Source organism: Dipodomys merriami, unplaced genomic scaffold (genome assembly GCF_024711535.1).
Source record: "Dipodomys merriami isolate MVZ:Mamm:240054 unplaced genomic scaffold, mDipMer1.0.p SCAF_55, whole genome shotgun sequence".
Lineage (NCBI taxonomy): Eukaryota > Metazoa > Chordata > Mammalia > Rodentia > Heteromyidae > Dipodomys > Dipodomys merriami.
The window spans coordinates 5,996,409-6,065,196 of record NW_027206124.1 but is presented as its reverse complement, the minus strand read 5'-3'; the positions used below and the strand labels follow the sequence as shown (position 1 = coordinate 6,065,196).

General features: G+C 55.7%; 3 protein-coding genes across 3 annotated transcripts in view; 2 read left to right on the top strand and 1 right to left on the bottom strand.

Annotated features, from left to right (window-relative positions):
* Positions 1–5,768, bottom strand: part of Pnpla3 (patatin like phospholipase domain containing 3) — an 11,973-nt gene extending 6,205 nt beyond the window's left edge. The window contains exons 1-3 of the mRNA XM_069999897.1: positions 5,582–5,768; positions 3,400–3,632; positions 1,797–1,862 (exon numbers count right to left, since the gene is read on the bottom strand). Coding sequence (XP_069855998.1) covers positions 1,797–1,862; positions 3,400–3,632; positions 5,582–5,768 — 486 coding nt within the window. The remainder of the gene's footprint in view (positions 1–1,796; positions 1,863–3,399; positions 3,633–5,581) is intronic.
* A 21,858-nt stretch (positions 5,769–27,626) lies between these two features.
* On the top strand, positions 27,627–44,333 carry Pnpla5 (patatin like phospholipase domain containing 5). Its single transcript, XM_069999861.1, has 11 exons — positions 27,627–27,643; positions 29,290–29,421; positions 33,812–34,077; positions 34,615–34,847; positions 36,580–36,645; positions 36,946–37,155; positions 38,770–38,830; positions 39,798–39,983; positions 40,914–41,046; positions 42,860–42,976; positions 43,395–44,333. Exons 1-11 carry the CDS (start codon positions 27,627–27,629, stop codon positions 43,522–43,524), a joined length of 1,551 nt encoding a protein of 516 aa, XP_069855962.1. The 3' UTR covers positions 43,525–44,333.
* A 5,383-nt stretch (positions 44,334–49,716) lies between these two features.
* Sult4a1 (sulfotransferase family 4A member 1) lies at positions 49,717–67,345 on the top strand. Its single transcript, XM_069999731.1, has 7 exons — positions 49,717–49,921; positions 58,220–58,350; positions 58,789–58,869; positions 59,264–59,390; positions 60,468–60,562; positions 63,797–63,935; positions 66,252–67,345. Exons 1-7 carry the CDS (start codon positions 49,753–49,755, stop codon positions 66,362–66,364), a joined length of 855 nt encoding a protein of 284 aa, XP_069855832.1. The 5' UTR covers positions 49,717–49,752; the 3' UTR covers positions 66,365–67,345.
* The last annotated feature ends 1,443 nt before the right edge of the window (positions 67,346–68,788 follow it).

The window sequence follows — 68,788 nt, the reverse complement described above, 5'->3', positions numbered from 1 at the left end:
CCTGTCTCAGCCTTCTGGGTTGTTGGGATTATACAAGTGTGCTACCATGCCTGGCTTAGTAGCAATAGTCTGAGAGGGTTTTGAGATTTAATCAAGTACTGAGTCTGAGACCTAGAAAATGTCCTCCTGATATGGGGTATGGTGGCTCACACTATAATTGTAGCACAGGGGAAGCTGAACAGGAGGTTCAAGTTCAAAGTCAGCCTAGACTTCATAGTGAGACCCTGACTCAAATAACAAAGAGGGTTTCCAACTAGCCCAACTGTTATAGGAAGAGTGGGATTCAGGACTAGCTTGTCTACCAGACAGAGCTGGGGCCTCGCTTCACAGTTGAAAGCCATGTGGATTGATGTATATGTGTGTGTGAGTGTGCATGCATACGCCAGTACTGGGGCTTGAACTCAGGACCTCAAGCTCTTTCTTGCTTGGCTTTTGCACTCAAGATTGGAATTCTACCACTTAAGCCACAGCTCTACTTTCAGCTTTTTAAACTGATGATAAGAATCTCATTCCTCAACCAGCACCGATGGCTCACGCCTGTAATCCTAGCTACTCAGGAGGCTGAGATCTGAGGATCACAGTTCAAAACCAGCCCGGGCAGGAAAGTCTGTGAGACTCTTATCTCCAATAAACCACTAGAAAACTGGAACTGGCCCTGTAGCTCAAGAGGTAGAGCACTCGCCTTGAGCTGAAGAGCACAGGGACAGCGCCCAAGCCCAGAGTTCAAGCCCCATGACCGACCATAAAAAAAAAAAAAAAAAATCTCATTCCTGCCTACGCTGGCTTCTAACCCCAATCTTCAGATCTTCTGCGTCACTAGGATTATGGGCATGAGCACTGGTGCTCCCCCTGGCAAGTTGGGTTTTTCCTCTGTAAAGCAGTGCAGGTGCGTGGACCCGGCTCTCTGGGTGTGAGTGGAGCTCCCTGCAGCTGGCAGCCCTGGGGATAATGCTGCTCTGGCCTGGGCGCTGTCCCTCAGCTCTTCAGCTCAAGGCTAGTGCTCTACCACTAGAGCTTCTGGCTTTTTTTCTGCTTATGTGGTGCTGAGGAATCAAACCCAGGGCCTCAGGCATGCAAGGCAAGTGCTCTACTACTGAGCCACCTTCCCAGCCCCTAGTGCTGCTCTTGAAACCTGAGTCCAGAGGGGCTGGACTGCCTTCCTGAGCTGAGAAGCTGGGAGGAAGAGCAATGATTGCACACGTGGGGGTCAGAGGTCATCAAAGAAGTGTTGTGGGAGAGTGTGTTCTCAGTTCTGGTGAGATAAAACCCCTGCCTGCCACCAGCGGGGGGAGGGGCCATGTCGGGATTTAAACCTTGCACAGGACTCCACAGCCAGGTTCCAAGAGCCCCGGGGGACCCCGGCCCCTGCCGTGGGGCACAGAGGGGCCGTGGGCGGCGGCCTGAATATAGGTTCCCTGACCTTGTGCGGGTTTGGGCGATGCCAGGGCGCTGGCTTGGAGCTTGCCAGCTCCCTTTGCACCTGCTGCCCATGGGGGTTTTAGAAGCTATTCTGCTTCAGTTGTTGTGAATTTAAAAGATAAAAGAACCCAGAAATGGCCAGCATTATACAGCCTAGACTTATTCTTGCGCATTACAAAGTAGCACAGACATGAAAGATCTGTGTCAGCCACACATAATAGCACACATGTGCTATCTTCCCCTAAGAGGAAAGCACTACCTCCCAGGAGTAATCAAGTCTTAAAGATCTTACATGGGAAGCAGGTCACTAGCAGCTGGTGGAGGTGTCAGTGACGGGGTGGGGGCGGGGCGCGGAGCAGCTGCACACACTCACTCACCACGCCTCTGAAGGAAGGAGGGATTAAGCCAGAGAAGAAAGGGATGAAGCAGGAGCACAGCACAGCCTGCCAAGAGGAAGGAACAAGCGGTGAGGGCCGCGACCCAGCCTCCAGACTGCCCCACTTCTTTCTACCCTTCCAGCCCAACAAAACTGAAAAGCTCTCTGCACATAGTAGGCACTCTAACAAAACCGAAAGGTTTTGGCTTTAACAAAACAAAACAAATAGGCCTGGCGCACAGCAGGTGCTTTAACACACAAGTGAAGGAATGCTCAAGCCTTTGCGCCCGCTGGTGGTTCAGGTCTACAGAATCTTACCCACAGGCAAGACAGCCACACGGGCCTGTGGGAGACAGGATCACAAACTGTTGACTCAGGACTGCAGGGGTGGGGTTGGTGCTTCCCAAATCCTGACAGGCGTGAGTGGAACCCCAGATTCCACACCCTGCCCTGGGGCCCCTCCTACAGCAGGCTGGAGGTGGAAGCTGAGATTCTGCCACTCCACTGGAGTCCTAAGTGAAGGGGATGCTGTGGTCCTAACTCCTTCCCTCCTTTCTCTTCTTCCCTCCTTGCTTCCCTCCTCCCCCGCCCCTTTCCTTTGTTCTACAGCACTAGGGATTGAACTTAGGGCCTAAGCTTGCTATGTAAGCATTTTCTCTCATGAGCCCAACCTCCAACTTCCTCCCCACCCCTCTCCCTGCTTCCTGCAGAAAACACATCAATCCACTAAGGGACAGGTACACGTGGGAACCAACAGCTACTGCTTCTTCCAGAAGCAAGCTTAAACAGATGATGAAATAGTTTGCTGGGCTGCTATTACACCCACCAGGCAGCTGTCTTGTCCAGACCTGTGTTTAGTATAACAGTCTTTCATCCCAGAACCCTCATGAAAAGCTTTAGCCACGTTAAATGATTTTTTTTAATTTGTTTTTTGCCAGTCCTAGGGCTTGAACTCAGGGTCTGGGTGCTGTCTCTGAGTCTTTTGCTCAAGGCTAGCACTTTACCACTACAGCCACAGCTCCACCTCCGGCTCTTTTGGTATTTTATTGGCGATGAGTCTCACAGACTTTCCTGCTGAGGCAAGCTTTGAGCTCTCATCTTCTGCTCTCAGCCTCTGAATAGCTGGGATTATAGGCATGAGCCACCAGCACCTGGCTTAAGTGGTATTTTGATATTGCAAATGATCTCTATGCAGATCAGACTCAGTCACCTTGAGGTGCTTTGCCAGAGAAGCATAACTCATTATGGAACACAGAGCTGGTCAGGTGAGAGAGAATGCCAGGACTGGGTGATACTGGCTGAGCCTTGAAGAAGGGAGAGGGGCTACTGAAATAGAGTGGCTCCATCCCCTGCCCCCAAAAAGAAGAAAATACAAGGTGTGGTTCAAGTGGTAGAGCACCAAGTGTGAGCAAAAAAGCAGAGCTCAAAGCCCTGAGTTCAAGCTCCAACACTGGCATTTAAAAAAACAAAAAACAAAAAACAGAGTCCCGACACATGTAGGGTTTCAGGAAGCTGTAGGGAGAATGGCTGGGTGCGCAGGGAGGGGTGCAGCGCAGGGAGGAGTCCATGGCCCACCACATCCCTCCCGCTCCTCTCCGACTTACATCCACAACTTCATCCTTGGAGTGGAAGTCCGACACCAGCACGTTCTCGCCATCAGACACCCGTGTGAGTGAGATGTACAGCTTGCCAGAGACCAGCTGGTGGACGTTGGGGGGGAGCTCCGCGTGGAGCCTGTCTCGAAGGCATTTGGTCATGTCGAAGGAGGGGTGGAACGTGCCCATGTTCCGACTCCTGGCCTTCCTCACAAGGTCCACCAGACACATGAGAACTCGGTCTGCAGATGGGAGACAAGGACACAAAAGAGACAGGGATGCACACCAGCCAGCAAAGAAGCTGCAGACTTCTTTCTATACCTGGGGTGTCCAATACGGCAACCACAGTGACGAAGGAACCCACCAACAAAACTAGTGCCAGCTGACATGTGGAAAAGATATTCTGTATTTCAAAGGCCATGAAGGAAATAGTTCATTAAGAGTGGTTTCTAGCCAGGTGAGGCGGCTCAAGCCTGTAATCCTGGCTACTTGGGGGGATGAGGATGTAGGAATCATCCGTACTTGGAGGAAGGGATCTAGGAATCATCTGTACTTGGGGAGGGAGGGAATCTAGGGATCATCTGTTCATGGCCAGCCTTGAAGAAGTCTCTGAGACTTCATCTCAGCCAGTGGTTGGGTATGGTGGTTGCACACCTGCAGTTCCAGCTATGATGACGATGGGCAGTGCAGCTTGCCCATCAGACCAGAGGCCACAAATACATTAGCACCGCAGCTCTGGCACACAAGGCTTCAGCATGCAGGGTACAGGAGAGGGAAGGTGGGCTTGGCCCCGAGTCTGAATTCTGCTACTACCTCTGCCTCGTAGCGTGGCCTCAGTAGGACACTGCCTTCTGTGTAAATCTCACCCTGTGCCTTTTCCCCGTCGGACAGAGTTATCTGACTTTTAGACACAAAGAAGATGAGGTAAACTACGAGAATAGACTGTTAATGAATAGCGAGTCTCACTCTGGGGTGGAGCACCCACCCAGCCTCAGTCCAAACACAAGAAGGTAGTTTCGGGGAGACAATAGTGGCTCATGGCTCTGTAGCCACACCTTCCTGTGAGCTGGGGTTAAAGCACCAACCTAAGGTCCCTGCAACTTGGGGGGGCGGTGGCCTACAAAACCTCTGAGCTACTCGCCAGGCTCTGGTGAGAGCTGAGCCTCCCCTCATCCAGTCAGGCCCGGCTCCAGGCTGCACCTGTCTTCTGCCTAGCTATAAGCCTCCTTCTCCATGGTGTCAGGGTGAACTTCTGGCTCCTGGGGTCAGTGCATTTAACCCTTGGCCCAGTGAACCATCAGAGCTTGTTGGAGCCCAGAGATCTGTCACTCAAGATCTGCCTGAAGTGTGCAGACGGCCACACAGCCGGTGTCATCCTCTGAGACCATCCTTGCTCCTCTCTTCCTTGTGAGAGAAGGCAGACAGGCAACCAGCCAGCACAGCCTCTCTCCTAAATTTCAGCCCAGCATCTGCTCACGGATTCTACCCAATGGCAGGGCTCTGCTTGTGGCAGAGGCTTCCCCAGCCACCAGGTCGCTGCCTGCCAGAGCAAAGAATAACATGTGGAAAAGCCTGGGTAAACAGGTGCTGATAAGGGGCATGACCATCCTGCCTGGGGACCTCTGTGCTGCCACCTGCCCCAGGCCCTTGCCTACTGCACCTGGGTCCCCCGGGATGGACTAGAGAGAAACGACCCTCCGCCCTTCCCACGTGGACAAATGTTTAACTAGGCCAAGATTCAAAGTGCCTACAATCGTGCTGGCAGGGACTCTGAGGTGCCCGGGGTCGGTGGAGCCTGCAGGGAGGGATGGGGTGGGGTGGGGTGGGGTGGGTGGGGTGGGGTGGGGGAGGGGGAGGTCCAAGAACCCAGCGCAGCCCCAGGACGGGCTGGACACGGGAACCAGAACAAACTTTCCCATCCCAGGCTCCTCCCCCGAGATGCTCGCAGCTCTGAACTAGGTCGTCTGCCCTGGGACATCCCCCCTCCGCCCCTCCCCACGGGGGCGACTTCGGGGTCCCGCCGGGTCCCCTGCAGCTCAGGCCCCAGGGAGCAGCACCGCCCTGCGCCCCCGTCCCGCCGTCGCCGGCTCCCGGCCCCGGGACGGGGCACCCCCTCGCAGCCCGAGCCCCGGGACGGGCCCCGGCGGGCGCCCCGCCTCCCGATCCCGGCCGGGCGGCTCCCCGGACGCACCCAGCGGGATGCGGGACAGGAAGATGGCGCAGTGCAGCGCCCCTGAGGAGCACCCGAAGAACCTGCGCGCCCCGCACACCAGCTGCGGCGCGCGCTCGCACAGGCAGTGGGTCACCCCGACGTGGTAGAAGCCCAGGAAGCCGCAGCCGGCGAAGGACAGGCTCCACTGGCGCTCGGGGTCGTTCATGGCGGCGCGGGGTGCGGGCCAGGACCCGGCGCGGGGACGCCGCCGGCGCGGGGACACCGGCGCCCCGCTCCCCGAGCGCGGGCGCTCTGCGCCCGAACTCCGCGCGGCAGCCCAGGCATTCCCCCGCGGGACGTCAGCCGCCGCCCCCGCCCACTCGGATCATGCAAATGAGCCCACGTAAGGCCCAATGAGCGTGCGCGACCTCTGCCCCTCCCTCTTCTGGGCGGGGAGAGGGGAGCGGGGAAATCCCTAACGCGGGAAAATGGGGATTTCCAAAACCTGGACAAAAGGGGCGAAAAGTCTGCCTTCCTGTCCCTTTCCATTCAAGGCCGGGGACCGGGATGGGGGGGGGGGGTCGTCGCAGCCGGTGCCCACTTGAGTCCTTACCATTCATTTAGCCTTCTCCTTTCCCTTTTCCACGGGAAAACCGGCCTGAACAGGGACTGCCATCTAAATGGAATGGAATTCAGTGTCTTTATTTGCAGGTTTGGGGGTCCGGTAAGGGGCGGGGTAACTTCTTGGTTTTCAGAGTTTTTGCATGATTGTCTTCAATTTATGGCAAGTGGTAGGGCGTTTGGTTTAACGTTACTGACACAGGTTTCCATTTCAGAGTGCGGTCTTGTCCGTAAAATTTGTGATGGACAGATGCTAGGCTGTGAGCAGAGGCCAGTGGGGTGGAGGGGGTGTGGGGAGTGCAGCCACAGGTGACTTTTGGTGGGGGGTGGTTGACAACAGTTGCACACAAGGTCTGGGGAACGTTTGTTCAATTGCTGTTGTATTGGTACAGGTTGTCACCTATGAAATATGACACCTTTGGCAACTAGGCAGGTCTGAAACAGGACCACTGTTATTTGTTGGTTGGTTGGTTGGTCAGTCGTGGGCCTGAACTCTGGGCCTGGGCACTCTCCGTGTGCTCTTCAGCTCAAGGCTAGCGCTCTACCACTTGAGCCACAGCACCACTTCGCCTTTTCTGTTTGTGTGGTGCTGAGGAATCCAACCAAGGGCCTCATGCATGCAAGGCAAGCACTCTACCACTGAGCCACCTTCCCAGCCCCTTGTTATTCATTTATCCGTTGATCTGTTTATTTATTTTTCCAGTACTAGAACTTGAGCTTTTGTCCCTGAGCTTTTTTGCTCAATGACCGTACTCTATACCACTTGATCCATAGTTCCATTTCTGACTTTTTGGAGGTTAATTGGACATAAGCGTCTTATGGAATTTCCTGTCTGGGCTGGTTTCAAATGGTGATCCTCAGCTCTTAGCCTTTTGAGTAGCTAGGATTACAGGAGTGAGCCACCAGTGCCACCCCAAACAGGTGTGTGTGTGTGTGCACATGCATGCATGCATGTGTATGCTGGTCCTGGTCCTGAGGCTTGAACTATGGGCTTGGGCACTGTCCCTGAACTGCTTTTGCTCAAGCTAGCACTCTACCACTTGAGACACAGCTCCACTACTGTTTTTTTTTGTTGTTGTTAATTGGAGATAAGGTTCTCACAGACTTTCATACCTGGGCTGGCTTTGAACTGTAATCCTCAGATCTCAGCCCCCTAGGTAGCTAGGATTAAAGATGTGAGCCACTAGCACCTGGCCAGATTTATTTTGTTAGCAATATTTATCATGGTTTTTATTTCCAGCTATATTTAATTATTTAAGTCTGAAACCTCAGGGTTTTCATGTGGTAATGTTGGAAATATGTCAACATATTGAAGTATTTCCTAAGAATATGGGCATCTTGAAAGGAACTTGGCTATTCAAGCTTTTACTTCTGCAGAAAGTCATGCTATTGACAGGAAGCCAAAAAGCCAGCATATTGGGTGGATAAGCCACTCAGGGTTTTGGGTTTTTGGGGGTCAATTATGGGTCTTGAACTCAGGGCCTGGGCATTGTCCCTGAGCTTTTTCTCTAAAGGCTAGCACTCTACCATTTTGGGCAACAGCATAACTTCTGGTTTTTTGGATGTTTTTGTTGGTGATGGTGGTCATGGGGCTTGAACTCAGGGACTGCGTGCTGTCCCTGAGCTTGGTTTGTTACCCAGGCTTTATCCCTAACATTTACTGCCCATTCCAATTAGTCAGAATTTAGGTTCACAAGCTTGCACAATTGGCCAATTCTGAAAGGGCTTACAAACTTATCCAAGCAATTAGCCAAATCCAGGACACTTGGCCAAAGCAGGAACTTGTCAGAAAACCAATGCTTACTTAGCTGGTACTTTACCACCTGAGTTATGCCTCTAACCCCCTAGAAAAACAATTCTTATAACAGGATATTGAGGCTGGGATGTAGCTTAGTGGCGCAAATGCAATGTCCCAGATTCGATCCCCAGTACCAAAAAAGAAAAGACAGAAGAAAAAAAAAAGATATTGGTTAATGAAAGTAGTTTCTTATAAGATAGCAAGTATCCTTAAAATAGAAGTACTTATGCCAGCAACCGCTCTGACAGTAAAAACAACTTTTACAAAAGGGAAGGTGAGCAAGCCTTTCTGCTTTGCCTGAGACTAACCATCCCTAGCACTGAAAGCCAGTCCTGGGAGATCCTTCCCTCACAGGCAAGCTGGGACAGTTGGTCAGTCCCAAATGCTAGACAGCCTCCAGCCCGAGTCTCTTCATAGTTGTTGATCTTAGTAGACAGGCAGGGACAACGCACTGTCAAGGGCTAGGACCAGGAAGGAGAGGCCAGCTGAGGGTGACAGAGATGAAAACACACCACTGATCCTTATTATTCACAGATTCTGAGTCTACATTTGCTGACTTGCTAAAGTTTAATTGTAACTCCAAGCCAATATCTGTGGCTTGTTTGTAGGACCTCAGGGACATGAGCAGAGCAGCATTACAGTTGAGTAGTCTGCAGGGTGCTGGTGGCTCACACCTGTAAACCTAGCAACTGCGAAGGCTGAGATCTGAAGATCAAAATTCAAAGCCAGTCTGGGAAGAAAAGACCTGAAGGATTTTTATGTCCAATTAACCACCAAAAAAGGTAGAAATAGAAGCTGTGGTTCAAAAGTGGTAGAGTGCTAGCTTTGAGCAAAAAAGCTTGGAGACAGTACCCAGGCCCCAGATTCAGCACCATTAGTGGCACAAAATCAAACAAGAAAACCCACACACTTTCTTTTTTTTGGATAGCTCAATTGGGCCATCCAGTCTTCTTATGGAGGGCTCTGTGAGCTTGTGCCATGCTTTCCCCTTTGAGGGACGTTCTCTCAAGGGATTCTGGTGTTTGAAATTATCCCATGAATAGTTCTGAAGTATCAGGGCTCCCAAGTGTAAGGAGAGAGGGATGCCTCAAAAATCCATTTGTCAGCCGGGCGCGGGTGGCTCACACCTGTCATCCCAGCTACTCAGGAGGCTGAGATCTAAGGATCTCAATTCGAAGCCAGCCCAGGCAGGAAGGTCTGTGAGACTTATCTCTAATAAACCACCAGAAAACCGGAAGTGGCATGTGGCTCAACTAGTAAAGCACTAGCCTTGAGCCGAAGAGCTCAGGGACAGCACCCAGGCCCAGAGTTCAAGCCCCATGACCAACAACAACAAAAAGTCCATTTGCCTCACTGGACATGATGTTGCAGATGAACTATACAACTTGTGGGTGGGGATTGGAGAACGCAGAGATAGTGAGGTGACATTGTCCAAAAAGAAATGTACTTTTTATGTGACCTATGTAACCCCTCTGGTACATTACCTTTTTAATAACAAAGAAATCACAAAAGTAAATGTGGAAATAACCCATTTGGTAAATAAGCTTCATTCAGCTGTTGAGCATAGAGGTAGCTTTCGCCTGAAATCCCAGCACTCGGGAAGCTGAAGCAGGGTAATTGTGAGTTCAAGGCCATCCTGAGCTATGTGGCAATTCCTCATCTTAGCAAACCAAAAAACAATACAAAAAAAAAAAGCCTCATTCAGAATTGAGTTTTAGTGCTGTTGACAGTGAGCCATGCAGGCACCTCCCTAGTTCTTGGCTAAGTTTCCATGCAGTATCTGAGTCACCTATGTAACTGGCACACCTGGAAGCAGGTATCTCCCCCTCCTGCTAGGTTATATCCTGGGCTGCCTCCCATCTGACCATAAGCGGGTCCCAGGTCCTGAGCTCACATCCAGACCCAATGAGGCCACAACTTTCCCCCACCTGGCCATACCTCCTTCTGTCCCTGGCCTAGATAAGTCTTGGGGTAGGGGTGAGGGGTGTGTGTGAGATGACTCAGCCTCTCCACCATGCATGGAGGAGGCAGGAGTTCGGTAAATAAACTTCTTTTCCTGCCTGAATATCGTGTGGTGTTCTCTTCATCAGTTACCTAATGAAACCTACCTACTTAATATACCTTACATATATATATATATATATATATATATATATATATATATATATATATATATATATATATATATATATAAAATAAGGTATCTTTAAACAGAAGCCTGATATTTAAAAGGGGAAAGGGACCAGGGGTAGTGACATGATTATGTCTGTAATCCTACAAACTAAAGCCAAAAGGGCTGGGGCAGGGCTCAGGGATAGAGCACTTGTTTAGGAAGTGAGAGGCTCCAAGTTCAAACGCAGAACAGCCACGAGTTCCTAACTCATTTAAAATGATGGCACACAGACACGGAGGTTGCCTTGTGACCAGAGTTTGCAGAAATTCAATCTTGTGTTTTCCCTAGAAGCAATGGTGTGGTTTAGGCTAATCTTCAGTATATGTGGTCACTTTGTAGAATGTAATTGCCAGAAGTCTGAATTCAGTGTGTGCTGGGGGTAGAGCTCAGAACCCTGGGGTTCCAGAGTGGAAGGAAGGGAGAAGGGAGGGAAGGAGGAAGGATTGGTTGTACTCCATGTTGACCTTCAAGAGGGAAAGAGATGTTGTCAGCCCTGCGGGACTGGAGCTAGAGAGTTGAGGTTGGGTTTTGACCTTCCAGACATTGGCAGGCGCTCTGGGGGTCATCTGCTCTCTTCCTCTCTGCCCTGCTGGACAGTGGGTGCCAGCATCCTTCATCCTGTACCAGAGTCAGCTCTCAGGGCCCATCTGGTTCTGGGATGCCTTACTGTCTCTGCTGAACAAACGGCCAGACGTGTGCATCTGTCCACAGAAGCTTTTCTATGAGCGAAACATCTGGCAATCTCAGCCAAGGACCCAGATGGAGACTGAGGCTGGGTGGGACAAAGCCTGAGAGAGCACGGCCCTGCCCACCTCCATTCTCCCATGGTGCCACGCTCCCATCGGGCTGCCCGCCTCCCTCCCCGGTAGCGCCCCAACTTTTTCCAGTCCTCACCAAAGACATCGCCCGGCCCGCCTTCTAAACCCCGCCTTGGCCCAGTGTCCCAGTTCTGGTAGTAATTCACTACTTTATTTCCTTTTTAAATTATAAAAGGGCCAGGTGTTAGTGGCTGATGCCTGGAATCCTAGCTTGTTAGTGTTAGGTTTTTAAAAACAGGTAGCTGAGTAAGAACAGCAGCACGCATGTGGTATTCAGGTAAGGGGTAGGTTTACTCATCGTTCCAGCTGGCACCAGGCCATCTTGGTCCTCCACGCGGTGGGGAAAGAGCTGGGAAAGAGAGAGAAAAGAGCTAGAAAAGAGAGCATCTGGGAAAGGTGGGAAAGAAAGAGCTAGGAAAGAGAAGGGAGCTGGGAAAGAGAAGGGAGCTGGGAATGAGAAGAGAAGGAAAGAACTGAGAAAGAGCTAGAAAAGAGCAGAGCAGAGGCGTCTGGGCCAGGGCTAGGCCTTATCTAGGGTATGGGCAGAGAAAGGTGTGGCCACATCTAAGTCAGATGTGACCTCAACGGATGCAGATGTGACCTCTTCCAGGTGTGCCAGTTGCCTAGGTAACACAGGTACTGGGTGGAGACTTTGCCGGGAGGAGGGTGGAGTCTGCTTGCCATCCAGGAAAGGACCTTACTTACAGTTAGAGTATTTGGACTTTGCTAGAAAATACGCAGACATCCAGGTACAGAGAACAAAGAAAGGTTTATTGCTGGGAAAGGGGCTGGCCAGACCCCTTCTCACAAGGGAGAAGTGAGAAGCAGCCCCGGCTACTGTCGGAGTGACCTATATAACCTGGGAGGTTTATGAGGAGCTAGATGCAGCGAGGAGACCCCGGTGTGGAGGTGAGGGCCAGGGGCTTCATCATGGTGGACTGGGATCAATGGCTGCTGCCCAAGTAGTAGAAATGGAGCCCTGCAGCTGCCCAGACCTGAAGGTCACTCTAAGGGGCTCTTGCTGCCTTCTAGGGTGGCAGCTGCCCAGAGGAGTGCCATCCCAAGGCAGAGGGGGCTGGAGGCTGATGATTTGCTGTCTTTACTACATGGACCTAGTGTTGCCTAGGAAGGGAGCGTGCCAAGCTGTGGAGCGGGGAAGGAGCGTGCTAAGCTATGGGAAGGAAGCTCATTTCGCTAACATAGCTACTCAGAAGGCTGAGATCTGAGGACTGAGGTTCAAAGCCAGCTGAAGCAGACAACTCTGAGAGGCTCTTATCACCAAATAACCAGCAAAAAGCTGGAGCAGAGCTGTGGCGGGTACGCACACACATACACAGAGGTATGCATAGTCAAGCAATCTCAGTCCTCTGAGGTGGTGGATCTTTGTCCTCAGGGTCCTGCTCAAACCCAGGAAATTTTAGCCCCTGGGGGAAAATCCACTTCCTGTCACAAGATGGTTATTCCTACCGTGCTTTCCTAGGTTGTAAGCCCGCAGGGCTCCCTCTTCTGGAGTTTAAAATAAGCCAGAAGGACTTGGAGAGATCAGGCAGTGGAGCAAACTGGAGTCAGTCAGGCCAGTGGCTGGGCCCTCTATTAGAGCCAAAATAGTAAAAGCTGTTCTCTGAAGACAATGTCCCATGGCCATCCTCAGTGCAGGACCACACTGGCCATGCTCTGGATTCTGTTAGATACACACAATGACCCTAAGGTGTCAAAAAAGACATAGACACACAAGGGTCAAAGGAGATGTCCCCGTGGCAAGTGACTTCTGGGCAGAAGAGAGCTCTGCCACCCTCCCTAGAGCTCCACAGGCAAAACGGGCTGTGCTCAGTGAGTATCCCAGCCCAAGCTGTCCCTCCAAGCAGGCTCCAACCAGCCTCCAATCAGGTATTCACAGTTGGTTACCAGGATGATCAGGTGATAAAGGAAGTTAGAAAGCCTCCAACCAAGGGGGGCACAGGTGGATCATGCCTGCAATCCTAGCTGCTCAGGAGGCTGAGATCAGAGGATGGCAGTTCAAAGCCAGTTCAGGCAGGAAAGTCCATGAGACTCTTTATTTACCACCCCTGCCTGCGCCCCCCTTCTCCCCCCCCTCCGTCCTGGGACTTTGACTCAGGGCCTGGACTCTGTCCCTGAGCTTCTTTTGCTCAAGGCTAGCACTCTACCACTTTGAGCCAGAGCTCCACTTCCAGTTTTCTAGTGGTTAATAGAGAGGAGTCAGGTCCTTGCTGGGAAAGTGGCTCAGTGGTAGAGTGCTTGCCTTGCATGTATGAGGCCCTGGGTATGATTCCTTAGGACCACATTAGCAGATAAGTTTTCTCTCTCTCTTTCACACACACACACACACACACACACACACACACACACACACACACACACACACACACACACACACACACACACACACACACACACACACACACACACACACACACACACACACACACACACACACACACACACAGAAAATCAGCCACTCTTTTTCTCAGAATTTTTTTTTTCCCCTTAGATCATGGGGCCTGAACTCTGGGTTTGGGTGCTGTCCCTCAGCTCTTCAGCTCAAGGCTAGCGTTCCACCACTTGAGCCACAGTGCCACATCAGCTTTTTCTGTGTATGTGGTACTGAGGAATCAAACCCAGGACCTCATGCATGCAAGGCAAGGCAAGCACTCTACCACTGAGCCATCGTCCCAGCCCCTCAGAACTTTTTGTGTGTGTTTATTTTTTGTCAGTCATGGGCTTGAACTCTGGGCCTGAGCACTGTCCCTGCACTCTTCAGCTGAAGGCTAGCGCTCTACCACTTGAGCCACAGTGCCACTTCCGGCTTTTTCTGTGTATGTGGTGCTGAGGAATCGAACCCAGGGGCTTATACATGCACGGCAAGCACTCCACCACTGAGCCACCTTCCCATCCCTCTCAGAACTCTTTTTTTTGTTGTTTGTTTGTTTTTGGTTGGTCGTGGGGCTTGAACTCTGGGCCTGGGTGCTGTCCCTCAGCTCTTCAGCTCAAGGCTAGTGTTCTACCAGTTCAGCCACAGAACCACTTCCAGTTTTCTGAGTGACTTATTGGAGATAAGAGTCTCATGGACTTTTCTGCCTGGGCTGGCTTTGAACCAAGATCCTCAGATCTCAGCCTCCTGTGTAGCTAGGATTACAGGTGTGAGCCACTGGTGCCCGGCTTCTCAGAACTCTTTTTTTGGGAGGAGGGGGGCAGTCCAGTCGTGGGGCCTGAACTCTGGGTCTGGGCGCTGTCCCTCAGCTTTTCAGCTTAAGGCTAGCGTTCTACCACTGAGCCACAGGGCCAATTCTGGCTTTTTTCTTTTTGTTTATGTGGTGCTGAGGAATCGAACCCAGAGCCTCATGCATGCAAGGCAAGCGCTCTACCACGGAGCCACCTTCGCAGCCCCTTCTCAGAACTCTTGATTCACAATGAAGTGGAAAGCATGGCTGGGTGGTTTGTCTGCCCTCGCCTCAAAGGAGTGAAGTGCCCAGAACTTAAAATGCAGGCACCACTCATATTGTGGTCAAAAGAGTTACAACAAACAAGCACCTGTGTCACAAAGACTCCTCCTCTTTGTTTTTGCTGGTGCCAAGGTGGTTTGCTTTTGCAGCTGGTGCTTTACCACCAGCTCTAACCTGATTTTTTGCTGGTTAACTGGAGCTAAGAGTCTGACAGACTTTCCTGCTCAGGCTAATCTCAAACCTATGATCTTCTGAATCTCAGGATTCCTAGGTATCTGGACTTACAGACCTGAGTCGCCTGTGCCTAGCATGAAGACCATGTTTACTTTTAGTGTTGCACTTCTGATCTTTGTATTGCCAGGCACCAGTGGCTCACACCTATAATCCTAGCTACTCAGGAGGCTGAGGTCTGAGGATCATGGTTCAAAGCCAGCCCGAGCAGGAAAAGCTGTGAAACTCTTATCTCAAATAAACCACTCAGAAAACCGGAAGTGGCACTGTGGCTCAAGTGGTAGAGTGCTAGCCTTGAGCTGAAGAGCTGAGGGACCTCACCCAGGTCCAGAGTTCAGGCCCCACGACCAGCTCCCCCACCCCCAAAAAAACATACTACATCAGGACTGGGAAGGTGGCTTAGTGGTAGAGTGCTTAAATCCCTGGTACCTCAGTACCATATAAACAGAAAAACCTGGAAGTGGCACTGCGGCTTGAGTGGTAGAGTGCTAGCCTTGAGCAAAAGAAGCTCAGGGACAGTGTCCAGGCCCTGAGTTCAAGCACCAAGACAAAAAAAAAAAAAAAAGACTATATTAAACATACCATAATTCTCCAGTGACTTGAAACCTACCTTTGTGCTTTTTAAAAGTTTGCATTATACTATTTATCCTTTGTGTGTGTGTGTGTGTATGTGTGTGTGTGTGTGTGTGTGCCAGTACTGGGGTTTGAACTCTGGGCCTGAGTGCTGTCCCTTAGCTTTTTCACTAAAAGCTGGCACTCTACTACTTGAGTCACAGCTCTACTTCTGGCTTTCTGGTAGTTAACTTTGAGCTGTGATCCTCAGGCCTCAGCCTCCTGAGTAGCTAGGATGACGGGCCTGAGCCCTAGGAGTCTGTCAGTCCTTGGACTAATTTGTGTATATGAGTGGCAGTGGTGGCGGGGCTGGGCCCAGGGCACATCTCCAGCCTAGCGTTGCCTGCACTGTGCACCCCTTGGAAAGTTCTTTTGTGACCCTGGAGATGTATGTCACCCTGTTTTTAGCCCAGTGCCCTAGGAGTTGTTCTTTGTTGGGTTGAGAACAACATCTTGCTTTTCCTTGTCTCAAATTGCCTTTCCCTCCTCCTCTTCCTCTCAAGGTGGAGGTCACAAGGCTGAGCAGTTTCCAATTCTTGCTACCTCCTGCCTCTGTGTGTGTGTGTGTGTGTGTGTGTGTGTGTGTGTGTGTGTGTGTGTGTGTTCATCCTGGGTCTCTAGTGCAAGGCTGGAACACTGTCCCTGAGCTCTTTTGCTCAAAGCTAGTGCTCTACCACTTGAGCCATGTGGTAGGAAGACCCCTACTCAAGCAGGCAAGCCCACCTAATCGTCCAGAGTGACAGAGCCCACCACAACAAAGTTGTTAATAAAGAAGCAACTTTATTGAGAAGGTTCCTACACTGACCAGCCAGGGCCACAGCACAGGCTTGGGAGCTGATAGTGTGACTCCGAGCGGCCCCCATTCTTTGTTTTTTATTTTTATTTTTTATTTTTTATTTTTATTTATTTATTTATTTATTTTTGGTCGGTCGTGGGGCTTGAACTCTGGGCCTGGGCGCTGTCCCTCAGCTCTTCAGCTCAAGGCGAGCGCTCTACCACTTGAGCTACAGCGCCACTTCCGGTTTTCTGGTGGTTTATTGGAGATAGGAGTCTCACGGTCTCTCCTGCCCGGGCTGGCTTTGAACCGCGATCCTCAGATCTCAGCATCCTGAGTAGCTAGGATTACAGGCGTGAGCCACCAGCGCCCGGCCATTCTTTGTTTTTTAAAGGCAAAATCCATGAGGTCAAGCCTGGTCACATGCAGGAGACCAATGGGGTTATACCAGACCACACACAGGTGGCCAATAGGCGGAGTTTACCGTAAGCCTGTGCAAAAGGCAGGGCTTACTGTAAGTATGTGGTGTTGCCAGTTGGAGCCAGATTACAACCTATCTGTTTTATGGGTCAGTCCTTGACAGAACAATCAAGGTGAGTTAGGTTGTTAAGGGGAGGGGGACCTAGAGCATTCTTTCCATTCCAGGAACTGGGCTGGTTGGAGCCAAGGTCTAGTTAACCTTGTTTAAAGGTTTTTTCTAAAATCCCTAAAACAAAGGCAAATCCTGGAAAGAAGCTGTGCCAGCTCGAGTCTCCTCTCAGCGCCTACTTCACCCCCCCTTTGACTTGTTCCTGAGTCGAATCATTGACTCAGTTTTTCCATTGGGATGGAATCATTTTGAGTTCTCATTACCATTAATTTTATGGCTCCAATCCTTTTATATGAATGACATTAATGCATTAATTATACAAGGGCCAATTAATAGCATCAGGAGGATAAGAATCGGGGGGGGGGCAGCAATCACTGAAATCAGAGTCATCATCCATGGAGACCAACATTTAATGTCAGAAGCAAGAGCAGAACTACGCCAGCCAGGGCAGTTATTAGGGTTGTCGCCATGGGGACTGTAAGGTCTGCTCCAGGATGGTGAGCAGACCCCACCCTCCTCACAGCAAAGTCTCTACCCAGTACCTGCGTTTACCTAGGCAAATGGCACACCTGGAAGAGGTCACATCTGAATTTGATGTGGCCACACCTTTCTCCGCCCATACCCTAGATAAGGCCTCGCCCAGGCCCAGAGGCTCTCTTTCCCAGCTATCTCTTTTCCAGCTCTCTCTTTCCCAGCTCTTTCCCAGGCCTTTCCCAACTGCGTGGAGGGCCACGATGGCCTGGTGCCAGCCAGAACGATGAATAAACCTACCCTTTACCTGAATAGCATGTGTGTGGTGCTGTTCTTACTCGGCTACCTCTTTTTAAAAACCTAACAGGAACCATGAGAAGAGAGACTGATAACATGACTTAGTTCCCTCAGACTCTTCTAACTGAGGCCAAACTTTCCCTAATACAAAGGCTTCCTTGCTTCATGAGAAGTCCAGTCCCCGGCAATTTCAGAGAACTACCTCTGCCAATGAGTCTACCTGGAGGCTCTAACTAAACCAGCATCTAGATTGCAGTAGGCATACAGATACGACAAAGAATGTTCCACATCAGCGCACCAATCCTGACTCTATGTATAGCATAGCTAACTTAATTTTATACAAGCTTTACTCATAAGCTCCAATTTTAAGACACACTCATACCATTTGCTACATAAAACTGCCCAATTTTTCCTTTGGCTTGTGGAACCAAGTTATCTCAGAACAGCCTCAAGGCACCACTGGGATGGAGAAGCTTGCTAGATTTTAAGGCTAAGAGCAGGGCTGGGTCTCATTCCATTTACTACCTGCATTAATAATACACACTCAGGAGGAAGCAGGTTATTACCATACCAGAGCCAAACTAGGCTGTGACTATAGAGAGGATTTCCAGTCACTGTGTCCTGAAGTGCCTAAGGCAAGCTAGTGATATCTTTGCCCCCAATATTCACTGTGGGATATAGAGGGTTACTGGATATCACCCAAACGAATGTCCCACAAGATCTTAGTTTCAGCAGCTTTCAACCGGGATGCAGTCTCAGGTGATGAAATCAGGCAGGAGTTCAGTCTACTTTTTCCACCTGGAGGTGGTCAGGGTAATGATGTAGATTTCCTCCAGGTGACTGTCAGGCTGTAGCAGCAGGATCTTTTCCATGGATCCAAAGGACTGTCACACCTCGTGCTGGGCTGCAAATTCCTACACAGACTGGTTAAGGATACATTGCATAGGCTTGGCAGGCTTTGGCCCATTGGATTTTAAGACTGTTTAGACAATAGCCCAGGACAATTTACCAAAATGACAACTTTTTTTTTTTTAACTAACCAGATATTTTTGTAAACAGACACAGATGGCTTAGTTTTGTAACCATCTCTGACAGATGCAGTCTCTACATTTGCACACCTATTAACACTATTCTTTATGCCTTTTTCTAAAAAAAAATTATTTTATCTATTTTTGCCTCATTTTTCCAAAACTGACTCTGGACTCTTGATCTTAAAAGGGGCGTTGATGGGGCTGGGAAGGTGGCTCAGTGGTAGAACGCTTGCCTTTCATGTTTGAGGTCCTGGGTTTGATTCCTCAGCACCACATAAGCAGGAAAAAAAGCTGGAAGTGGCACTGTGGCTCAAGTGGTAGAGTGCTAGCCTTGAGCTGAAGAGCTGAGGGACAATATCCTCACACAGATCTTAAAGTGCACAGAAATTAAAATTAATTTTACTTACATTTTCTAAAATCTTCAGATAACAAATATTTAAAACAAGGCATTTCACAAATTGATCCTTCAAATACCTTTAATTGGAGGAAGGCTGGGGGGGGGGGTTCACCTGAAACTAAACAGAACCAGCTGAATGTCTCTGAAGCAGGCTCACAGCAGTCTACACCCTTCCCTTAGGCAGCCTCGACAGGGAGAAAATTCAGCCTGAGGCCTGAAGGGAACCAAACTAGTCCAGCAATCTTCCATGCCTCACAGGGAGGGGGACATAGCAGGTCTGTGACTGAGCCCAGCTGGAGGCTGGAACTTTTATTCCCCCAGAGATGTTCAAATAAATAACAAAAACACAAATAAACACAAAAACCAAGGATCCACATTTAAAACTGGTACCAATTCTAAAACAGGACGAGAACCGAAGGCTGAGTTGGGGACTAATGGGCCCCCAATTTATCCCTACCAGAACTCTATGCTGCTCCCACTCAGCAAGCTGAATCCAGAGTCTGCTGAGTGAGCCTGCCACTCTCACCCAGAACTTCCCTACCTCAGAAAACATAGAACAGAAAACACACCGAAGTAAACAAGACAGACAAGTGGGCCACAAAGATAAAATCAGGTCTTAGTGAATGGGGCGACATCTCACCACTATTCACTCACCAGGGGACTCGAACTGTCCCCCCCCTCCCCCAACTCACCTCTGGAGGATTTTTCTTTTAGATTCCTGCAAACGTTGACCCAGGGGCCTTCCAAGGCGGAGAATTCCCAGTCATCTTGGGGCAAGGGAAAGAAGTCCCTAGCCTGCCGTCCCCTCAGACTGGCAGGTTCTCCCCCATGCTCAGACCCCCAGGGCCAAGGCCTGAGGCTAAGATCTTGCTGGGGCCACTTGCAGTTGGTCAGTGGCAGTTTCATAAGAAGCAAGTTACAAAAGCAGAACTAGAAGGGTTTTTTTGTTTGTTTGTTTGGACACCTTTAAAATGAACTAGGACAAGGTCTAAAGGTGTCCCTGGAGTGGACTCACTTTGTCTCATTTTTCCTGTAAAGTAAATCCAATTACAAACATGGCAAGCAAAAGCAAAAGCACAATGAGACACAGATAGACACGATTATACACAGAATGAGAGGGATCCCAAAACCAAAAGTTACTTTTTTCTCAACCTATTTTCTCCACAAGCAAGCCCCCGTCCAACTAGAATGCTAGGACTGGTGGAATTGAGGGCTCTAGGTGTCCCTAGACCTCCCTGGCTGTAGGGGACTCTGCTGCATTCAGCCTCACCGTACTTTTGGCCTCACTCTGGTGCCTTATCTACCTAGGTCAACCGTGCTTACCTCGAGGCTTTTCTCAGAACTTCTCTCCAACAGCCAAGTGCCCACACACTGTCCTCCCTGCCGGGGACTTCAATCCCTCTCAGGTTGGAGCAGCTAAGAGCTCTATCCCGGACGAGCCCCCATTAAATGTAGTAGGAAGACCCCTATTCAGGAACTGGGCTGGTTAGAGCCAAGGTCTAGTTAACCTTGGTTAAAGGTTTTTTCTAAAATCCCTAAAACAAAGGCAAAGCCTGGAAAGAAGCTATACCAGCTCAAGTCTCCTCTCAGGGCCTACTTCAAGCCACAGCTCCACTTCCACATTCTTGGTAATTAATTGGAGATAAGAGTCGCACAGATTTTCCTGCTTGGGCTGGCACTGAACCACGATCCTCAGATCTCATCCTTCTCAGTTGCTAGGATTATGGGCCTGAGCCACTGGGGTGTGAACCTTCTGGTATCTGATACCCTCTGTTTTCTTTTTGGTTTTGTTTTGTTTTTGTTTTTGCCAGTCCTGGAGCTTGAACTCAGAGCCTGGGCACTGTCCTGAGCCTCTTTGTGCTCAAGGCTAGCACTCTACCACTTGAGCCACAGCACCACTTCTGCCTTTTTCTGTGTATGTAGTGCTGAGGATTCAAACCCAGGGCTTTGGGCATGCGAGGCAAGCACTCTACCACTGAGCCACATTCCCAGCCCTGCCCTCTGTTTACAAATAACAAATGATAAGAAGCCATTGTTTAGCTCTTGTACATACAAGTCTAAAAATAAAAATGAAGCACAAATTTCTCCAAATGGACACTCAATTGTTTGTCTGGCCTTTTGAGAATTTGAGACTAGAAAGACAACAGCACTAATTTCCCAACCAAGCCCATTTTAATTAGCAGGATGAGACATTCCCTCTGCCTAGATCCCAGAATGGCAAAGATCACCCGAAGACACATGACGTCAGCCAGCTTCTCCTTAGAGTCCTGTCCACTCTTCACAAGAGAAATGACCAATGCAGTGCATCTGCTATTCCTTTGTGTCTGCTTCCTTGAGAACTCTAATTATAAAAACAAACTCTCCTCTGTACTCTGCTCACTGTAAAGAAGGGTTGCTTGGTCCTACCATTGAAAATGAAGTAATTAAGGTCTCAAAATTAAGCTGGGAACCAGTGGCTCAGGGTGGAATTGTGCTCCTTTGGAGGCTCAGATTGGAGGATCAAAGCCAGCCCAACGGAAAATCTGACCAGTCCTGGAACTTGAACTCAGGGCCTGGGCACTGTCCCTAAGCCTCTCTGTGCTCAAGGCTAGCGCTCTACCACCTGAGCCACAGTGCCATTTCTGGCTTTTTCTGTTTATATGGAACTGAAGAATTGAACCCAGGGCTTCATGCATGCTAGGCAAGCACCTTACCACGAAGCCACATTCTCAGCCCTGGTGGGAGACTTTCCAATCCAATTAACCAGCAAAAAGCCAGAAGTGGAGCTGTTATTCAAGTGAGAGAGCACCAGCCTTGAGCAAAAGAGCTCAAGAACAGCACCCTGGCCCTGAATTCAAGCCCCAGTACTAACACACACACACACACACACACACACACACACACACACACACACACACACACACACACACACACACACACCTAGAACTTACATGTTTATTTTTATTTTTTGCTGGTCTTGGGGCTTAAACTCTAGGCCTGAGCTTTTATGTTCCAGGCTAGTGCTCTACCACTTAAGCCATAGCTCCACTTCCAGATTTATTTTTTTTTTTGAGGAATCGAACCCAGGGCTTCATGCATGCAGGGCAAGCACTATACCACTGAGCCACCTTCCAAGCCCCCCAGATTTTTAAAAAAATAATTCACTGGAGATAAGGGTCTCACGAACTTTCCTGCCCAGGCTGGTTTAAAACAGTGACCTTCAGATCTCAGCCTCCTGAGTATCTAGAATTACAAGCATGAGCGACCAGTGCCTGGCTAGGAATTCTTTTTCTTTTTCTTTTTTGGTCGGTTGTGGGGCTTGAACTCTGGGCTTGGACGCTCTCCCTCAGCTCTTCAACTCAAGGCAAGCACTCCACTACTTGAGCTACAGCACCACTTCCCGTTTTCTGGGGGTTTATTGGCAATAAGAGTCTCACAGACTTTACTGCCCGGGCTGGCTTTGAACCTCAATCCTCAGATCTCAGCTTCCTGAGTAGCTAGGATTACAGGCTTGAGCCGCCAGTGCCTGGCTGGAATTCTTTTATTTTAAAAAAGGAAATTGGCCTTTTCAGGTCCTGCTCCCCTCAGGGAGGATGGGGCTGGGCGGGGAGAAGGTGCCCTGAGGCACAACGTGGGGGGGGGGTGAGGACAGCGGAGTCTGTGGTGTCTGCTCTCCAAGTCCTATAAACTGTATTGTTGCTGTGGGAAGATGGAGGCTGAGCAGCCATGGCTCTCTGCCTAGCTTTGGCCAAAACTGTAAATAAATCCATTTCAGCATCTTCTCTGTCATTTTCCCCGCTGTGTGGCTGAGTAGCCAGCCCAGAGCCAAGGCTTTATGTCAGGGTCCTGAGCGCCCTTTGGATACCTGGATTTTCTTTTCTTTCTTTCTTTTTGTCAGCTGTGGGGCCTGAACTCTGGGTCTGGGCGCTGTACCTCAGCTCTTCAGCTCAAGGCGAGCACTCTACCACCACTTGAGCCACAGTGCCACTTCTGACTTTTTCTGCTTATGTGGTGCTGAGGAATCGAATCCAGGGCCTCATGCATGCAAGGCAAGCACTCTACCACTGAGCCACCTTCCCAGCCCTCCTTTCTTTCCTTCCTTCCTTCCTTCCTTCCTTTCTTTCCTTTCATCTTTTTTGTGCCAGTCCCGGGGCTTGGTGCTCTATCACTTGAGTTCCACTTCTGGCTTTTGGGTGGTTAGTTGGAGGTGAAGAGTCTTCTGGGCAGCCTGGGCTGGCTTTGAACAACATGCTCAGATCTCAGCCTCCTGAGTTGCTGGCGTTACAGGCGTGAGCTGCCCAGCCTGGGGGGACTTTTCCTCTGTCTCCTTGGCAGTACTGGGAAATGGCATGAGCCCAGAGCCTCCCGCAAGCTCGGCAGATGCTGCATCATCCCCTGAGCCATGCTCCCGCCCACCAGCACGCTTTATTGAGGCCACTCATCTTCACATCCCAGCCAGGACATTCCTGAGCATGCTCAGTGCAAGGTCACCTGTCACATGCTCAGAAGCGGCTGCCGAGGCTGCTGGGGGTGGGGATTTAGTATTACAAGGAGCAAAGTTGGTTTTGAAATGGTGACCTAGAGAGGTGTAATGATTTTGGCTGGCTCCTTGTAAGTTGTGAAGGAGGGCCTTGTGTTTTATTGTTGTTGTTTGGTGCTGGGATTGAACCCAGGGCCTGTGAATGCACTGTACTGGCAAACTATATCCTCAGCCCCCAAAACCAACTTCAAGGAGCATTAGCAGTCATTTGAAGGGGTGCGGCTCCCTTCCTTAAAGCACAGGTGCTTGTACCCGACAGGGCCAGAGCTGAAGGACAGTGACAGAGAGAGAGAGAGAGAGAGACAGAGACAGAGACAGAGACAGAAAGACAGAGAGAGACAGAGACAGAGACAGAGAGACAGAGAGAGAGAGACAGAGAGAGAGAGAGAGAGAGACAGACAGACAGACAGGAGGGAAGATGGAGGGAGCTTGCAAAGAGAGTCTGAGAGAGACAGCCAATGGTTTAGACTTTTCTGGCAGCAAAGGGAAGCTCTTGAGGTTTTATGGAAAGAACAGTATGGTTTGTTTGCTTTGGTGCTGGTCTTGGGGCTTGAACTCAGGATCTGGTGTTTGTTTGTTTTGGTGCTGGTCTGGGGCTTGAACTCAGGATCTGGACACTGCCCCTGAGTTTTTCTGCTCAAGGCTAGCACTCTACCACTTGAGCCACAGTGTCACTTCCAGCTTTTTGGTGTTTAATTGGAGATAAGAGCCTCACTGACTTTTCTGCCCACTCTGGCTTCTAACTACAATCCTCAGATCTCAGCCTCCCGAAGAGCTGGAATTACAAGCCTGGCGTGGCGTGGCCTTCTGTCCAGGATTCAGAGGACAGAATCAGGTAGGTCCGTGGAGAAGAATGGCATCATTGCATTCACCACCCCTACCTGAAAGCCAGCATTTCCTTCCAACACAAATGTGAGCGACGCTCCAGTACACCAGGGTGCTCGTGGCTCAGTTCCCACCGCCCAGTGGATTGGGGTGCTTTGTAGCTCGGTTCCCACAGTCCAAGGGATCAGGTTGCTCATGGCTCCGTTCCCATAGCACAGTGGGTTGGGGTGCTCATGGCTTGGTTCCCACACCCAGTGGACAGGAGTGCTTGTGGCTTGGTTCCTGTCGTCTGGCGGGTCACGGCACCCATGGCGCTGTCCTCACAGGCACCACAGATGGTACAAAGGACAACATTACCACAGCCCTGTTTAGCAATCATACTTGGGTTTATTTTCAGCTCTGGAGTTGGGCAACACTTATATCCACAAAATAGGAGAGGGAGTGTCTGGAGGAGCCAAGTGGAAGAGGGTGCGTCAGCAGGCACAAAGAGGCTGGAGAAAGCAGAAGCCCCCCACGCGTAGGGATCATACCCGAGTTGAGAGGTGTTCAGAGCAGCGCCGTCCTCCGGGTTGAGACCGAGTGAAACGCAGTCCTGGCAGGCTTCATGGTAGAAGCTAACTGGAGTAGATACACGATGAATGAAGCAGCGCCTTAAACTTTAAATGTTCTGTTTTGTGGCTGGGAAGGGGCTTAGTGGTGGAGTACTTGCCTAGCATGCCACATACACAGAAAAGGCCAGAAATGGCACTGTGGCTCAAGTGGTAGATTGCTAGCCTTGAGCACAGAGAGGCTTAGGGGCAGTGCCCAGCCCTGAGTTCAAGTCCCAGGACTGGCAAAAAAATATTCTGCTTGGGCTGGGAAGGTGGCTCAGTGGTAGAGTACTTGCCTTGCATGCATGAGGCCCTGGGTTCGAGTCCTTAGCACCACATAAGCAGAAAAGGCCGGAAGTGGTGTTGTGGCTCAAGTAGTAAAGTGCTAGCCTTGAACTGAAGAGCTGAGGGACGCATCCAGGCCCAAAGTTCAGCCCCCACAACCGACAAAAAAGAAAGAAAGAAAGAAAGAAAGAAAGAAAGAAAGAAAGAAAGAAAGAAAGAAAGAAGGAAAGAAAGAAGAAAAGAAAGAAGGAAAGAAAGAAGGAAAGAAGGAAGGAAGGAAGGAAGGAAGGAAGGAAAGAAGGAAAGAAGGAAAGAAGGAAAGAAGGAAAGGAAGAAAGTTCAGCCCCCACAACCGACAAAAAAGAAAGAAAGAAAGAAAGAAAGAAAGAAAGAAAGAAAGAAAGAAGGAAGGAAGGAAAGAAGGAAGGAAGGAAGGAAGGAAAGAAAGAAAGAAAGAAAGAAAGATTACTCAGTGAAATCCCCCTCTGTATAGCAATTGTAAGCCAATAATAATTTAAAAATTACTTACCAGCTGGGTGGGATGGGTGAGAAGCTGTAATTTAAGGATCTGGGAGGCTGAAGCAGGGGGATCACGAGTTTGAGGCTAGTTTGGGCTATACAGTAAAATTCTGCATGGAAAGGAAACAAAGAACACAAAGCTGGGTGCTAGTGGCTCACGCCTGTAATCCTAGCTACTCAGGAGGCTGAGATCTGAGGATCACAGTTCAAAGCCAGCCTGGGCAGGAAAGTCTATGAGACTCTTAACTCCAATTAACCACCAGAAAACTGGAAGTGGTGCTGTGGCTCAAGTGGTAGAGCACTTGCCTTGAGCTGAAGAGCTGGGGGACAGTGCCCAGGCCCAGAGTTCAAGCCCCATGACTACCACCACCACCAACAAGAATGAGAAAAAGAAAGAGGAGCAGAGGGGAGAAAGGAAGGAATGGAGGGACAGAGAAAAGAAAACTTTTCTCAGCAGGCACTGGTGGCTCACACCTATAATCCTAGCTACTCAGGAGGCTGAGATCTGAGGATTGCTGTTTGAAGCCAGCTGGAGCAGGAAAGTCTGTGAAATCTTTATCTCCAATTAACCACCAAAAAGCTGGACGTGGAGCTGTGACTCAAGTGGTAGAGTGCTAGCCTTGTGGAGAAAAAAAAAAAAGCTCAGGGACAGGAGCCAGGCCCTCAGGCCCTGAGGACTGGCCTCCCAAAAAGTCCCTTCCTTGGTAAGGTGAGGAGACAGGCTCATAGATCGGCTGCCCTCAGTGAGTAGGTAGGAGGGCCCTCTCAATCATGTGGCTGTCACTGGGCCTTGTGGGTCAGATATGCAGGGTGCCACGAGCAGCTGACCTTCAGCCCAGTGACCTGGAAACCAGGCCCAGAGACTGTGTGATTGGTTTAGCCTGGTCTGTTGGAGATCAGAGGAGGACTCCAAAGACTGGCTTTGACCAGGGACCTCTGCCCTTACTCTTCCCCCACCCCTTTCCCCCGCCATCTATGGGCCTCTGAAAAATCCCTTTGTCACCAACCAGATCCGGCCAACAAGAAACAAACCGAGCAGATGAGGCTCAGCTTTCAGGAAGCCAGCCCCTGGAAAATCTTGTGCACCTTGTCCTCGATTTTCGTCCCTGGGGGAATCGGGTGACAGTTCTCTGATTCTTCTCTGAGCCAGCCGACTTAGGTGTCTTTTTAGACACCGTCTCAGGATGTTGCCCAGGCTGACCTTGCATGTGAGATCCTCTCCTCCCTCAGCTTCCTGAGTGCTGGGATTATAAGTGGTGTGTGTCACCTCACCCTCTCTGGGCCAATGGACTTTGTCTTTGGTCATTGTAAGTTCTCTATGCCCATGTTTTGCTTAAAAAAAAAAATGACTAGCCAGGTGCCAGTGACTCACACCTGTCATCCTAGATACTCAGGAGGCTAAAATCTGAGGATCATGCTCCAATGCCAGCCTGGGAAGGAAAGATCATGAGACTCTTATCTCTAATTAACTACCAAAAAGCCAGAAATGGCACTGTGGCTCAAAGAGATAAGGCACTAGCCTTCAGCACAAAAGCTCGGGTACAATGTCCAGGCCTTGACTTCAACCCCAGGACCAGCGCAACAAAAAAGAGGGTGGATATCAAACAAAGACACCACACACACACACACACACACACACACACACACACACACACACACACACACACACACACACACACACAAGGGGGGGGATATGCATCTTGATTATGTTGGATTAGAATGCAATTACTGTCCTGTGGTTTTTGTTGTCTTGTTACCAGATAGAGGACTCCCAAAAGATCTTGTCTCATCAGAGAAAGAATTCAAAGTTAGAAGCAGGGGTTTGGTGAGAATAGGATAGGCATGCTCCGGGAACACCAGAACACACTCTCCAGGTGGGAACTGGGCAGGCTCGACCTGAGCAACTGCCCTGATGCCTTTAGACTGGGGCTCTTGTTGAGTCATAAACCCTTCCCACGTGTGCAGAGGCGTTTGTAAGCCTGGAAGTCAAACCATGAGTGTCATGGTGGGTGGGGATTTGCTCACCTGCACAGCTGAGTGCCTGTGGATTGCCTGAAGGTCACTCAGTCAACATGGCAGCTGGCCACAGGTACGTCACAAGATGTTCCAAAAATCATCTCCAGGCCACTGTTCCCATCGGAGTTTCTTCACTAAATCCTTTCTGGATTTTTTTTCCCCTTTGCCTATTAATCACTAGGAATGTCTTCCTTCTTACTTAATCTGTTTTAGGCCAGCCACACTTGAGCAGGTGGAAGGAAGTGCCCTGGCCTCCTGTGATCGGTGTTTAATGTCTGGTGACCGCCGGAGGTCTCCATGTATTACTTATGCCTGCTTATTTGAAGACTTGGGGGTCACATCAAATCCCTTTAAGTACGTAATTTTGTCAGTTTGCTTTGGTGCCAGCGATGGAACCCAGGGCCTGTGGACATGAAACCCCACCCCCAGTTACCCCCACTCACTGGGCAGTGGTTCTAGGCGGTCTATCCTGGCCGGATGGATACTGTTTAATACTTTATAGCATGAAGGTGTGGCCAAACTTGCCACCAGCGGTCATGCCTAGCTACTCAGAGGGCTGAGAGCTGAGGACTGTGGTTGTTGTCGGCCCTGGCTGACAAATCTGAGAGACCCGTATTGGTGATTAACCCAAGGAAAAATAGGAGTGGAGGTGTGGCTCAAATGGTAAAGCACCAGCCTCCAGTGGAAAGTTAAGGCCATGTGTTTCCATACCACTATTAGCACAAAAAATGGAGGGAGGGAGGGAAGGAAGGAAGGAGGGAAAGACCAAAGGAAGGGAGGGAGGGAAGACGTGAAATCTTATTTGACCTTTACAAAAAATAGAAATAAATACATAAAATAGAAAGTGAAAACATTTGAGATTTTATTTGACTTTCCCTACTTCATAGAAACTTTCTATTTCTGCTTTTTGATAACTTTTTAGTTTCTGGTTTTTTTGTTTGTTTGTTTGTTTGTTTGTTTGTTTTTTTGTCAGTCGTGGGTCTTGAACTCTGGGCCTGGGCACTGTCCCTGTGCTCTTCAGCTCAAGGCAAGAGCTCTACCACCTGAGCCACAGCGCCACTTCCGGTTTTTCTAGTGGTTTATTGGGGATAAGAGTCTCATGGACTTTCCTGGCCAGGCTGACTTTAAACTGTGATCCTCAGATCTCAGCCTCCTGAGTAGCTAGGATGACAGGTGTGAGCCACTGATGCCTGGCTTGTTTCTGGTTTTTTGGAGGCCCAAACTGCCTCCCGCTCGGTCCTTTTTATCTTCTTCTCTGCTTCTGCCTGGGATTGTTTACCCGGTCTACTGGCCTTTACCCAAGAGTATTGATTTCCGAGTGTCTCCCCAGTACATATGCCACTAAGCCTTGACTTTTCTCTAGTTAATCTGTCTCCCTTGCATGGTTAATTCCCAGGCCCCAGCCAGGGAACCCAACCAGGCACAGAACCTGAGAGAGCAGGGGAGAGACTCCGGGGACAGGTGAGGGTGGAGAGCAGCCGCTGGGGATGCCAGTGGGTGTGGGGACGGCTTGGCGGTGGAAGGAGATCACCAGACCGGACGGGGGAGGCTGGGGAATGCAGGCCGGGGGCTGGGGCCTGAGCTCAGCAAGGTGCGCTGACAGCTCAGGTGCGCGCGGGGGTGGAGGCTGAGGTGAGTTGTACAGGGTCAGTGACCCTCATGGGGAGTCAGGGCTGGCCTTGCACGCACTGTGTGATCCAGGCTGGCCTCCACCTCCAGATCCTCCCAAGAGCTGGGACCACAGGTGTACTCCACCATGCCTGGACAAGGGGGTTGCTTGTTAAAGCGCAGAGCCCAGATCCCGTCTGGGGATGGGAAGCTCAGAGCACAGACCTCTGGGGAGAAGTGCAGGTAAGCCAGCCAGACACCAAACCCACCTCCCACCCTGGGGGCCAACCAACACCCAGCTGTGTTGCTGCTCAGTGGGGCCCGGACCACGGGCAGTCGGAGAAGGACACCAGTCAGCGCACAAAGGGAAACTGTATCGTCAGAGGCCACTTAGAGGCTGCTTTTGGCGCTGGTGGCTCACGCCTGTGATCCCAGCTTCTCAGGAGACTGAGATCTGAGGATGGTGGGTCAGAGTCAGCTCAGATAGACAAATCCAAGAGATTTAGAGAAAAGCCAGAAGTGGAGCTGTGGCTCAAGTGGTAGAGCACCACAGCCTTGACAGAAAAAAAATAGCTGAAAGACAGCATCCAGGCCTTGAGTTCAAGCCCTGATATGGACAAATTAAAAGAAAACAGGTATAGGGAAAGGGGCCAGAAGCCCCAGCTGCAGCTGGGATGGACAACAGATGGAGGACAGAGAAGCGGCCGGCGCTGCCAGGCAGATCTCCGGTCAGGCTGAGTGGGTGGGCATGGCCGACAGCAGCCCCCCATCCCCCAGGCCCCAGGACACAAATAGCTGCTCCCAAAGCAAGGGCACTGGGCCACACAAGGCTGCTGGCTCAGACTTCCCCACTGGGCACTGCCTCCAGAAATAGCCCTGCGATGGGCAGTCATCACAGGGCTCTGCAGAGGCGGGCGGGCGGGGAGCCGGGGCCAGCGGCCTCCCGCATGCCGGTGGTCAGCGCCTCTGGCCCTCTCCTCACAATTCACTATTTTATTTTTGCCAGTCCTGGGGCTTGAACTTAGGACTTGGGTGCTGTCCCCGAGATGTCTTTTTTATCCTTCTTCAAGGTTGGCACTCTACCTGGCACTTGAGCTGGTGAATTGGAGATAAGAGTCACATGGACTTTTCTACAGGGGCTGGTTTCAAACGCTGATCCTCAGCTCTCAGCCTCCTGAACAGCTAGGATGATAGGTGTGAGCCACCAGTAACCAGCTGAGAATTCATATACACTCTCTCACACACACACTATATATATATATATGTCAGAGTCAAGGGCAACTCTCAGATGTCTGGCCAGATGGGTGACGGGTCCGTGTGTGTGTGTGTGTGTGTGTGTGTGTGTGTGTGTGTGTGTGTGTGTGTGTGTAGGTAGGTAGGTAGAGGCTCCAGTTCCTCCTTAGCTGTCACCTCCTTTCCCGCAGGCTTTTTCTTCCTGCTCTCTGGGCCACCAGACCATGCCATGGCTGGCAGGTTCCTTGGCACGGTGACCAGAGCACCTCTCACCTTCTGGCACTCTGCCTTTCGTGAGCCAACCCCACCACCACCCTGGAGCAGAGGCAGGTGGGGTTGGCCCGTGTCCTGTCATCAGACTGGCACCGGCCACCTGCAGATCTGGCGGGTGTGAGGGGAGACTGTCTGACCACAGAGGTCAGGAGACACTTTGGACTGAGACACAGGGCAAGGGTTGGTTCCCAGGCTCCAGGGGGAGGGGCCTGGGCAGCCCTGGGAGGGTGCAGGGCTGCACCAGCATCAGCTGAACCTATTCTGCCCTGCCCAGGGAGCTAGCTGCCCATGTTCCTAATGTCACAGAGCCTGGCATCTAGTCTGGGAGCTTGTTCCAGCATGGTCCAGGCACCCAGGCATGGGTCTCGGAGTTCAGGGTGGCCAGTGGGTACCCCAGGAGAGGGAAAGAGGCAGTGGAAGTGGAGGAGAGAGCTGGGGTCACTGTGTGAGTTTGGCCCAGCCTTTGAGGGGGAAAGGAAGGAGGGAGGAAAAGAAAGGAAAAAGGAAAGAGGGAGTGAGGCGGGCTGAGAAGGTGGCTCAGTGGTAGAGTGCTTGCCTTGCATGCATGAGGCCCTGGGTTCAATTCCTTAGCACCATATAAGCAAAAAGAACAAAAGCTGGAAGTGGCGCTGTGGCTCAAGTGTGCCAGCCTTGAGCAAAAGCAGCTCAGGGGCAGTGCCCAGGCCCTGAGTTCAAACCCCAGGACTGGCAAAAAGAAAAAAAAAAGAGAGGGAGGAAGGGAGGGAAAATGGCTAATGTATTATATTATGTGTGTTTGTGTGCTGGTAATGGTGCTTGAATTTATGGCCTAGGTACTCTTCCTTAGGGTTTTTTGTTTTGTTTTGTTTTTTGTTTGTGGTTTTTTTTTCTTTGGTCACGGGGCTTGAACTCTGGGCCTGGGCGCTGTCCCTCAGCTCCTCAGCTCAAGTTCTTTGGTCATGGGGCTTGAACTCTGGGCCTGGGCGCTGTCCCTCAGCTCCTCAGCTCAAGGCTAGCGCTCTACCACTTCATCCACATCACTTTCAGCTTTTTCTGCTTATGTGGTGCTGAGGAATTGAACTCAGGGCCTCATGCATGCAAGGCAAGCACTCTACCACTGAGCCACCTTCCCAGCCCCTTCCTTAGTTTTTTTACTCAAGGCTTGTGCTCTATCACTTGAGCCACAGTTCTACTTCTGGCTTTTTGTTGGTTAATTGGAAATAAGAATTTCAGACTTTCCTGCCTAAGCTGGCTTAGAACCTTGATCCTCAGATCTCAGCCTCCTGAGTAGCTAGGATTATAGGTGTGAGCTACCAGTGCCTGGCTATTCTTTTTGGTTTAATTTGATAAATGTTATTCCATTATGGGATATAGATAATAAGACAAAAATGTATTCTATTATAGGATACATATAATCAAATGGTTGGCGGGCACCAGTGGCTCACTCCTGTAATCCTAGCTATTCAGGAGGCTGAGATCTGAAGATTGCAGTTCAAAGCCAACCCAGGCAGGAAAGTCAATGAGACTCTTATCTCCAACTAATCACCAGAAAACTGGAAACGATGCTGTGGCTCAAGTGGTAGAGCGCTCGCCTTGAGCTGAAGAGCTGAGGGACAGCGCCCAGGCCCAGAGTTTAAGCCCCACAACTGACAAAAATAAAAAAAAAAATAAATTCAGGACCTTATTCTAAAAAATTAAGAAAAGCAAGGGAAGGAGTGTGTTGGTAGGGAGGGGTGGGTGAGAAGGTGGAGGGTGATACCCACCAAGACACACTGTATTCCTAAGCTGCTTTGCTGAGTGGCAACTCCTTTGTACAATTGCTTAAAGGTAAGAAGAATTATTTTTTTTTTTTAAAGCACCACCTAACCAACCATTGAGGGCTCAGGCCTGTCATCTCAGCCACTCAGGAAGCTGAGGGCTGAGGATTGCAGTTCAAAGCCAGCCTGGACAGAAAAGTCTGTGAGACTCTTAGCCTCTATTAATCATCAAAAAGCTGGACGTGGAATTGTAGCTCAAGTGGTAGAGTGTTTGCCTTCAGTGAAAAAGCCAAACGAGGGTGCAAGCACACCACACACACACACACACACACACACACACACACACACACACACACACACACACACACACACTCACACACGAGGCACAAACACACAAGCAGTGCCCTGGTGGTAGAGTGGGCATCCAAACCCCTCCCAGGCAGCCTTCCCTGCCTGCCAGCCCAGCCCCCTCTCTGGGCTCCACAACTCACATCTGAGCTCAGGGCTCAGCGCAGCCAGATAAGCGGAAAAGGTGCTGCTAAGGTTGGCTTCCCAGGAGCTTGTGCACCCCAAACCACAGCTCGGGACCCACGGCCCCCAGACACCCCAGTCTGTCCTGGAACCCGCAGCCAGATGTCAGTCCCCCATATTGGTCTCAGTTTCTACTGGCCTGAGTCAGCCCCAAAATGCAGGCCACCAAATGGAAGTCCTCACAAATCCTTTCTGGATGTGGTGGCTTCCACCGGTAATCCTAGCTACCCAGGAGGCTGACATCTGAGGATCAAGGTTTGAAGCCAGCCCGGGCAGACGTCTTCCATCAGCAAAATAACCAGCAAACACCTGGACTGGAAGTGCGGCTCCACAGTGGCTAAGTGCCAGCCCAGCGAGTGTGAGGCCCCGAGTTTAAATCCCAGTCCTGCCACCAAGAGAACAGGCGTTGGTGGCTCATGCCAGCGTGTGCGTGTGCATGCGTGTGCAGGCCGTGGGTGGAAGCCGGATGCCAGGCCTACCGGGAGCAGCACAGCTGCACAACCCCAGGCAGTGAGGTCCGGGCCGTGGATCCAGATGCCTCTTTCGGTGCCACCGGTTTCCTGTTTTGCAAGTGATGGGGACACAGCGGCAGCTGAGGTAACCAGAGGTCAGGTGAGGCTCGGTGCCAGGCCACCCGGGGCTGGCCAAGTGGTAGGTGTGCGTGGAGCAGGCCCAGTGCCCTCAGGGGGCTTGGCTGGGTGCGCCTGGCTGGGGGTAATGGTGGCCCAGAACCTCATTGGCTTGGGCTGGAGCTGACTCCAGCCCAGGGGGCGGGGCCCCAGCAACTGCAACCTGCATGTGCTGCCCCTTCCCCACCAGGGCGCCTCTGCCTCCTCCCTGTGCTGCCCCTTCCCCACCAGGGCGCCTCTGCCTCCTCCCAGCCGGCCGCAGCCCCCTGCCATGAGCCACCTGGAGGAGAGGGAGGAGCACCTCGGGAGCTGCCTGGAGGAGGAGGACGGCTGGAACCTGTCCTTCTCCGGCGCCGGCTTCCTGGGCCTCTACCATGTGGGGGTGACCTACTGCCTGAGCCAGCGCGCACCGCACCTCCTCCAGGGCGCCCGCCGCATCTACGGCTCCTCCTCTGGGGCACTCAACGCGCTCAGCATCATCTGTGGCAAGTCTGTGGGTGAGTCTGGTAGTACCAGGGTGTGGAGATGGGGAGGGCATGGGGAGGAAGGCCCAATCATTTATTTTACCATAACCAGTCCTGGGTCTGGAACTCGGGGCTTTGAACCATGATCCTTAGAGCTCAGTAGCTGGGATTACAGGCGTGCGCAGCAGGCACCAGCCAATACTGATTCTTGATGGGAAGGGCCTTGTATGCTCAGAAGGCTCTGGCTCCTGGCACCGTACCCTAAGATTCCAGCAGCCAGCCTGGCCCCAGGCTCATTCCGTGTGGCCTGGGGAGCGTGGCCTCCCTTTGTGCAGACAGGGGCTCTCCGAGGGCTCAGGCTGGGACTTTGTTCCCAGGGGCCCTTAGGGGCAAAGATTTAGAATTTGAACCCAGGCTTTCTATGCCCAGGATTGGGCATGGCAGGGGGGCAGGAAGAGGAGGAGAGAGAATGAGGGAAGGAGGAAGGGATAGAGGGTAGGGAGGAAAGGAAGAAGAGAGGCAGGAGGGTCCCGGGCAGCTGAGGATGCCCCCTGCCTGCTGCCCCTGCAGACTTCTGCTGCTCGAACCTGCTGGGCGTGGTGAAGCAGGTGGAGCGCCTGAGCCTGGGCATCCTCCACCCGGCCTACGCGCCCATCGAGCACATCCAGCAGCAGCTGCAGGACCACCTGCCCAGCGACAGCCACATCCTGGCCTCCCGGCGCCTGGGCATCTCCATAACCCGCTGGCCCGACGGCCAGAACGTCATCGTCACCGACTTCGCCACGCGGGAGGAGCTCATCCAGGTGAGTGGGTGTGGGTCGCGGGATGCGGGGGGTTGCAGGGCGTGGGGTCACCCCCACCCCATGCCAGTGCCACCTTGCCTGGGGGCCTGGCCAGTGCCGAGCCAGGGACCGGAGCCCCCAGAGTCTGTTCACACAGGAGACGGGCGGCGAGGCCCATGGAGGAGCCCCTGGGGCACAGGGCAGGCCGGGGAGGGCCACGGCAGTCACCCCTCTCCAGTGCTGCTTTCCAAAGAATCCGCCCTCTCCCCTTCAGCCCAGACTCCTGAGCATGTGGCTCAGCGGCTGGACATTTACTGAGCAACTATCACATGCTGGTCAGATTTTAGGTCCTGTGACTGTGCTAGGCACTGGAGCAGATAAAAACAAAAACAAAAAGACCTTCTGCTGAGCACGGGGGTGAAGCAGGGGCCTCCGTTCCCAAGCCAACCCAGGCAAGCTGATCAAACTCCTGCCAGAAAAGCCAACTACAAACAAGAGAGCCAGGGCGGGGGTGGGGGCTGCTCAAAGGGCAGCCCAAGACCCTGGGTTCAGGCCAAGCCCCATCAAAAAAGAAAATGTAGGTCCCTGCCTCTGTCCCAGGTGGATGGGGCCCAAGGGAAAGAAAGGGTCCTGGCATGGAGGCTGGTGTGTGTGTGTGAGTGTGTGTGTGTGTGAGTGTGTGTGTGTGTGTGCGCACGCGCACGTGCGTGCGTGCATGGCCAGGCGCAGCCACAGCTCTTCTCACCCACCCTCTCCTGGTCTTTACCTGCCACCCACACCAGGGTCCCCAAGACAGAGCCAGCTTGACCTGGGTGCCTCCGACAGAGGGGCGGCTGGGGCCACCAAGTCTGTCGCAGCGTCCTTGCCTGCCTGGCACAGGGCGGGCTCACTGGGCAGCTGCGCTGTCTGGGGGTGGCCTTGCCTGGTCCATGGGCTCTGAGGCAGAGCCTGCACATGAGCATGCGTGTGTGTGCGCATGTATGTGCATACGTGTGTGCATGCAGTGCATATGTATGTGCATGTGTGTGTATGCATGTGCATACGTGTGTGCATCCAGGTAAGGCGTGTGATTAAACACCCCACAGTACACAGGATTGTCCTCTGCCCCCCAACAATACCCAGCCCCAGGTGTCACTCAAATCAGAGGCTTGTTCCTTGGCTTTTAACAGCAGGACTTGTCGGTGCCTTTACTGCAGCGAGCAGATGCCATTTCCCAGTGGATAGAGGAGAGGTGATTTGTTGGGGTTAAGATGGGTGCCAGAGAGCTCCCTTTGGGAGACAGGCCTGGATTCTTAGCACAGAAGCCGGCCCAGTAGTTGAAATGTTCAGTGCCTCTGTGTGTCTTTTGTATGTGTGTGTGGTGCCAGTCCTGGGACTTCAACTCAGGGCCTGGGCACTGTCCCTGAGCTTTTTCACTCAAGCCTAGCACTCTTACCAGTTTGGGCCACAGTTCTGCTTCCAGCTTTTTGGTGGTTCATTGGAGATAAGAGTCTCATGGACTTTCCTGCCTAGACTGGCTTTGAGCCACGATCTTCAGATCTTAGCTTCCTGAGTAGCTGGGATTCCAGGTGTGAGCACCAACGCCCTCTGTTTAGTGAGATGGGTAGTGGGGGGCAGCAAAGTACCCTCAGCAGAGGTGGGGGGGTGAGGGAGCTGGGTTTGCTTCTTCCTGCTCAGGACCCTGGCAGGCCAACAGCACTGTGCCCAGAGCCGGCCGAGCACCCACACAGGAGTCCTCCCGTCTGTCTCCTAGGCCTTGGTCTGCACGCTGTACTTCCCGTTCTACTGCGGGATGATTCCCCCTGAGTTCAGAGGGGAGGTGAGTGTGTGGCCCTCCGCGCCCAGGCCCGGCCTTGACCCCTGGCAGCCCTGTAGCACGCATGCGCCACCAGACCTGGGGGGAGGGGGAAGGCCCTGCTCTGTGAGCATGGCTGCCCACAGGCCCCAGGGCCCCTCCGCAGGGTGCCGGGTGCCCTCCTCGGCCGGGACGCCCCGCACCCTGCATTGCAGGGCCTGGCTGCAGAGTGGAGCTCCCCAGAGGGTCAGCCTGGGCAGCCAGTCCCATGGGGCGGGTGGAAGGGGGCACGGCAGCCCGCCCACCCACCCTCCTCCATTCTAGCGCTACATTGATGGGGCTCTGAGCAACAACCTGCCGTTCTCCGACTGCCCTTCCACCATCACCGTGTCGCCCTTCCCCGGGACCGTGGATATCTGCCCCCCGAGCAGCTCGGCCAGCCTGCACGAGCTCAACGCCTTCAACGCCAGCTTTCAGATCTCCACCACCAACTTCTTCCGCGGATTGTTGTCCCTCATTCCCCCCAAGCCCGAGGTAGGTCTGGCCAGGTGCGGGAGGCTGGTGGCAGGGGAGGCCCTGCGCCCCAGACTCCGAATCCCCACAGGCTCTGGGCCCTCGATCCACAGTCGGGGTTTGGGCGGCCTCTGGCTGTTCCTTCCATCTGTGAGCAGACATCCATCAGTCAGGCTGGGCCCAGGTCGGGGTGGGGACATGGCCCGGGGGGGGGGAGGGGGGGAAGAGGCTGGGCGCCAGAGCTGGGCTCCCCCCCGCTGGGCCATCCTAGACAGGGCTCTGCCAGCACTGCCTCTCATCACCTCCATTTCTTGGGGATCCTCACTGAGAGTCAGAGACATGAAGCAACTTACTCAGAGTCATACAGCCGGGAAATAGCAGAGCAGAGATCCAGCAGTCCAGACCGGCAGTGTTGGCCATGGGCAGGTTGCGGCACCAGGTCATGGCCAGGTTGCATCTTGGAAGGGAGGCAGAACACAGACTCATGCCAAAATGGATAGGAAATTGGAGTTCCTGCCATAGCTGACTCTCCCTCATGTGCGGGGCGCTATTGCTCACCCCTTAAGTTCTGGTTTACTCTGGGGCTCCCCTACAGCCCTGGGCTCAGCAGAAACTCTTTGTCCCATTGTTTTTTGGTGTGGGCCAGTCCAGGGACTTGAACTCAGGGCCTTGGTGCTGTCCCTGAGCTTTTTTACTCAAGACTAGAACTCTACTACTTGAGCCACAGCTCCACTTCTGGCTTTTTGATAGTTCATTGGACATAAAAGTCCTATAGAGCTGGGTACCAGTGGCTCACACCTGTAATCCTAGCTACTCTGGAGGCTGAGATCTGAGGATCATGGTTCAAAGCCAGCCTGGACAGGAAAGTCCATGAGACTCTTATCTCCAATGAATCACCAGAAAACTAGAAGTGGTGCTGTGGCTCAAAATGGTAGAGCTCTAGCTTTGAGCACAAAAGCTCAGAGACAGTGCCCATGCGCTGAGTTCAAGCTCCATCTCACACACACACACACACACACACACACACACACACACACACACACACACACACACACACACACACACACACACACAATCTTATGGACTTTCCTGCCCTAGCTGGCTTTGAACCACAATGATCAAATCTCAGCCTCCCAGGTAGCTGGGATTATAAGTGTGAACCCCTGGCACCCAGCTTTTTCTCTGCTGCATTTTCATAGAGGCCAGGGCTCTCAGAGTGGTCACACCACAGGGGTTGGGGGGGGAGGGGGGAGGGCACTCCCTTACTGGCCTGCGATGCCCCTTCCTTGCAGGGGGCTCTGATGCGGCAGTGTGGGCACATGGGCTCCTCTGCCCACCAGGCTGGTCATAGCACTGTACCCAGACAGGCAAAGGGAAGCACCCACAGACTTGCCGGGCGCCAGGCTGAGGCCCAGCCCTCTGCTTCCCAGAGTCCCCGCTCTGGCCAGGGCAGTTCTGTGCCACCAGCTCCCCCACTTCCCGTGGGTCTCCCTGCCTGGAGGGGGCCTCTGGGGCTCACCCTGGGCCCGAGGCCTATGCTGGGACCTCACCCAGAGGAACACTGCTCTCTGGTGGTGACCACTGGTCCTGGGGAGGCCCAGGCCCGCCCACCCTCCCTGCCTGGTGTGCTGACAGGTGGTGGCTGACAACTGCAGACAAGGCTACCTGGACGCCCTGCGGTTCCTGGAGACTCGAGGTAGGTAGGATGCTGGGGACAGAGGCTGGGTGGACCTGGCACAGGGACAGAGAAGGCAGGAACAAGGGCAGAGTCTGGAGGCCTGAAGGAGGCGCTGCACTCGGAGCTGGGGTGGGGGCACGGGCCAGGAGGGCCTCCTAAAGGCAGCAGCCAGAGGCTGGTTTGTGACTAGCTGAGGTGCTAATAACTAGGTTAAAGGCCCTAAGGAGGGGCTGGGAAGGTGACTCAGTGGTAGAGCGCTTGCCTTGCATGCCTGAGGCCCTGGGTTCGATTCCTCAGCACCACATAAGCAAAAAGAAAAAAGCCGGAAGTAGCACTGTGGCTCAAGTGGTAGAGCGCTAGCCTTGAGCTGAAGAGCTGAGGGACAGCGCCCAGGCCCAGAGTTCAGGCCCCACGACTGGACCCCCCCCCCAAAAAAAAGACCCCAAGGAAGAGGCCGGCAGGGGCAGAGGCCATGCAGGGAGCTGAGCCAGGAGTGGCCTGGGCTGGAGACCTGGGCCAGCAGCTGGGGGCAGTGCGGGTTCCTGGGCCCTGCTCCAGGATTCACATCCAGCCTCGCCTTCATCCAAATGTGGCCCACACTCTGGCCTGGGCTGATGCTAACTTTGAATCCCCTTTATTTGTGGTGTGTGTGTGTGTGTGTGTGTGTGCGCGTGCGCGTGCACACGTGCATGTGTGCACCAGACCTAGGGCTTGAACTCAGCGTCTGGGCACTGTCGCTGAGCTTTTGTGCTCAAGGCTGGCTCTCTACCACTTGGGCTACAGCTCCACTCCTGCATAGTTCCCTGTAGCAGGTCTTCACTTCCTTTTGCAGATAGGAAAATGGAGGCAGCAGGGTGGGGTGGCACAGCTCTCAGGCAGGAGCTGTGCTGGTGCCTGGGGCAGCTGGGGCCCCAGAGCTGGGGTAAGCTCAGGTGCCGAGGGGCGCATATCTACGCTGACTGTGGTCTCCTCTCCCCATGCCTAGGACTCACCAGGGAGCCACTTCTGTGGTTGTTGATGTCTAAGGAGCCCCCGGCCCCGGTGGAGAAGCCTCCGGAAATCCACCATGTCCGGGGCTGGCAGGTCGGCCTGTCGGTACGCTGGGACGTGCCCAGTGTGCTGGTGAAGGACGTGCCCAACTTTGAGCAACTGGCGCCGGAGCTGGAGGCCGGTACTGCACCCTCTCCCCCACCCCACGGCTCCCCTCCCCAGCCAGCACCCCGCCCCCTCCAGCTGGTTTGCTCAATGTGTGCTCCATCACTCGAGCCATGCCTCTAGCCTGGCTTCTTGCAGGTTGTTTTGGAGATACAAGTCTTATGCCCAGGCTATCTTTGAGCCTTGATCCTCAGATCTCAGCCTCCTGAGTAGCTGGGATTACAGGGGTGAGCCACCGGTACCTGAAAGGCAAGGGGCTTTTTATGTGCCATCAGGCATCCCTCCCTCAGCCTGGCCATCCCTGTGGTCCTCACCCCATTTATGGATGAGGAAAATGAGGCTCACAGAAGGAAGGGACACAGTCTGCAGCTGGGAAGTGGACGTATACAGGAGAGACCCCCCAGAGAGGGCTCGTGTCCTCCATGAGCAAGGCTTGGAAAGCAACCATGGCACATACAGTGGAAGGGACTTCTCAAGCTGCCAACCAGCTAACAGAAAACTAGGCTCTGTCCTAGTGGCTCTGAAAAAAGTTGCAAGGATAGGAAAGCATGAGATGATTCCACAGGTCCAGGTAATGGTGTGCGATTAGCCCAAGTGGTCCCAAAGGGAGATGAGAAATGTTGGCCAAGAAAGGTGAGAATGTTGCATATCGGGACAGTTGGCATAGCATATACAAAGGACCTGGGGTTGCACAGGGAGAGCCAGAAGGTCCATGGGAGGACAGCTGACCGAGAGAGAGTTGGGGAGCCTCGTGGGACCTAGTGGGCCTTGCTGGGAGGCAAGAGGAAGGAGAGGTGGGAGGTGATGGCCTTCTGGGCCGTGCTACGCCTTCCCAGTGCAGAGCCATCCTGGCCTGTCCTTGCCCAGACCCGATGGGCTCCTGACCACCCGCGGGCGCCGGGGGGCGGCCGGCCCGGCCCAGGCTGGCACGGGGCTTCTCCCGCAGCTCTCCGGAAGGCCTGCACGAGGGACCGGGGGCTCTGGGCCCGCTTCCAGTGCTCAGTGCCCGGGCGGGCACTGACGTACCTGCTGCTGCCTTGCACGCTGCCCTTCGAATATGTCTACTTCCGGAGCAGGAGGTGAGGCTCAGCGGGGACCGGCGGGCCTGGGCCAGGCACTCGGGGAGGGCAGAGCTGGTGGGGCGCGGCTGCCCTCCTCGGACGACCTGGGCTGGCTGCCTGGCGTCCTGCCGGCCCCACCAGTGGGCGGGGCGGACGGGGCGGGGCACGGCCACTGTGATTGGCCGTGGTGGGTGGGCAGGGCGGGGCATAGCCACTGTGATTGGCCTGCGGGGGCGGGGCGGGGAGGTGGCACAGCTGCTGTGATTGGCCATAGTGGGTGGGGCGGGGCTACTGTGTTCAGGACCGGTCCGCACTCTGCTCCTGCCGGCTTCCCTGGCCTTTGATCCCGGCCTCCACTCAACAGAGCCTCAGAGAGGAAGCTCTGGTCCTCGGGTAACTTGGGACCAGGGTTGTTGTGAGGCCCGGCCGGCTCTCTGGGCCACATCTGTCTTTTCTGTGAAGCAGGGAGCGCCCTTCAGAGTCGCCTGGCTGTGGCTAGCTTGGTGGTTCATGGACTGCTGGCCTTACCCTGTCCGCCATGGGTGATGGCCGGACCCCTGGGGCCATGCGCTGGCCGGGAACAGCGGGACCGAGGCCGGGTTCCCGGCTTCATGGAGCCCACAGCCCACACCAGTCCTACCGTCACCCGCTCGGCCTCAGCTTCTCCCACTGACGATGCCTCCCGCAGGGCCGCCTGACCCGGCATGGCTGCCCAGAGGAGATGATGTGTGAGCTTCCAGCGGAGGGCTGGGCCAGACTCCATTAGGCAAAGGAGGAGAGGGAGCAGCACTGCAGGAAGCTGGTGCAGTCCGTGCAAGGGTCCTCAGGCAGAAGGGCAGAGGGCCATTCCAGGGCCAGAAAGGGGAGGTGGTGTGGCTGGAGACAGTGGCCGGTGCGCTGTACCAGATGGCCACATGGTCTGGACACCCAGGACCCTGCAGCCATTGGGTGTGTCTATGTCCTGATAGGAGGGGATACAGTGAAGGGTCAGACAGAGAGGAGTCCCAGGGACAGCACACACACACACACACACACACACACACACACACACACACACACACACAGAGTTCTCTAGATGGAACTCTGTGGCAGTGAACCACAGGTCTCGGTCCTGGTCCGTGCTGAGTTAATGGTGTGGTCAGCCATGGTCTCCCAGGCTGGGAGAGCTTTATGCTGAGGATTCTCCTTGTGTGTCAGGCTGCTTGCTGAGGCTTCAGGAGAGATGAAAAAGAATAAGTGTAAGATCTAGTCTGCAGAGTTGGCCCAGACTCCAGGGGCATTCACTCTGGGTGTTTCCATGGCCGCAGGTGGAGGTTGCATTAGCAAGGGAGATGACAGTCGTGTCATAGTTCAGAGGTGTCCCTTCCCAGGCACAGTGGCATGAGGGAGCTCTGGATGTCTAGCACACGAGTCCCCAGCCCAGTTTGCTGTGGGGCTGGTGCAGTCCCAAGCACATCAGTTCTGCCACTGGCTCGGTCATGACAGCAGTGGTGGCTATGGTGTTCTGAGTAAGAGGACGTTGGAGAACAGTTTCCAGCATTGGGAAGGCATGGAGAAAGGGCATGGGTGGAGAGAGGGAAGAGGGATGGAGGCTGTTAGAGACAGCAACTGGGCTGAGGCCCAGAGAGGTTGTCTGACCTTCCCTGGTTGCACAGCCAATGAGAGGACAACTGGGCCCTCCCTGGGGCCAGCTTGACCCCACGCCTGCCCCTCCCACCCACGGCTTCCCCACAGCGCTGTGGAATCTGTGTCTCCTAGATCATGAACTCTGCCTCCCACCCCCGCTGACCCCGGGGAATCCTCAGGAAGCTGATGTGGCCCCTCCCCACAGGCTGGCGCTGTGGCTGCCTGAGGTGCCAGCTGACCTGCGCTGGATGCGGGACCAGCTGAGAGGTGCAACCCTGGAGGTCTGCAGCAGGCTGTGGGCACAGCTCCTGGGGCAGGGCAGGTAAGGTTGGCGGAAGGACCCGGAGGGGGACACAGGCTCCGTCCCAGGCCCTGGGTAGGCAGAGATCACCCACCACTCCAGCCTGGTCACCATCGGGTCCAATGCCTAGGTCGCCAGTCAGACAGCACGCTAGGGCTAGGGCAGGAGGAGAAGCAGATGCCCTCTGGCCATCCCTGCCACAGTTCCAGACATCCCAGGGATATGGGCACCCCGTGTGGTCACCCAGCAGTCCCCTGGCAGGAGGCTCAGCTGCCCATCTCCCCACGGCCCTGCTGGGCACCGGCCTGGAGCCTTGCTGCCCTGCTCTGCAGACAGGACTGGGGAGGGGCGTGGCTGGGCTGCTTTCCCTCATGATGTCACTTTCTTGTCACTGAACCACAGGCTCCGACCTTGACTCCTCCCTCTGCTCCTTCTGCAGGCTGCCCGTGGTCCCCAGTGTGGTGGACTCCCATCCCCTCCAGCTCCAGGACCCGGCCATGCATCCCAGCTCCACCCAGCAGACCTGTGGGGTGCCAGACAGGGCCAGCCCAGGGACCAGTCTCTCCTGACTGGGCTGGGATGAGGCAGGCAGGCGGCCTGCCCCTGGCTTGTCCAATGGGAGCTTAGAACCTGACACTGACCCTGCAGATGCTCTGGGGGTGCAGGCTGGAGATGGTGCCCTGCTCCCCTGAGAGGCCCCCCCCCGGGGGGGTTATGGTACTTATTCACCCTCTGTGGCTGCTGTCCTTGGGAATTCACACCCGGAACCTTGCACTTCTTTTGGGAGGAGGCTGGTCCTGTCCAGATGTCCCCACACTACAATGTCCCCAGCTACAGGGCCCTCCCCCTCCTCCCCATCTCCTTGGGGGAGAAGGGATGGCAGGAGCAAGAGGCAGATGGTCCCTATGCAGGGACACAGAAGGCACTGGGTGGGGGAGGGGTCACCAATCACATCACAGAAACCTGGTCTGGTGCCCGGATGCCCAGAGCAGGGGCACAAGTGGAACAACAGAGTCCCCACGTCCTCTCTGCTCCCCACTGTCCTGCGCCGGCCCTGGGGGACGGCCACCCCATGTCCACCTCTCCTGGCAAGTTTGATCTCTGACTGGGCATCGGGCCCACTGGGGAGCCCACAGGAGACGGAAGGAAAGGGGCCAGGTTTCATTTGTTGGCGTTCCCAGTTGCAAATGCTTCTGCAGGACCTCAGAACTGGCTGCCACCTCTGTGGGTCCCTCATGGCACAGGATCCCCCTCCACAGAGCTCTGGGGGCATGCTGGCCTCCTCGGGCCTCTCCTGGGAGTCTCTGCTCTTCCTGTCCCCAGAAAAAGCCACCCTGTGCCAGTGCAGCAATGGAAGCATGGGTGAGAAGAGAAGGGACGCAGGAATAAATCTGTGAGCAAGGGTGGGACTGAGTCATTCCTTCACTCATCATTCATTCATCCATTCGGCTTGGTGTGTGTGTGTGTGTGTGTGTGTGTGTGTGTGTGTGTGTGTGTGTGTGTGTGTGTGTGTGTGTGTGTGTGTGTGTATGCTGGCCCTGAGGTTTGGACTCAGGGTCAGAGTGCTCTCTCTTCACTCATGATGAGAACATTTGTCATTGAGCTGGGAGCTGACAAGGGCTTGATGTTTGCTGAGTAGTGATACCGGCTGGGGTAAAGGCTCTGTGCCACAGGCAGGGGTGCGGGGGTGCTGGGGTGCAGGGTCCAGATTGGGGCAGGAGAAGCAAGAGATGGATGAAGAGTAAGCATGTGGTGTGTGGGCACAGGGGAGCGACAGCAGTGGAATCACACAGGAGTGCCCTTCCTCTGTCCTTCCCTACCCCTTCCCCACCCCCCTGCATCTTGGGCCCCATTTGCTGCCCCCTGGATGGGGCAGGCAGCAGTGGCTCATGTGTGAATGTCATCTGCTCCCAGCATGCCCAATGCACCGGGGTCGACATGCCCAGGGCCCTGCATGGCACTGTTGAGAAGCACTTTCCTGGCTTCTGACTTACTGAGGTCATACAAGTGGTGGGAAAAATCCCCACAGGCCTCAGCTTGCTCTTCCTGCTGGGGACAGAAAGTGGACATTGGTCCTCCCTGAGAGCTCATCTCCCTGGGGACAGCCCCAGCGAGGTGTGTCAACACACAGAACACCTGAGTTGAGCTGGGCAAGTGGCTCAGTGGTACAGTGCTTGCCTAGCACGCATGAAGCCCTGGGTTCCATTCCTCAGTACCACATAGACAGAAAAAGCCACAAGTGGCACTGTTGTTCATGCAGTGGAGTGCTAGCCTTGAGCAAAGGTGGCTCAGGGACAGTGTCCAGGCCCTGAGTTCAAGCCCCAGGTCTGGTAAAAACAAAAACAACAAAACAAAATACCAACACCTGAGTTAACAGTGTAAAAGGAAACAATGTAAGGGAGCGGTGTAAGGGAGGACGGAGCTTGTTCATGGCTTCAGGTCCATAGCCAGCAGGCTCGGTTGCTGTGCCTCATGACAGGAGGACAGGGCAGGGAGTGCGCCTCCCCCTCCCACCTCCATTCCATCTGGACCCACTGGCCATTGGACGGTGCTGCCCACATTCAGGGTGGATCTTCCCCTGCAGTGGCTGTCCCACCTGCCAGTCATCTCTGGCAACACCCTCACAGACACATCCAGCCCTGTGTTCTCAATTCAGCCAAGTGGCTAGCCAAGGCTCACATCACACCTAGGATGCTGCTAAATCAAGTCCAGCCCCGCACCCCACCGGGTCCCTCAGGACTCAAGGGGTCCAGTAGTGCCCCTGTATGATGCCCCAGTATCAGACCTAAATCCTCCCCCCCCCCCCCCCCCCCCCGCCATCCACAGCGCTGGCCCTTAGCCAGCAAGGAAGGTTACTACTGAGCCCTCTGCTGGGCATTTTTCAAATAGGACCTCACTGTTTGCCTAGGCCTGCCTAGACCACAATCAATCTTCCTTCCTTCCTTCCTTCCTTCCTTCCTTCCTTCCTTCCTTCCTTCCTTCCTTCCTTCCTCTTTCTTTCTTCCTTCCCCTTCCTTCCTTCCTTCCTTCCTTCCTTCCTTCCTTCCTTCCTTCCTTCCTTCTTTCTTTCTTTCTTTCTTTCTTTCTTTCTTTCTTTCTTTCTTTCTTTCTTTCTTTCTTTCTTTCTTTCTTTCTTTCTTTCTTTCTCTTTCTGTTGTAGAGCTTGAACTCTGGGCCTGGGTGCTGTCCCTCAGCTCTTCAGCTCAAGGTGAGTGTTCTACCTCTTGAGCCACAGCGCCACTTCTGGTTTTCTGGTGGTTTACTGGATAAGAGTCTCATGGACTTTCCTACCTGGGCTAGTTTGAACTGTGATCCTCAGATCTCAGCCTCCTGAGTAGCTAGGACTACAGGTGTGAGCCACAGGTGCCAGCTAGACCACAACCTTTCTATGACAGGTACACACCACTACATCCAGCTATTGGTTGAGATGGGGTCTTATGACCTTTAGGCCCAAGCTGGCCTCCATCTGTGATCCTCCCAATCTTAGCCTCCCAAGTGGCAGGGATGCATGTGTGAGCCACTGCAGGGCAGTATTTTCCTGAGTTCTCACTGCAGCCTGGGAGGAGGGGCTGGAGCAGGCTGGGGCCAGGCTGGCTACACTGACGTTTGTGCTGTAGGCAGAGGGATAAGTCTCTGGACCAGCACAGCCTCCCTGGCCTTGTGGTCTTCCTGTCTTTAAAATCGGAGGCTGCGCTGGATGCTTCTAGGGTAGGGGTTGTGGCTCCAACTAGGCTCCAAGCCCACAGAACACACAACCAAAACACCTCTGGGCAGGAGAGGATGGGCCATTCAGGAAGGGTTTCAGGAGGGTTTCCTAGGTGCTAGGATTGGGTGGGAGGGAAACTATGGGGGTGGCCTGTGGTCCGTGAAACCCACCAGTAACCTGGAGTTCAGCCAGTCAAAGTCCTCATCTAGGTCACATGACCCACCACAGGTGACGTCAGCAGGGGCGGGGGGGGGGGGAACATGGCCCTGCCCTTTCTAGACCCCCGCATGCCCAGTCCTGGGGCTTGAACTCAGGACCTTGCACTGTTTACTGACTTTTGTTTTGCTCAAGGCTGGTACTTTACCATTTGAGCCACACCTCTATCTCTGGCTTTTTACTAATGGAAGATAAGAGTCTCTGGCATTTTTCTGCCTAAGCTGGCTCAGCCTCTTGAGTAGCTAGGATTACAGGTGTGAGCCACCGGTGCCTAGCTAGGCAATGTGCCTTGAACTAACCTTGTGTTGGCAGGAGCCTGTAGTTCCTGGACACCAGTGTCCTCAAGGCCCCCCTATGGGGCAGCCACGTGCCTGAGTCTGCACCTTGTGCCCAGCTTGCTGGCAAGAGGCATGTGCCTATTTGGAACTGGGGTCCTGCGACATGAACACTGCACTAGGAGTCCCCGACAGACACTGTGCACCCCAGGCATAGATCTGATTGTGTGTGCCAAATGGCAATGTTTGGCAAGGTTAGGGAGCGATCATTGCTTTGAAGGTGTGTTTGTGTATCGGGGACAGACTTTCAGAGAACCGATGCCTTAGAGGCCCATCCACAATAGGAAAGACTGGCTTTAAAGTCGCCCACACGGCTGTAGAGATGGATGGGCATTGATGGTAGTTGGGTCATTGGTGTGGAGAAGTTGCTTGTCATTTTTTTTCTGATTTTGTGTGTGTAACCAACAAGTATTTAACACTAAGATTAAGTTTAATAGAAAAATACGCCTCAAGAGAGACAACAGACAAAGCAAAACCGAGGGGGAATCGAGCTGTGCTTACAGACACCCCTTGTTCAGGACCATGGAGCCGCAGTTGTTCAGCACCATGGACAGTGGCCAGAGTTTTCCCCGGACTCAGAAGCCCAGGGATTTGAGTGTTGAGCAGGTGAGCGTCCACTCCCTTCCGTGTGCGTGTGTGCGTGTGTGTGTGTCCTTATGTCCTTGTTGGCTCTTATAGCTCTCATCATGTAACGAGTGTGTAGGGAAAGACAGGAAGTTCCACACAACCCGGAGAGCATCCTGTGCCGGGTGTCTGTCCCATTTAACTGTACCCGGTGTTAGTCCTCTCCTCCCTCCAGCTCTGCATGACCCAGGAGCCAAGAGAAATGAAATCAGGCATCTTTCCTGTTCGGTCATCAAACATAAAACTGTCTTTCTTCCTCAGCCCTGCGAGGTGGACACCCATCGTGAGGGCATGCTGGCCTCCGTCCTCACCCCTGCGTGGTGGCTGTCCATCGTGAGGGCATGTGGCCTCCGTCCTCAGCCCTGCGTGGTGGCTGTCCATCGTGAGGGCATGTGGCCTCCGTCCTCACCCCTGCATGGTGGACGTCCATTGTAAGGGTATGCTGGCCTCTGTCCTCACCCCTGAGTGATGGACGTCCGTCGCGAGGGCATGCTGGCCCCCGTCCAGGGACATTTCAATTGTTTCCAGGCAGGTCTTATCTGAGATGCCCACACTGACCCGCTTTGGCCTTGGGGTCCCCCTCACCCACACTGGTGTCCTTTTGACCTGTTCCCATGACTTTGAACGCTTGCTTCTTTGGGGGCTCAACCTCATACGTGAGGCTCATCCTTCTCCCTCTGGAACTGACCTCTTCTCCAACGAACCTCTCCGGTTCCTGGGCTGGCAGAAGAACTTGGAGACGGCTTCTCCAGCAATGGTAACAAACGGGTATTCTCAGTGCCATCAACCCAGGTCAGCCCTCCAGTTCCAGCCGGCGCCGGGTTCTTCCTCCCCTCCTGCCCTCCTGCCCTCCTGCCCTCCTGCCCTCCTGCCCTCCTGCCCTCTTCCCCTCCTCCCCTCCTGCCCTCCTCCCCTCCTCCCCCGAGGGAAGAGCGCCTCCTGGCGGACACATCCGCTCCCTGGACGGGAGGCCTGGCCTTCACCCCAGCTGCTGTTCATAACACCCGGGGGCTCAAATGTCTGTCTGTCTGTAGGTCTGTCTGTCAGTCGGTGTCTGTCAGTTTTCTTGTCTGCTTGTGCTTTTAAGCTCTCTATTCCTGGACGCCACCTTCCTGGTCCGGACCTCAGGTGCGGGTGTTCCCGTCCGGGCCTCGCGCTCCGGCCGCCGCGGCAGCTCTCCTCCGGGGAGCTTCCAGCGCCGGCGGGCTGCGGTTGCCTTCTCTGCCGCTTCCTCCCCCGTGTGCGGAGCGCGGGGGTCTCCCAGGGCCAGCCCGCCCCCCGCCGCCCGAGGGCGGGGTTACCCCCCTTCCCAGCCCCCTGAGACCCCGCCAGGGCGGAGGCGCTCAGTGCACGCCGTCTGGCGAGCGGACGGTGGGGCTCGGGCCAGGCTGCGGTTGTTCCACGCAGATTTCGGGGTGTCCCTTGTCCACGCCACAGCCCCGCCTCTACCCGGGCACCGGCCAGATGGCAAGCGGCGAGGGGCCCCCGGCCGGCCTTGCGGGGTGCAGGGCCGGGCCGACGGGAGCCGGGTCTGCAGGACCCGTGCGTGCCGAGCGCCGCGGAGGAGTGCCGGGCGAAGGGGGCGTGGCCCGCGCCGGCGGCCTGGGCGTGGCCTGAGATGGCCCCGCCCCTCGCCTCCGCCCCTCCCCTCCGCTGGCGCCTCCCCCTCCCCCGGGCGTGGGCGCGAGCCAGGTGCGGGCGCGCGGGCGCGGCCGGCGCCGTGACGTCATGCTCGCGCGGGCGGCCGCGGCGTGCGTCGGGCGCGGTCATGACGTCATGCCCGCGGCGCGGAGCTCCCCACGCCGGCGCCGTGACGTCAGGCCCGCGGAGCTGCGGCCGGCGGAGCGGGGCGCGTGCGGGGCTGGCGCGGGGCGCGGGGCGCGGGCCGGGCGGGCGGTGGCGGCGGCGGCGGCGGCATGGCGGAGAGCGAGGCCGAGACCCCCAGCACCCCGGGCGAGTTCGAGAGCAAGTACTTCGAGTTCCACGGCGTGCGGCTGCCGCCCTTCTGCCGCGGGAAGATGGAGGAGATCGCCAACTTCCCGGTGCGGCCCAGCGACGTGTGGATCGTCACCTACCCCAAGTCCGGTGAGCCCGCGCCGCCCCGCGCCTCCCGGGGCCGCAGGCCCGGCCCGCCCGGCCCCTCCGCGCTGTGTGACCTTGGGCCGGTCGCTCCGCCTCTCTGTGCCCGGTCCCCTCCGGCCGCGGGCGGGCGGGCGCCGAGATCCGGTGACCGTGCGGGCTCGTGTCCAGCCGGCCCCGGCGGGGAGGCGCCCGCGCTGCGCCCGGGGCTTCCCCGCACAGCCTCCCCCCATCCCGCATCCGCCAGTGGCAGGGAGTTGGTCCCCGCCGCTCTGGGGTCTGGGCACCGAGGCCCAGAGGCGGGAGGCGGCTGCGCAAGGTCACACAGCGGTGCGCGGCCGCCGGGGGTGGCCCGGCCGCGCGGTGTGCGGGCCTGGCTTGAGGGATGGCGCAGCGCCCCCGCGGCGGGGTGCGGGCCGGCGGCCCCCCGCTGCCCGGTGTGGGGCAGACCGAGGCCGCGCGGCCGGCCCGGTCGCAGGGCCCGGCGGGGAGCCCGTGCCGGTGGGGACCCGCGGGCCAGGTGGCGCCACGCTGGGGCGGGGGTCGGGAGGAGCGGGCGGCCCTGCCCGACGGCTCGGGGCGGGCCTGGCGCCAAGCCGGCTGCGGGGCCGGGAGCCTGGGGTGACACCACCGGTGAGTGTCCACGGGGTCAGACTCGTCCTGGCTCCAGTGAAGCCCGGACGCCAGGCGGGGTTCGGCGGTGGACGCCCGGTGGTGGAGTTCGTCCGTCTCCCGAGTTGCTGTGGGTACACACAGTGTGTCCCGCCTTGCTGCCTAGATGTTCAGGGGCAGCGAGCCTGGCGGCCCTGTCTCTGGGTGGCCGTGGGGTACCAGGGCAGGGCAGGCCTGGCGCTGCGTGCTGTGCGGCCTGCCCGGCGGTGCTGGCCTTGGGCGTGTGGAGGAGGTTCGCTGTACTCTCTTAGGCCTGGGCACTCGGTGGGCGTTGGTTGTGAGGGATTTTCCTAATGACCCACAACAGTGTCATGTCCCAGCCGTTTTCCCACCAAGTCCCCACCACACCCCGCGCCCTGGGGAGCCATTCTGGGCAGTGGGCCCCCAGCCCCAGGGCTCTGGGACATCACAGCCAGCTCTCCACCAGATCCAGACACATCCCCTGGGGGGTGAGCGGGTCGGGGCTGCTCTCCTCACCAGTGGGAGGGCTGCGGGAGTCAGTGATGGGGGGACTCCGTGAGGGCTCTGCCTGGGCTCCCAGCTCTGGCAGGGTGGCACCTGTGGGACCCGGCACCTGTTTCCTTCCTGTGAAGTCACAGCTTGTGAATGAAGGCACTTGTGGCTTAGGGGAGACACACACGCACACGCACACGCACGCACACGCACATGCACACATGCACTCACGCCCTTAGAGATGGCTAAAGTGTCTTCAGCTGAGTGTCTAGTGCCAAGGGCTCGAGAAGTGTTCATTTGCAAGGGGCTCTTGTTCCTTTATGGATTGACTGCTAAATAAAGGCTTGAACTCAAGGCCTGTGCTTGCCAGACAAGGGCTCCACCACTTGAGCCATGTGCTTGTCTTTCTGCTTTTGGTTTGCTTCTCACATAGGGTCTTGAGCTTTTGCCAGGGTGGCTTCTGACCAAAATCTTCCTGTCATCACCTCCTGAGTGGCTGAGGTTTTAAGCTTGTTCCACTGCGTCTGGCTGTTCTGTAAAGTCCTATGCAGGCAGGCTAGCAGCTGCGTGACAGAGGCAGGGCTGGTCAGGCCTCTTGGTCCATGGCCAGCTTTTCTCCTGTCCAGAGGCATCTGCTGCCTTTGGAAGCCCATGAGGGCCCTGGCTGGAGGCCCAGAAAGGAGGAACAGCCTTTGCAGGATGGTTCATGACCCCAGAGTCAACCAGTGAAGCCCTCCCAGGCTCTGAACAGCTGTGAGCCCTCTCCTGGTGGCTTTTGGGAAGCTCCTCCCATTTCCTTGTCCTGTGCTTCCCTCCCCGTGCCCGTGTCCCCCTGGAGCCCACTGGACCCAGGGAGGCGCAGATGCCTGGATTGAGGGCCTGGCTTGCCCCGGGTTCACCTCAGTCCTGGGCTGGTCCCTGTGCAGGGGACACTGTCATGGAGCTGTGGCTTCCCTAGAAGGAGGAGCCCCCCCCCCCCGCCCCCATGGCCTGAAGATGAATGAGGGCCGCGAGGTCCCTGTCCAGCAGCTGACACAGGCCAGGGCTGGTGCTGACCGTCTCTGGCTGAGGATGCTCTAATGGTGAGGACATCGAGTCCGGGCTGGTTCTGCACGCAGAGAGCGTGTGGCTGGGGCTGGTACCTGGACCGATAGACAGGACTCACAGTTGCCCCTTCCTGTGGCTGGATCTTCCGGGTCCCTTGCCCTCTCCTGGGTGAGTGGGATTGGCTGGCAGAGGCTGGTCTTCAGGCAGCCTGAGCCCTTCCAGACTCTTGCCAGTGCGTACTTCCCCCTCCCCCAGGCCCTGCTGCAGTCCCTGGAGCACCAAGCACCACAGGGCCTCCTGGCTCAACTTGCACTCTGTGCCGCAAGTAACCTTGGGAGCAAGCTCAGTTCTGACATGGCTCCTCCTCCCTAGCTCTCCATGGCTCCCGTTGCCGGCCTGGTACCTTCAGCCTTCTTAGCCTGCCCCTGTCAGAGGGGCGCCTGACCGGTTCCACCTCACTGCTGGCCAGGCTTGTGCAGGTGTGAATGCAGCACATGAGCTCTTGCTCTGGGTAGGCCTTGGCTCTGTTGTCTAGTGTGCTGCTCTGCTCTTCCCTTCCCGTGATGCCCTGATGTCTGAATTTCTAAAACCTTTGCCTTCTCCTGTCCCTTCTCACCTCTCCCGGTCCCTCCTCACATCTCCCCCCACATGCCTCGCTGTGGTTGCTTCTTGGCTACAACTCTTGACTCTTACTTTGCATGCAAATATTTTCTCTCTACCTCTGGTTTTTTTTTTTTTTTTCGGTGCTTTGAGTGGATATGATGAGTCTAGGAATTTATTTTTAATTCTCTGACAGTCTTAGGTCTGTGGTTTGGTGCTCTTATTTGGAAAAATTCTTATTCCTTATCTCTTCAAATGTTTTTTGCCTCGTTCTTTCTGCTTTTGAGGTTTCCATACTAGAACATCAGGTGTTTGGCTCTTGAATGTTCTGTTCTGTGTTCCCTCTTTTTTCCCCGTGGGGAATGCCGTGGGCCATCTTCGGGCTCTGCTGTGAGCCTGCTTGGCCCATAGAGAGCGCCCCATGGCTGCTGCTCCTGGCGTTTCTGTCTGGAGGTCCTGCTCGCCCCAGGTGTTCATGTGAGCACCTTTCCAACGTCCTCAGGTCAGCACTGGGAGTCCATCTGTGTAGGTTGTGTGGTCTGACAGGGAGAGCATGTTTTCTTGCCTTTTCTTCCGGCACTGGCAGGCCTTAGAGTGGCAGGGGAGCGGCAGGGTCCCCGAGTGCCCTCTGCCCCCCCCCCTGCAGCCTGGGACCCGTGTTTTTGAGTTGGGCTGCTTTGTTCTCTCAGTGGGCGGCTGGTCTGGGCACCACACCCTGTGCTAGCTTTTCTCAGGGTTTGTCTCTGTGCTCACTTCACCCCAGGGTGGGGCCTTGGAGTCCTGTCCCCTAGAAGCATTTTTCTGTCCTCTCCTGTCCTCCTCACAGTGAGCACTGCCTCTGGCTCTTCCTGTTTCCTGCTTTCTAGGGGAGGGCTGGGGTTCTTGGGGAGGGTCTGGGATCTAGGGGGGCCTGGGTTCGAGGGGAGAGCCTGGGTTCTAGGAGAGTTCCTGGGTACAAGGGGAGAGAGGGCTGGGTTCTAGAAGAGGGAAGGTCTAGGTTCTAGGGGAGGGAGGGCCTGGGTACTAGGGGAGAGGGATCTAGGTTCTAGGAGAGATCTGGGTTCTAGGGGAGGGAGCGTCTGGGTTCTGGGGGAGGGAGAGCCTGGGTTCTAGGGGGGAGAGGTGTCCTGGGTTCTAGGAGAGAGAAGGTCTAGGTTCTAGGGGAGGGAGGGCATGGGTATTAGGGGAGGGAAGATCTAGGTTCTAGGAGAGATCTGGGTTCTGGGGGAGGGAGGGTGTGGGTTCTAGGGGAGGTCTAGGGTTCTGTCCTCTGTCAGCATTCACAGTCGCTGCTGCAGGATGGCCGTGTTGCTTTCTTGTACAGGAAAGTTCCCCGTCCCTCCTCAGATTTCCCGGGGTGGCGGCTCCTCTTCCGAGAGTCCTCCCATCACAGCCGCTTAGGCTGTGTGGGTGAGAGGTGGTGGTGGCCTGTCCCCGGTGGCCAGGCTGGTCCCTGGGGAGGAGGCAGGACTCTCCTTTCCTACACACATCGTCCCAGGTCTGAGCGGTGCGCAGGCCCCGTGCTCCCCCAGGCCAGCCTGCCCTCGTGGGCCTGTCCCAGGTCTGAGCCGTGCGCAGGCCCCGTGCTCCCCCAGGCCAGCCTGCCCCGGTGGGCCTGTCCTTAGTGGGGTTCTGCTGGTGCCTCACCTCACAGTCCTGGCAGCTGCCTCACTCGTGTGGGAGCCTGGCTTTCCAGGCTGCCCCCTGGGAAGGGCTGTGGAGGCCCCTCCTGGCACCCTGACCAGACAAGGCACTGTACTGCGGGGGGGGGGCGGGGGGGGTAAGAGGGGGTTTCCTCTCCAACTCTGCTTTGAGAATGGGTTTTCTGGGAAATGAGCAAGTCATTTGGGGGTCCCTAGGTGGGCCTCCTCTGTGCCCCTGGGGTTCTCTTGGTGGGCTTGGTTGAGCCCCACGCCCGCACTGGTGGGGCAGAGAAGGGGCCGGCACTCGTCCGTAGCGCCATCCTGCCAGGCCTTCCATTTCCTTGGGCATTTGGCCATTTTAAGTGGAGGAACTGAGGCACCGTCTCCCCAGGGCGTCTCCCGGGCCAGCGCCTCCGCCCAGCGGGCGCCCACCTGGCACGCAGGGCAGTACAAGCGAGCCATGTGGACCCCAGTTCTGGAGGTGGGGTGGGGTCCCGGAGGGTGGGACCATCAGGAGGAGGGTGGGGCCAGGAAAGGGGGTGGCTTCTGGGCTGCTGGGGCTCCGGCTGTGGGGTCCCTGGAGAGGTGGGTGCGCATTGGCTGGGAACTTCCCAGGGCAGCAGCAGCGCTCCTAGCTCGTGCTTCCCGGGATCCAGGTGCGGGCGGGGCCGGAAGCAGCGTGGCTGGGGAATCCGTCCCCAGCCCAGTGCCGGGGACACGCAAGGCCTTGCTCTGACTCAGTGGGGGCCAAGCACACGGGGTGGCCTCGGGTTTGATGCTTGTTTGCTTTGTGAGCCTTGGGCGCGCGTGTGTGCTTGGGGTGTGTCCCGAAGCTCTGCTCTGCGGGATCCTCGTCGGCTGGGACGAGGCGGAGCGCCACGTCTGAGGGAGGACCAGGCACCGTGACTCACCTGTCATCCCTGGCACTCCAGAGGTTTGTGGTTGCAGGCCGGCCATGGCAATAGGTGAGACCCCCTGTTGACCAACAAGTTGGACATGGTGGTGCATTGCTGTCATCCCAGCCATGTGGGAGGAATAGGTAAGCGGATATCAGTCCTGCTTGGGGTGGGCAACAAACGTGAGACTGTATTAAAAAAAGCAAAACTATAGCCAGCAAGGATTTGGGAGAACAACTCAACTGGTGGAGTACCTGCCTGGCAAGCGCAAGGTCCTGAGTTCACAGCCTGATACCATCTTCGCCGGAAGTTCTGTGCCTTCCAGGTTGCCAGTGACACGGGGGGGGGGGGGGGAGGTGCCCACGGCCATAGTCACACTCCGTGGCCACACCCACACTCCATGGGGTTTTGTGGCCACACCCCAGGTCACCCGCCATCATGTTTCATGGCCACACTTCCCATTGAGATGATGTTTTGTGGCCACACTCCCTGTGGTCACCTTTTGTGGTCACTTTTCATGGTTACACTCTCCATGGCCACCTTTTGGGACCACACTTTGTGGCCATGCTCCTTTTGTGATTATATTTCATGGCCGCACTCCTTGTGGACTTTTTTTTTTTTTTTGCCAGTCCTGGGGCTTGAACTCAGGGCCTGGGCGCTGTCCCTGAGCTTCTCTGTACTCAAGGGTAGCTCTCTACCAGTGGAGCCACAGTGCCACCTCTGGCTTTTTTCTGTGTATATGGTACTGAGGAATCGAACCCAGGGCTTCATGCATGCAAAGCAGGCACTCTACCACTAAGCCACCTTCCCAGCCCAGCCGTGGTCACCTTTTGTGGTCTCTTTTCATGGTCCCACTCTGTAGTCCCACAGGTAGAAGGGTTGGCCCACAGTGAGTGGTCCAGGCTCACGGCTGCTCTGTGGCGTGGCTCTGGGCAGTTCACTAGACTGAAACAGGAGAACCAGTGGTCAGGCGAGTCCCCAAGAAGTGAGGGGTCCTCAATTACCCACTGCCAGCTGTGGCCGGAGGCGTTCCTGCAGTGAGCGGTTAGACGGCTTGTCACGTGGCGGCTGTCACACGTGTTGTGATGACTTTCTTGCATTGGTGATTGTTCACCTTTTCCTGCCTCACTTATAAAGCCAAGCTTTCATCATAGGCTTGCACATGGGCGGAGCATTGGGTGTGGCCCGCTGCGTCAGCCCTGGGAACCCGGGACATGTTTGGAGGGTGAGGGACCCTGCGGATGTGCTGGGAGCAGCACACGGGGCTTTGTTAGCAGGCAGGGGTGTTGCCTGAACCAGGGGCAGACGCTGGACAGGACAGCACATGCCATCCCTGCAGGGCTGGGCTAGCACGAAGTGCCGAACTGAGCAATGCCAGTAGAGACCAGAGCCCTGTCAGGGAGGCACAGGGCTCTGTCCTTATCCCCCGAGCCTGAGTTAGCCCACGTGACATGGGCCATGTGATGATGAAGTCAGACACAGAAATCTGAGGCAGGAAGGGTTGGTTCTGAGGATTGGGATGGGGGGAGGTCAACTGGAGCCCAGAATTTCACCCATGCGGGGAAAAGGTGCGGGCACCAAGCTTCACCCCTAGCCCAAGGCTGTGCATCTTCTGTTGTGAAACCCATAAGTGCTTTTAAACTGGGTGGTAGTGAGCTGGGTGCTGGTGGTTCACGCCTGAAATCCTAGCTACTCTGGAGGCTGAGATGTGAGGATCGAGGCTGGAAGCCAGCTGGGGCAGGAAAGTCTATGGGTCTCTCATCTCCAATTAACCACCCAAACAAAAGCCAGGGAGTGGAGCTGTGGCTTCAGTGGTAGAGCACTAGCCTTGAACCAGATAGCTCAGAGACCGGAGGACCCCATGTCCCAGAATATCTCTCCCTTCCTTCTCCCCCCCCCCCCACACACACAGCAAAACAGCAGCTAGGCAGCAGTGTGACTTTGGTGAATGATAGAAAGGGGTCTCTGCTTGCCAGGCCCTGGTGCAGCCAGGGTCCTGTTCTGACTGCTTCTGACCCTGGGAGCTGTCCATGGTGCTGAGATCAAGACTGCTCTGGTTCCAGGGACAGAGCTGGCAGAGCAGCCTTGTCCCTGGCTTTCCAGCAGACTCCTGCCTGGCTCTTGGGTCCCAAGGCTGAGCCTCTGTGTAGCCTGGGCCTTGTCCTTCTTGCTTCCATCAAGTGCAGAGTGCTCAGGCCGCCTGGGGAAGTGACCTCAGGCAGTCTCCTGCCGGCCTCGCTTGGGGCCTGGCTTGAGGGCAGGCTGGGCAGCAGGTGGTGATGTTTTCAGGGCTGTGTGCAAGCACAGGCCTTGGGGAGGGGCCTGGGGCTGAATCCATAGTGCGCCGTCCCCGCAGAGTGCCTGTCCCCACCTCTGTGGTATGTGTCCAGGCTGTGTTGCTGCTTGGTGTCCCTGGAGGGCATTTGGTCTGGGGCCTGACCGTGGCGTGCCAGCCCCCGTGTCTCAGGCTGCAGTCCTGAGCTGAGGTGGGGTTTGTCTGTAGCCGAGTGCAGTCACACCTGTGTTCAGCCGCTCCCACTCCACCCAGTGTGTGACCTGGACCCCGGGCTGCTCCTGTGTGCTCTTGAGCCACAGACTTCCAAGAGCCACTGTCTCCCCTCTGCCACTGAGCTCATAGACTACTCTCCCACCCGTGTGCAAGGGCCACGGACCGTGCAGCCCTGCCTTCATAGCCAGGAGACCCTGCTGTGTTCCGTGGGGGCTGAGTTGCAGATGAAGGCCTGCTGGGAAACCACGTAGATAGCATAGGCTGTGAAGTCTCCCTCCCTCCCCCGCCTCCAGGGCTGGGAGCTGTGTGCCCCCCCCCCCCAGGCAGCAGCTCCTGAGCCTCCAGCGCAACGCCATCCTGCCCCTTGGCAGGTGAGGCAGGCACCTGCTGCCTCACTAGACGTGAGCGACTTGGTTGGCACAAGGTCACCCCAATGTGGCGGTAGGCCCAGCATTCTCTGAGCACCTCCCTGCCTCTCTCCCAGGCACCAGCCTACTGCAGGAGGTGGTCTACCTGGTCAGCCAGGGGGCCGACCCTGACGAGATTGGCCTGATGAACATTGACGAGCAGCTGCCTGTGCTGGAGTACCCGCAGCCTGGGCTGGATATCATCAAGGTACTGGTGCCCCGCCCATCCACCCCGCCCCCCAGCACCCCCAGCCCCACTGTGCCCTACAGGCCTTCCTGTGGTCCTGCTGCGCTGTTCTGGGGGGTTCCCATTCCCCCATTGCAGCCACTCCCAGCCTGAGCCCACCCTGGTGGCCAGGAGGGAAGTTGGTCAGACGAAACAGGCTGACATCCATGCCATTTCTTTTTTTTTTGGGGGGGGGGTGGTCTGGTCGTGGGGCGTGAACTCTGGGCCTGAGTTCAACTCTGCAGCTCAAGGCTAGCGCTCTACCACTTGAGCCATCGCACCACTTCTGGCTTTTTCTTTTTGCTTAAGTGGTGCTGAGGAATCGAACCAGGGCCTCAGGCATGCAAGGCAAGCGCTCTACCACTGAGCCACCTTCCCAGCCCTCCTATGCCAATTCTAAGGGCTCCCCTCTGCCCACAGGAGCTGACGTCCCCCCGCCTCATCAAGAGCCACCTCCCCTACCGCTTCCTGCCTTCCGACCTGCACAACGGGGACTCCAAGGTAACCTGCCCGGACCCCACGCCCCAGGCCCTCAGCAAGAGGAGTCTGAGGCCTGGGCTGTGCTGCCCACCGGCTTGGGTGCCTCCCTGAGCACTTTGGGGTGCTGACTCGTAGGGAGGGCCGGCCCGGGTCACACCGGGAACGCTGCACCCCGGGCGGCACACACCTTCATTCGTCTTCCTCCAGTTGAGGTTGATGCGCAGGTTCTCCCCAGTGTCACCCTTGCCTCTCGGTTCCCTGGCGGTGGGGTTGTCGTCTGGGGGATGGGCCCTGGTGAGACGCCCATGGCTGGTCCTGGGCGGGGTAGGGGCGGCTCACCCGCGGTGGAGGAAGGCAGGGCAGGGGCCGCAGCCTCCCGCGCCCGAGGCTGGAGCCAGCAGCGCTCTGCCCACAGGTCATCTACATGGCTCGGAACCCCAAGGACCTGGTGGTGTCCTACTATCAGTTCCACCGCTCCCTGCGCACCATGAGCTACCGCGGCACCTTCCAGGAGTTCTGCCGGAGGTTCATGAACGACAAGCGTGAGTGCTCCTGCTCTCTTGTGCTGGGCGCCGTCTGCGGGATCAGAAAGGCGTGTTGGATCTCAGAGCAGGGGGGCGGCAGCACGGGCTGTGGACCTGCACCGCCCTGCGCCCACCCTCCCTCCAGCCCAGCTTCGGTACAGGGGAGATGGGATAGAACTTACAGCGTCTGTATGTCACTGCTGTTAGCAGCCGGGGTGAAGCTGTGGCGGGGTGTGATTGTCACTGGCCTTTGGCTGGATGTGAGACAAAGGCAGGCTGCCGGGCAGGGCAGGGCAAGAGGGCAGAGTGTCCCATGCTTTTCTAATCACTGCGCGTTGCAGGCGAGCAGTGTGGAGAGCTGGGCAGGGCTGCTCCCCTCCCAGCACCCCATGTCCTCTGCAGGAGAGGCTCTGCTCGGGGTTTTCTGCCGTGTCTGGCGTCTGGGACCTGCTGGGCACCCAGAAGCTTGCAGGTGGCCTGCAGCAGGCCGGGCCTCACGCCCCGCTGGTGCCTTCGTCCATCTGTGCCCCTTTGCTGCTTAGTGGGCCAGGGTTTCACCCCCACAGCATCCTGCTGAGACCTACCAAGCCGGGGGGTGGGGGGGGGCGAGGGGGGGAAGGTTGGAGGCAGGGGAAGGCCACGCTGTCAGGGCTGGGCAGCTCAGCCGGGGAGACAGCGGGCGCACGGAGAACACCCAGCCCGGCCTGGCCTCACCCTGCCATGCATCTGACGGGGCAGCTCCCTGCAGTCCAGGGTTCTAGCTTGTCCTACAAATTCCCTGTGTTCTGGAACTTTCCTAGAGCCTTCTGCTGCCCATCCCACCCCACAGGCTACTCTGGGTTTTTGTGGGCATCACTGGTCTCTTCCCATTGAATACTTCGTGGCTGGTGAAGTGCCGGGCTGAGGTCCCTCCCAGTGCTGCTGCCCAGGCTCAGAGCCCCCACTGCTTGGTCAGGCCTCTGGGACACCCAGAGGGGGTGACTTGGCTCTTCCCAGGCCCGCGTCCCACTGTTTCCCTTGCCTTCTGGGCAGGCGGATGGCACCTGGGGCCACAGGGCCCGGCCCGGCCTGTGCTCACTTGCCCTGTCTCCACAGTGGGCTACGGCTCCTGGTTCGAGCACGTGCAGGAGTTCTGGGAGCACCGCATGGATGCCAATGTTCTGTTCCTCAAGTATGAAGACATGCACCGGGTGAGTGTTCACCTACCTCCCCGCACCCCTGCACCACATGAGTGCTGGCCCGCCTCCCTGCACCCCTGCACCATGTGAATACAGGCCTGCTTCCCTGCACGCACCCATGCACTGAGTGCTGGCTCGTCTCCCTGCACCCTTGCACCACGTGAGTGCCTGGCCCACTTCCCTGCACCTCTGCACCACGTGAGTGCTGGCCCGCTTCCCCGCACCTCTGCACCATGTGAGTGCTGGCCTGCCTCCCTGCACCCCTGCACCATGTGAATACAGGCCTGCCTTCCTGCACGCACCCATGCGCTGTGTGAGTGCTGGCCCACCTCCCTGCACCCCTGCACCGCGTGAGTGCTGGCCTGCTTCCCTGCACCTCTGCACCACTTGAGTGCTGGCCCGCTTCCCTGCACCCCTGCACCACGCGAGTACAGGCCTGCCTCCCTGCATGCACCCATGCACTGTGTGAGTGCTGGCCCGCCTCCCCGAACCCCTGTACTGCATGAGTGCTGGCCCGCCTCCCAGCACCCTGCACCGCGTGAGTACAGGCCTGCCTTCCTGCACCCATGCACTGTGTGAGTGCTGGCCCGCCTCCCCGCACCCCCCTGTACTGCGTGAGTGCTGGTCCACTTCCCAGCACCCTGCACCGCGTGAGTGCTGGCCCACCTCCCTGCACCCCTGCACCTCGTGAATACAGGCCCACCTTCCTGCACGCACCCCTGCACTGGGTGAGTGCTAGCCCACCTCCCCGCACCCCACACCGCGTGAGTGCTGTCCCGCCTTCCGACACGTACCCCTGCACCACATGAGGGCTGGCCTGCCTTTCCTGTGCGTGTGAGCCTTACACACCAATTTCTGTTAGGGCAGACGCAGCAGGTGTGTGCTTAAGTCGTCCACTGCCTGACGGGTCCTCGGTGTTTAATGAGCCACTGAGTGATGGCACGGCAGAAACCCTTACCCCCTTTTCCACGAGAAGCCACGGGTTGCTGGTACAGGATCCCCGCCCCCCCCCCCCAGTCCCGCCTCATGCCAGTGGGCCAGTGAAGTCCCTGGACTGATATCTGGTCTTTTTTTTGAGACCGGTCTTGCTTCCTGCCCAAGTGTGTGCCTGTCCAGTCCACCTGTGGGAGGCTTCATGGCACAGCTGAGGTAACAGGTGTGGTGCACCTCCTCAGCTGGTCTCCCAGATTCTCCACTCAGGTGGAGAACTGCAATCCTCCCATTCCCAGGTTTCCAAGGAGCTCAGGTGACAGGTGTGACCACTGCCCAGCATGGCATTGTTTGTGTTTTATCCCTGGTAGTGTGAAGCTGGGTGCTGGGTCCTCAGCTCCAGTGTCCAGTGTGAATCCGTAGTCTGTCAAGGCGTGGCCTTTTTCCTATCCTCTCTGTGGAGGATGTGGCCTTTCCCTGTCCATCCTCAGTGTATGGGGGCGTGGCCTTTCCCTGTCCATCCTCAGTGTATGGGGGCGTGGCCTTTCCCTGTCCATCCTCAGTGTATGGGGGCGTGGCCTTTCCCTGTCCATCCTCAGTATATGGAGGCGTGGCCTTTCCCTGTCCATCCTCAGCGTATGGAGGCGTGGCCTTTCCCTGTCCATCCTCAGTGTATGGGGGCATGGCCTTTCCCTGTCCATCCTGTGTATGGGGGCATGGCCTTTCCCTGTCCATCCTCAGTGTATGGGGGCGTGGCCTTTCCCTGTCCATCCTCAGTGTATGGGGGCGTGGCCTTTCCCTGTCCATCCTCAGTGTATGGAGGCGTGGCCTTTCCCTGTCCATCCTCTGTGTATGGGGGCGTGGCCTCTCTGTCCATCCTCAGCGTATGGGGGTGTGGCCTTTCCCTATCCATCCTCAGCGTATGGGGGTGTGGACTTTCCCTGTCCATCCTCAGTGTATGGAGGCATGGCCTTTCCCTGTCCATCCTCAGTTTATGGGGGTGTGAACTTTCCCTGTCCATCCTCAGTTTATGGGGGTGTGAACTTTCCCTGTCCATCCTCAGTTTATGGGGGTGTGAACTTTCCCTGCCCATCCTCAGTTTATGGGGGTGTGGACTTTCCCTGTCCATCCTCAGTGTATGGAGGTGTGGACTTTCCCTGTCCATCCTCAGTGTGTCAGGGCGTGGCCTCTCTGTCCATCCTCAGTGTATGGGGGCGTGGCCTTTCCCTGTCCATCCTCAGCGTATGGGGGTGTGGCCTTTTCCTGTCCATCCTCAGTGTATGGAGGCGTGGCCTTTCCCTGTCCATCCTCAGTGTGGAAGGGTATTGTCTTGGGACCTGACCTTTTTTCTTGTGAATTTGCCATGGTTGATGTGCTTAGTGTATTCTGCTAAGAGGTGCTCTGCTGAGTGTTTCCCAGATTTCCTTTTTGGAGTGACAGTGTGTCAGGCTGCTGTGTCCCCCATGACTTTGTAGATGTCAGTTTGCTTGGTGGATGCCTTTGTTTACTTGGCCTTCTAAGGTGGTGTTGGCCTGGGGCGTGTGCCTGTCCTCTGTGAATCACTACGCGCTGTGGCGCGGAAGTGGAGACAGCCACTGCCCAGTGCTGGGTGGGTCCCTAGCCTGACAGCGTGTGGGGCACCTGTGGGGAGCAGGTTCTTCCTGGAGCTTCAGCTCGCGTGGTGGTGAGGGATGGTAAACACCAGTCCAGTGTCAAACCACCAGGGAGCAGAAGCAGTTATGTGGGTGGCACTGCTGGGCTCAGGGTCACAGGTGACGGCTCAGGGATCCCGGTGGGAATTGGAGGTTGCTGGGGATGCCACGAGGCAGTGGCAGATTCCACGAAGAAGTGAGAAGAGTAGGGAGCCCTTCGGTGTCAGGGCTGGGGCGGCCTGGCCTGTCCCACGCTAAGGGGCGAAGGGGCTTCCTCAGGCTGCCTCTCAGTGGGGAGGGAAGGTGCTGGCTAGCTTCCCGGGCCAGGGTGGCACAGGAAACTGTGGTACTAGAGATGGCCGCAGGGCCAGCCCATCCTCTGCCCTGACCCCTCTGCTGCTTGCTGCAGTTGGAAGGTTAGCTGCAGCTCTTGTATGCTCTTGGTATCCTCCTGATCTCCCACAGCTGTGAGTTTGAATCCTAGACCAGTAGCTGGAGACCTGAAGGCCCTTGGACCATTTCTTTACCTTTAGGCCTAGACGGGGGCTTGAGCAGCTGAAAAAGGAGGCACGTGCTGGACAGCGCGGGACCTGAGCAGGTGCCCAGCCTCGGCAGCATGTGCTGGGAGGTGCTGCAGCTGACGGGTCCTCTGCTCTGTCCTCAGGACCTGGTGAGCATGGTGGAGCAGCTGGCCAGATTCCTGGGCGTGGCCTGCGACAAGGCCCAGCTGGAGGCCCTCATCGAGCACTGCCACCAGCTGGTGGACCAGTGCTGCAATGCGGAGGCCCTGCCCGTGGGCCGGGGTGAGTGCTCCCTGGCCCCTGCCTTGCCGGGGTCCTCCCTCGCTTTTGTCTGCCTGTTGCCTCCCTTCTGGAGCACGTGCTGGCCTGTGCACTCGGGCGGTGCCTGTTGATGGTGCTCGAGGCACAGCAGTGTGCCCTGCCTGCTCACAGCTAGAGCCCGGCACTCGAGGGGATGGTGCTGGCTTTGGCCAGACAGCCCAGCAGGCTCCTTTCTGATGGCGGAGGTCAGTGCCCCACAGAGCAGATCCACGCCAAGCGCAAGGCTGCCCGAAAGGTTTTCCTGCCTCCTGTTGGCAAGCAGGAGAGTGAGCCGGGGGGGGGGGGCAGTGGGCAGCAGTGGTGGGGAGCAGGTCCTGGGTGAGGAGACCCTCCCCTTCCTTCACCCTGGACACCCGTGTCTTCTTGGAGCAGGCAGCACAGTTGTCTACCCTCAGGGCGGGCGCGGGTATAGACAGGGCAGGAGCTGTGGAGATGGCCACAGAAGGCAGGCCCCTGGCTCAGCGACAGGTGGCAGTGTGTGGGCGGGGAGCCCCTGAGGGGGGACCCTCAGAAGGTGTCCCCCTTCCCCCACATGGCGGCTACACGGGGGTGTGGTGGGAGCTTCAGTACTGCAGTCCCTGGCGGCGGGGAGCCCCAGGCCAGGAGCCCCTCTTGGTGACTGTGGACAAAGGTGGTGGGGGCTGAAGCCCACAGCGGGATGGACTAGAAGCTTGCAGGAGGAGGAAGCTCGAGGGAAGGTTCCAGAAGGATGGATCCATCCTCTATAGCCAGGGGAAGACAGGAGCTGCCCACGGCTTCGTGTCCTTGCTGTGGCGGGCCGGTCACAGCGGCAGAGCTCTGAGGGTCAGGCGTGCAGGCCCTGTCCCTCCTACAGGAATAAGTTATCAGAATACCAGAATTCCCTGCCATGCATTTCCTGCTTGTGTTTCCACAAGTATTTATCATTTAAAATTTATTTGCCATTTTTTAAATTTGCGTTTGCTGTGTTTTGTTGTTTTGCCATGACCCCCCCCCAGCACATCCCTCAGTGTGTATGTGTGTGCGTGTATGTGTGTACGCACGTGTGTGCTGATGAGCTGTGGGACCCTTGTGAGGACACAAAGGGTCCTGCATGCTCAGGGGTGTTTGTGTCACCATCGCCCGCTTGGTTGCTTCATTTCAGTTCTGTGGTTCTGTTTCCTTTTAGCACACTGCCTCTTTGCTCGGACGATGCCCCCAGGGCGCTGAGAATGCAGGGCTGGAGAGCCAGCCGCATTGCTTAGATTTGATTCTTACCACACCATAAATTGTCTTGAGTCAGATCCTAAACCAGGTGGGTGACTCCTTCCACCAGCGCTCCACCGGGACAAACCACAGAAAAGTAGATGTATAGTGTGGCTGGTCTAGAAGCTCCTAATGTTGTCCCTTCAGCACATGAGAGGGTAGCAAGAACTGATCGATGTCCTCTCCTGCCAGCCTCTCGTTACTACAGAGAAATCCCCGCCCTGCCAGGGTGTGACCTTCCGCTGTGAGGTCCCGGGCTGCCCCCACACAGGCCCTGCGGGGACAGGTGTGGGACAGAAGCCCTGAGGGAGAGGGGGCATTGCCAGGGACAGCAGAGCCTGACCTCAGGGGCTGCTCAGGAACTGTTGAAATAAGAGTGAGGGGCCAGCCACGGTGACGCGGGCCCCCCTTGCGACAGTGGGGCGTGCGGTGCACGTGCGCTCCGGGGGAGTTGGGTGCCTGCCCTGCTTGCATCAGCACAAGCATTTCATTTGCTTTGAAGGCTCCCCAGGTATTCCAGTGCAGGCTTCCAGAACTCTCCACACGTGGCATCGTCTGGAGCATTTTCTGCACGCCAAGGTGTTGTGTCTTGGGGGTGAATTGTTTTCTTCACATTCTCCCAAGGCACAGCATGAGCAGTGAATGAGCCCCCTGATCACAGTTCCACACAGTGCCAGCATGCACATACCTGTGCCAGAGCATGTGATGGTAGAACACACACACACACATACACATACCATGGACAAGCCCACATGTCTGAGCACACACACGTGTGCACACACACACTGACAGGGACTGCCCTTGTGTTTTCAGGGACATTTACCAAGTCTTTGTATGTGCTGTAGTTTCAGATTTCTGACCCAGCTGGCCCATCCTCTCCCTTGGGACTGTTGAGGGGTTCCATGTATTAGATCTGGAGGCCCACGGATAGATCTGGAGGCCCATGGATAGATCTGGAGGCCCATGAGTAGATCTGGAGGCCTGCAGGGCTGGCCCTGGGCTCCCCTTGCCTGCCCGCAGCAGGCACTGACTATGCCGTGATCTGTGTCGCAGGGCGTGTGGGGCTGTGGAAGGACATCTTCACCGTGTCCATGAACGAGAAGTTCGACCTGGTGTACAAACAGAAGATGGGGAAGTGCGACCTCACCTTTGACTTTTATTTATAATCTTGAACCCGCGAACTTGCATGCTCACCATACCCAGGCGCTCAGCTAGCTCCACGTCCTGTATGCATTCATCGACTCTTTGCTGGACGCACGGGAGGCCGTGGGGCAGACCTGGCGGAGGGGGAGAGCCGGGAGGGCGCCATGCAGAGCCGCTGGCTCGCCTCCACTTTTCCCCGGAGATTGTTGCTCTGCAGGCCCATACCCCAGTGCGAAGTCTGTCCCTGCACACCCTGTTACTGTATTTTATCAAGCTTCTCACTGGAAATCTCATAAGTGTCAGTCAGCCACATCCAAAGTCATGTCGGAGGGGAGGCCAGAGCCAGCCCTGCCTGGATGGTGGCAGGTCTCGGGGAGCTGGTGTCGCAGGCTCTTTGCTTGGGGCTCCTGCTGCCCCTGAAAGACGGGTGGGGCCCTGGGGAGCTGGGGTTCAGTCCTTTGTAACCGCCCTGGAGAGAGCCTGTTCCAGCCAGGGTCAGGAAGAGACTTCCAGGAGGAAGGCTGCTGAGGAGGCCAGCGGATGGAGGCCAGTGTCTGAGCATCGCAGGCTGTGTGGGGACTTCACGCAGATGGAGGCCTGGAGAGAGCATGTTCCTGATGAGGCCATGGCCGGCTCATCCCTCCCACGGGACCAGATCAGCGCCCCTCTGGGCCTGGGGCTCTGGCCCAGAAAGCCAGAATGGCTGGTCCCGCACCCTTGTCCACACACACGGGACGGGACCCCTCAGTATTCTGAGGGGACCGGCTGGGCGACGGCAGCTGCGGCGTGGGCCGAGGAGGAAGGGGCCTCGTGGAAAGGGCTAGTGGGGCCTGTGATGGCGTTGGTGAGGAGCGCGGTGGGCACAGCCCACGAGTGTCTAGGAGGGGCGGCTTCCTGTGAAATTCTGTTTCTATTTTTCTATTCGTGGACTGTATGGAATTCCTGAGCTCTCCCGCGGTTCTCCACGCTTGCTTGCATTTTAATAAAGACCCCTCTCTGCTGTGTGTGTGTGTGTGTGTGTGTGTGTGTGTGTGTGTGTGTGTGTGTGTGTGTGTGTGTGTGTGTGTGTGTGTGTGTGTGTGTGTGTGTGTGTGTGTGTGTTGGGTGGAGGGCCGCAGGGAAACAGTGGTAGCTTTTCTGGCAATTCTGGGGCTTGGCAAGTGCTCTGCTACGCACCGCCCCCGCCCCCAGCCCCTTTGCTTGATTTTATTTGGAGGTGGGGTCTTAACCAACTTTATACTGGGTGCCTCTCAAATCACAACCTGTCTTCACCTCAGGCAGCTGGAGTTAGAGGCATGCATTACACCTGAACTGTGCGGGGGTTTTTCTTCTTTCTCTTATTGGCGTGGCGTGTATGAGTGATGGGGGTGGAGATCTCCACACGGTCAGACCTCATTCCACTCAGACTTCCTTCATCACACTCTGCTCCTCCCCCCATAAAAGCATCTCCAACAGATACCTCCTTCCATCTGCATAGTTGCAAAGGATCTATTCCAACCTCCTTTGTCCTTTCTCTCTCCCCCCAAGGGGGGTTCTGCTGAGGCAGAATGGCTGTTTCAACTCTTAAACTTTCTAGGGTTGAACCCTCCCCCTTTCCCAGTTACCTTTGACCTCTTTACAAAAGGAAATGGGACACATGGGGAGAAAGAACACGGGGTGGGGGGGGAGATCCTGGTGTCTCCTCCTGGTCCCACACTCACAAGCCCTGTCCCTGGCACTGGAGGTGAAGTCCATCCCCCACCCACACCCCAAATGCAGAGCCTTCATGCAAATCACTTCCTCCTGCCCTGTGAGACCCTGCAAGGCACAGCCTGGCCCGTTTGGTGGTGGTGTGAGACCCTGCAAGGCACAGCCTGGCCCGTTTGGTGATGGTGGTGGGGGCTCCAGGTGGGCACTGGTGGACTTCTTCCCCCAGGCTCATTCTTCGCTAGCGACTTGAACACCTACTGTGTGCTGGGTTCTGTGCAGAGGAGGGATGCTGGGGCCCCGAGCTGAGGGGGGGAGGGGAGGGCAGGACCCCATGGCCTTGAGGTCATGTGTGTTTGGGTTCTGGACTAAGCTGGGAGCCATGGTGGGGAGGAGGGGTTAATCAGAAGGTAAACCTGGCTTGACCCTGAGTCCTGGGCAGGGCTGAGAGCCCCTTACCTGGGTGTCTGGGTCTTAGGCACAGCTTGGGGCTGGGGGCTGTGTTAGGGTTCTCCAGTACCCCCCAGTGGTCTGCAGAGGCTGTTTATGTGATGGGTCCTGAGTGTTGGTAGTTCCGTCTCTGCCCAGCAAGGGGGAGCAGGCAGCAGGGCACTGGGCACTGGGACTGGATGCCAAGCGGGGCCTGCAGGGAGGAGAGACCAGGCCTCCATCAGTTCACCTGACAAAGGTTAGTGGGGAGGGAGGCTGCTGATCATTACACAGAGGACAGATGAATGAAGATTCTAGAAAATGTGTGTGGA

Coding starts and splice junctions, on each gene's coding strand:
- Sult4a1 (XM_069999731.1), top strand. CDS start 49,753: ATGGCGGAGAGCGAGGCCGAGACCCCCAGCACCCCGGGCGAGTTCGAG. Junction 58,351..58,788: donor CTGGGCTGGATATCATCAAG/GTACTGGTGCCC, acceptor CTCTGCCCACAG/GAGCTGACGTCCCCCCGCCT. Junction 58,870..59,263: donor TGCACAACGGGGACTCCAAG/GTAACCTGCCCG, acceptor CTCTGCCCACAG/GTCATCTACATGGCTCGGAA.
- Pnpla5 (XM_069999861.1), top strand. Junction 34,078..34,614: donor CATCTGTGGCAAGTCTGTGG/GTGAGTCTGGTA, acceptor CTGCCCCTGCAG/ACTTCTGCTGCTCGAACCTG. Junction 37,156..38,769: donor TCATTCCCCCCAAGCCCGAG/GTAGGTCTGGCC, acceptor GTGTGCTGACAG/GTGGTGGCTGACAACTGCAG.